The sequence below is a fragment of the Oncorhynchus tshawytscha genome, linkage group LG13 (genome assembly GCF_018296145.1).
Source record: "Oncorhynchus tshawytscha isolate Ot180627B linkage group LG13, Otsh_v2.0, whole genome shotgun sequence".
Classification (NCBI taxonomy): Eukaryota; Metazoa; Chordata; class Actinopteri; order Salmoniformes; family Salmonidae; genus Oncorhynchus; species Oncorhynchus tshawytscha.
Genome location: NC_056441.1, coordinates 66089087 through 66161175, shown reverse-complemented (window position 1 = coordinate 66161175; position 72089 = coordinate 66089087). Strand labels below are relative to the sequence as shown.

Here is a 72089-nt window from a genome sequence, read left to right as displayed (position 1 = left end):
GCAGGTGTTGTTACACGTTGTCTGCCACTGCGAGGACGATCAGCTGTCCATCTTGTTTCCCTGTAGCGCTGTCTTAGGCATCTCACAGTACGGACATTGCAATTTATTGCTCTGCAGCCCTCATGCCTCCGTGCAGCATCTCTAAGGCACGTTCACGCAGATGAGCAGGGACCCTGGGCATCTTTCTTTTGGTGTTTTTCCAGAGTCAGTAGAAAGGCCTCGCTGGTGTGCTAAGTTTTCATAACTGTGACCTTAATTGACTACTGTCTGTAAGCTGTTAGGGTCTTAACGACCGTTCCACAGGTGCATGTTCATTAATTGCTTATGCGTGTTCAAACCCTTTACAATGAAGATCTGTGAAGTTATTTGGATTTTTAAGAATTATCTTTGAAAGACAGTGTCCTGAAAAAGGGACGTTTCTTTTTTTGCTGAGTTTATATAGTTCCCTAAATCAGGGTTTCTCAATCTCGGTCCTGCAAACATCTTATTAACGATGTACTCCATGTTGTGGTAGTGGGGACTCTGCCCTGAGGGTGCTATTTAATACCAGACCAGAGAGAGACAAGTCCCACATGCAAGTAAGGGTGACTTTAAGGTCCTTATGTCAACTGGGATTTGCACATTCTGAACTGAACACAAGTCATGACCACTTGACACATTCCCTTGTACTGTATGCCCTTAGCCTGAACCCACAGTTAACTGAGAGGTGTACCCATAGGTCTACAGAGAGTGCTGCTAGCTGCCTCGAAGGTCCAGTCTCCATCTGTGCTCTCCTGTCCTGTGCTACTTGCTGGCCCAGACACTGTCCCCCTGTGGCCCTGAGCAGCAGATGCCAATTCTCTCCCAAGGTATGCATCTTCCAACCTGGCTTTGTACTTCACTTTATTCACAACACAAATGATGAATAGGGGGATAAAGATGGAATCCATCTCTCTCTCTCTCTCTCTCTGCCCTCTCTAGCCCCAACCAGGTCAATTAAATTCAGGCTTGTCAGATCAAACAGACCTACTCTCCCTTTCACACACTCATAACAACCCCCCTCAAGAATGAAGGGGAAGGGCTCTGGCTTACATTTGTGGTGAGGAGCGGATCCAGAGAAGAAAGCTGACATTTGAGGACAGATGAGCTTTCTGCCCAGAGATCCAATGACACACACGCAGACACACACGCAGACACACACACAGACACACGCAGATACACACGCAGACACACGCAGACACACACACCTAACCCTGTGCGTCCCACACTGCTGCCCAGCACTCAATTAGGAGCGTGCTCTGTGAAAGCGTTTGATCTGCTTTTAGAAGCACTGGACAGGACGCACACAAACACACACACTCACACACTATGCAAGAGCACACATACACACCCGTGCACACCCGTAAACACATCAACATGAGCTCATGAACACACACTATATTGTCCCCAGAGAGTGGATGGTTTTTAACTTGTTTTATGATAGACAGCACAGGGCATTTCAATAAGTGCACAGTATCCATTAGAATGAGTCTTTGTGCTTCACACATTTTACTGTAGACCTAGATCTCATCCTTAAAAGCTATGAAAAAATCATATAAAACTAGAGGAATTTGACATCAATATACACAATGCTAACTGCATAGAAATTTCATCTCGGGTTACTAAAAGGCTACATTTTTTAAAAGTGAATACCCACTGTGACCATCTACTGCAACAAATGTAGAGAGGCAAGTAAAGGATGTGTGAACTGCATATTAAAGCCAATAGAAATGGGGGTGACCTTGGCTTCCAATCTATCCTTATTTCCACTCCAGGCAAGGATCAGGGCCAAGGCCCGTATGAAGGACAAGAGGGCACACTGATTTCACATAGCAACTGTCCAAAGATGATTTCAGAGTGTGCACCATGCACTTACAAGATACCAGATGCAGTGGAGTGATTAGTGCCATGATTTCCAAACAGTCGGTTAGTTGCCTGGCAGAGGGATTACAGATTCTCCATGCAGCTCTATCAATGGAAGCCCTTTTCTCCCAGTTAATCAAGTTAAATCTGTGCAATCCAATGATGTTAGTAATACCCTTACCTATAGTAGACTGAAACAAAGAGAAGAATAGGGCTCAATGCTGCTTTCTCCTACATCTGAAGTTCGAGAAGGCAACCCGGTGTGACCTTTCTAGCCAATGAGACGTCAGATATGCATGTGTACAACAGGACAACTCCAATATAAAGTGTTGCATTCATGTCCCGGCCCTAGTAATATCATTACATTCTCTACAACCTAAGCATTACAAAACTGATACTTTATCAAATAAGCCACACGTAGCAAATAAGCCATAGATTTTTTTATTCGACACTCTCATTGACCTCCATATAAAAACTCCTCGCTTGGTGAGTCAAAACAGCTAAAAAAAACACCACCTGCTGGAGAAGACAGATTTTGGGCACAGTTATCCCTCTAGCTTTGCCTCTTCCTCTCTGACAAAGCACAACCATATCAACAGTAATGGAGCCAGAAGTTATTTCAATATTGAACCAGATACTGCAAGGCCAATTTTTTAAGAGTATGATTTCAAATGCCAATGAATCTAAAACAGTATTGATGATGACTAAGGTGAAATGAAGCAATTACCTGTCTACATTATTGTAGCTCATTGATATCATGACAAACAGGCAGAAAGCCTTTGCATATTTGGAGGCTTAAGAATGAATAATCATTGTCTTGTCAAACTGGAGTGTGAGTTGAAACCATAAAATTGGCAGCCAAAACAATGGTGGCTCATCTCAAAGGAAAGCTTGTCCTGAAAGTGTCTCCTCATACACCCATATATGACAGCAGGGTGATTGCTTGCATAATGAGTGGCACCTGTGTCACTCTTTAGCTCAGCCAATCAGAATCTTGGAACAATTCCCAGGAACTCCATAGCGGCTGCGGAGTTGTCAAATGGGAGTTAAGGGCCACAGAATGTAGTAGGTGGTGAAATATGAAGAACTGAAACAGTGAAAGACAATACATATTTACATATTGCTCATCAATGTACTTAAAAAAATAATAACTGAAGTGTCCTTGTTCAATATGTTGAAGGGGACATCCTACCTCCTCATGGTATTTTTAGTTTGAAGAAAGCACAATAATTGGCTATACCTGTGATTAATTAAAAGCAGAGAATAAATGATATACTCCATGATTAGAGCTGGGCGATATGGACAAAAATCCGTATCGTGATAAATTGCCTGAATTGATGCGATAATGATATATAGAATGACAAGTTTATAACAATGTGCACCACAATTGTTTAAATATCCTTTAAACTACTACTAGTTTGATGGTTGTAGCCATCAATTGTCCCATTAACAGTCACCCATATTAGCAAATGTTATTAATTTCAAACTTCACATTTCTCTAGTGTAGGCTACTTATCGTAACGAACAATATCAGCAAAATGCCTGTGATAAGTGATTGGTATGGTCCGTGTCCATAATATGTGGTTTATCGTCCCAGCTTTACCCATGAGTCATACATGTTGCTTACAATGGGGACACATTTTTCAATGAGACATTTCCACAGCATTCAAGAACATGTGAAGAGCACATTTTTAACCCTCTTCTACAGGATTCAAGAACATGTGAAGAGCACATTTTTAACCCTCTTCTACAGGATTCAAGAACATGTGAAGAGCACATTTTTAACCCTCTTCTACAGGATTCAAGAACATGTGAAGAGCACATTTTAACCCTCTTCTACAGGATTCAAGAACATGTGAAGAGCACATTTTTAACCCTCTTCTACAGGATTCAAGAACATGTGAAGAGCACATTTTAACCCTCTTCTACAGGATTCAAGAACATGTGAAGAGCACATTTTTTAACCCTCTTCTACAGGATTCAAGAACATGTGAAGAGCACATTTTTAACCCTCTTCTACAGGATTCAAGAACATGTGAAGAGCACATTTTTAACCCTCTTCTACAGGATTCAAGAACATGTGAAGAGCACATTTTTAACCCTCTTCTACAGGATTCAAGAACATGTGAAGAGCACATTTTTAACCCTCTTCTACAGGATTCAAGAACATGTGAAGAGCACATTTTTAACCCTCTTCTACAGGATTCAAGAACATGTGAAGAGCACATTTTTTAACCCTCTTCTACAGGATTCAAGAACATGTGAAGAGCACATTTTTAACCCTCTTCTACAGGATTCAAGAACATGTGAAGAGCACATTTTTAACCCTCTTCTACAGGATTCAAGAACATGTGAAGAGCACATTTTTAACCCTCTTCTACAGGATTCAAGAACATGTGAAGAGCACATTTTTAACCCTCTTCTACAGGATTCAAGAACATGTGAAGAGCACATTTTTAACCCTCTTCTACAGGATTCAAGAACATGTGAAGAGCACATTTTTAACCCTCTTCTACAGGATTCAAGAACATGTGAAGAGCACATTTTTAACCCTCTTCTACAGGATTCAAGAACATGTGAAGAGCACATTTTTAACCCTCTTCTACAGGATTCAAGAACATGTGAAGAGCACATTTTTAACCCTCTTCTACAGGATTCAAGAACATGTGAAGAGCACATTTTTAACCCTCTTCTACAGGATTCAAGAACATGTGAAGAGCACATTTTTAACCCTCTTCTACAGGATTCAAGAACATGTGAAGAGCACATTTTTTAACCCTCTTCTACAGGATTCAAGAACATGTGAAGAGCACATTTTTTAACCCTCTTCTACAGGATTCAAGAACATGTGAAGAGCACATTTTTAACCCTCTTCTACAGGATTCAAGAACATGTGAAGAGCACATTTTTAACCCTCTTCTACAGGATTCAAGAACATGTGAAGAGCACATTTTTAACCCTCTTCTACAGGATTCAAGAACATGTGAAGAGCACATTTTTAACCCTCTTCTACAGGATTCCATCCTTGTTGTAGGTGAAACATACAGTGCTGTGAAAAAGTATTTGCCCACTTCCGGATTTCTTATTCTTTTGAACATTTGTCATATTTAAATGTTTCAGATCATCAAACAAATTTAAATATTACACAAAGATAACCCAAGTAAACACAAAATGCAGTTTTTAAGTGATGATTTTATTTATTAAGGGAAAAAAGCTATCCGAACCTTCATGGCCCTATGTGAAAAAGTAATTGCCCCCTAAACCTAATAACTGGGTGTGCCACCCTCAGCAGCAACAACTGCAATCAAGCGCTTGCGATAACTGGCAATGAGTCTTTCACATCGCTGTGGAGGAATTTTGGCCCACTCTTCTTTGCAGAATTGTTTTAATTCAGCCACATTGGAGGGTTTTCAAGCAGGACCTGCCTTTTTAAGGTCATGCCACAGCATCTCAATCGGATTCAAGTCCGGACTTTGACTAGGCCACTCCAAAACCTTAATTTAAAAAAAAAAGTCATTCAGAGGTGGACTTGCTGGTGTGTTTTGGATCATTGTCCTGCTGCAGAACCCAAGTGGGCTTCAGCTTGAGGTCATAAACTGATGGCCGGACATTCTCCTTCAGGATTTCTTTGGTAGAGAGCAGAATTCATGGTTCCATCAATCACAGAAAGTCGTCGTCCAGGTCCTGAAGCAGCAAAGCAGCCCCAGACCATCACACTGCCACCACCATATTTGACTGTTGGTATGATGGTTTTTTCTGAAATGCTTTGTTACTTTTACGCCAGATGTAACGTGACGTACACCTTCCAAAGAGTTCAACTTTTGTCTCGTCAGTCCACAGAATATTTCCCCAAAAGTCTTGGGGATCATCAAGATGTTTTTTGCCAAAAGTGAGACGAGCCTTTATGTTTTTTTTGGTCAGCAATTGTTTTCGCCTTGGAACTCTGTCATGTATGCCATTTTTGCCCAGTCTCTTACTTATGGTTGAGTCATGAACACTGACCTTAACTGAGGCAAGTGAGGCCTGCAGTTATTTAGATGTTGTTGTGGGTTCTTTTGTGACCTCTTGGATGAGTTGTCGCTGCGCTCTTGGGGTAATTTTGGTAGGCCGGCCAATCCTGGGAAGGTTCACCACTGTTCCAGATTTTCTCCATTTGTGGATAATGTCTCTCACCGTGGTTCGCTGGAGTCCCAAAGCTTTAGAAATGGCTTTGTAACCTTTTCCAGACTGATAGATGTCAATTACTTTGTTTCTCATCTGTTCCTGAATTTCTTTGGATCGCGGCATGATGTGTTGCTTTTTGAGATCTTTTGGCCTACTTCACTTTGTCAGACAGATTCTATTTAAGTGATTTATTGATTCAACAGGTCTGGCAGTAATCAGGCCTGGATGTGGCTAGTGAAATTGAACTCAGCTTTCCAAAAAATGTGATTAACCACAGTAAATTCATGATTTAACAAGGGGGCGCAATTACCAAGTAAAAGTTTCCTGTCTTAGGTCAGTTAGGATCTCCACTTTATTTTAGCTTAGCTAAAGCTTAGCTTTAGCTTTTATTTCTTTCATCACATTCCCAGTGGGTCAATTAGTGCACTCAATTAGTATTTGGTAGCGTTGCCTTTAAATTGTTTCGCTTGGGTCAAATGGTTTGGGAACCTTCCACAAGCTTCCCACAATAAGTTGGGTGAATTTTGACCCATTCCTCCTGACAGATCTGGTGTAACTGAGGCAGGTTTGTAGGACTCCTTGCTCGCACATGCTTTTTCAGTTCTGCCCACACATTTTCTATAGGATTGAGGTCAGTGCTTTGAGATGGCCACTCAAATACCTTGATTTTGTTGTCCTTAAGCCATTTTGCCACAACTTTGGAGGTATGCTTGGGGTCATTGTCCATTTGGAAGACCCATTTGCGACCAAGCTTTAACTTCCTGACTGATGTCTTGAGATGTTTCCTACCTCATGATGCCGTCTATTTTGTGAAGTGCACCAGTCCCTCCTGCAGCAAAGCACCCCCACAACATGATGCTGCCACCCCCGTGCTTCACGGTTGGGATGGTGTTTTTCGGTTTGCAAGCCTCCCCCTTTTTCCTCGAAACATAACAATGGTCATTATGGCCAAACAGTTATATTTTGGTTTCATCAGACCAGAGGACATTTCTCCAAAAAGTACAATCTTTGTTGCCAACCGTAGTCGGGCATTTTTATGGCGGTTTTGGAGCAGTGGTTTCTTCCTGGCAGAGTGGTCTTTCAGGTTATGTCGATATAGGACTCGTTTACTGTGGATATAGATACTTTTGTACTTGTTTCCTCCAGCATATTCACAAGGTCCTTTGCTGTTAATCTGGGATTGATTTCCACTTTTCGCACCAATCTCTAATCTCTAGGAGACCGAACACATCTCCTTCCTGAGAGGTATGATGGCTGCGTGGTCCCATGGTGTTTATACTTGCGTACTATTGTTTGTACAGATGAATGTGGTACCTTCAGACATTTAGAAATTGCTCCCAAGGTTGAACCAGACTTGGCTGATTTATTTTGATTTTCCCATGATGTCAAGCAAAGAGGCACTGAGTTTGAAGGTAGGCCTTGAAATACATCTACAGGTACACCTCCAATTGATTCAAATTATGTCATTTAGCCTATCAGAAGCTTCTAAAGCCATTACATACTTTCTGGAATTTTCCAATCTTTTTAAAGGCACAGTCAACTTAGTGTATGTAAACTTCTGACCCACTGGAATTGTGATACAGTGCATTATAAGTGAAATAATCTGTCTGTAAACAATTGTTGGAAAAATGACTTGTGTCATGCACAAAGTATATGTCCGAACCGACTTGCCAAAACTATAGTTTGTTAACAAGATATTTGTGGAGTGGTTGAAAAACGAGTTTTCATGACACCAACCTAAGTGCATGTAAACCTCCGACTTCAACTGTATACATCATGGCTACATCAACAAGTGTAGCTAGACTAACACACATCGGCTACAGTGGGAAGACTCCCTGTGTGTCTGGGCTTATCTCTATTCCTCCCCTTCTCCCTCATCTCCCTCCCCCCGCTCCCCCTAACACAGGACATGAGGTCCTTGACATAATGACACATGAGGAGGACATATAGGGAGACACCCGGCTTTAAAGACATAATCACCCCACTGCTGTCAGAGATCAGGTCAGACTCTTTCTTTGGCTCTCTCTCTTCCTCCCACTTCTCCCTCTATCTCTCCCTCCACACGCCTGCCCGGCCCGCTTAGCATTTAGTCAGTGTGTCAGCCCCACACACATTCTACATGACAGAGGGTCGACACTTACACCGCGCCCCAGTGACTGCGCTCATCCACTACCGTCGCCCCGGAGGTGAGAGGTCCTCTTTCTGCCATTCACCACAACCCAAAATATGCTGTGACTGTCTTTCTGCCCCTCCAGCAGAAAAGAGCTCCAGAGGTCGAGAGGAAGATGGTGGTGCTTCGACACAGAAGGCCAGGACTTCAGAAAGAGCTACGAGTGACTGAACCTCCACTTGAAATGACAGAGCACAGCTCGAAACAAAAGGGAGGCGCACAAAGAAGGGGTTACATGAGAGATCAACATGATGAGAACATTCCACTGACTCCAGTACACTACTTCTCTCCTCCATCCCTTATTTCATGGACCCCTGACTCCACCAGCACGAGGATTAACATCCACTGCCCTGGGTTCAGCCAGGGGGTAGTTACATAAAAAATACATCACAAAAAATACACCCAATTTTTCCGTTTTCTTCAAGTCAACAGTGAAAAATAAGTTTGAAGTGTTTTGGCGTTTACAAAAGGCTGAAGTAATGTAAGGTAGCAGTGATTTATATTCTATCTGTAAAGATAATTATTTGTACTCATATTACTATGTAAATAATAGTAGATTTGATCATGGGCAGAAAAAGGGAGCTGTATAGAGCCAGTGGGCCTTCAGCAGTAGTTCTTCATGTCTAGGCTCTGCCTCAGCCTATTTACTTCCATGAGAGGAATGGAGCATTAGACTAATGAGCAAAGTGGCCAATGCCCTAGAGCACTTATCCATTCCCCAGGGGAGACAGTCAACATACAGTTCATACCCACTGACCCTCAGCTTTTCTCCCCTCCTCTCTAAAAAACAGATGCTTATTCAACACAGATAAACAAACACACACACTATGCACTCACACAAACAGAAAATAGCAGAGCCACTTAAAAGCAAATCAGCCAAATTGCCAATCAATATTAGCAATAAACAGGCCAGGGTGCTTTGACAGGCCTTTTCTAATCCAGCCAGTAGAGGCCTGGTTAATGGGAGGGAATTTAGAGCACACAACACACACACACACGGCTGGGCAAATCCAACTGACCGGCGGCTGCCAATAAACACAGCCAGGACCAAAGCAGCATATTGATCAGCTGGGCCTGGCATGGTCACACCGTCTGAGCTCCATCATCACTGGGCTCTGGCTTCTACATACAACAACCCTCTGTAATCAAAGGGCCAAAGCCCTGAAGGTGGGGGGGGGGGTCGATGACTGATGACGCCGGCACTGGAGCTCCATTCCCATTTATGATGACATCAGCGGGTCGGCAGGGTTCAAAATAGCCAATCAGGAAGGCAATTACACTGATTAGTGTCCTTTGACATGGTTAGTGGTATGGGCTGTCCTGAATTAAAGCGAACAGGTTCAGAATGCTAGGATGGGATGTTGACTCCCTGACAGTGTTGTTGTCTTTATGTCAACACAGTGTTTGAAAAGGCTTTTCTATCTCTGTCTTGTTCTTATCTGCAGTGAGCCATCACTTTCTTTCTTTTTTACCCTGCCCTCATCTTTCAACCTTTCACATCTCCTCCTCTCCAGCTCTGTTCATTCAAAATTGCCTTCACCCACCCACTCTCCCCTTCTCCTCCCCCGCTCCTCTCCATTCAAACCTAACGACCCATACTTCATCCTCATCACTCTATTTCTCCTTAGCCCATAGTCCATCTCAAGCCATCTCAAGCCATAATCAATTACAGCCAGATCAATAAGTGTTGTCAGAGGAGAGAACCTGGTGACAGAGGTCTCATTGAGTTGTCAGTTAGACTAGCTGTTCTGTCCTTTCAGGCCCTGCTCTCTGACAGGTAAATGTCTCTGTAGTACAGCCATCAACACTAACAAGAAAACACACACACAAACAGTGCCTTCGGGAAGTATTAAGACCCCTTGACTTTTCCCACACTTTGTTACGTTACAGCAGCAGTCTAAAATTGATGGTTCCAAACTTCTTCCATTTAAGAATGATGTAGGCCACTGTGTTCTTGGGGACCTTCAATGCGGCAGACATTTTTTGGTACCCTTCCCCAGATCTGTGCCTTGACACAATCCTGTCTCAGAGCTCTACGGACAATTCCTTCAACATCATGGCTTGGTTTTTCTCTGACATGCACTGTCAACTGTGGAATCTTATATAGACAGGTGTGTGACTTTCCAAATAATGTCCAATCAATTGAATTGACCACAGTTGGACTCCAATCCAGTTATAGAAACATCTCAAGGATGATCAATGGAAACAGGATGCACCTGAGCTCAATTTCGAGTCTCATAGCAAAGGGCCTGAATACTTATGTAAATAAGCTATTTCTGTTCTTTACATTTCTAAAACCTGTTTTCGCTTTGTCATTATGGAGTATTGTGTGTAGATTGCTGAGGATTTTTATTTATTTAATCAATATTAGAATAAGGCTGTAATGTAACAAATGGAAAAGTCAAGGTCTGAATACTTTCTGAGTATTTCAGTGGATGACATATTTCAAATCAATTATCATAATTCATCCTCCAAATATTGACTTGTAGGCTTATTTACCACAACTAAAGCTGTTTTGAATAATTCTCACTTTACAGCTCTACTGCTCATAAGCTAACTAGCTTTATTTCTAAAGGTTAATTTCTTACAACACCCACTATAATTATTTAGGATTGTAATTAAATCATATTTACAAATTTTGTCAGAGAGTAGTATTACCATGGTGAATAGGATATATATTTAAAAAAATGTAAGAATACAACTCTCATTAGACCTTTTGGTCTTTTTCTGCAGTGTGTTTGTTGTCATGCCCCACAACTGCCTGACAGACAAAGGGGAAGTAAAGATAATTCAAATTCAAATTTTTTCTATGTACAGTTAATCATTTATCGTATATACCGCCGGAACAAATGATGTGGTTTTGGGGCAGCATGATTTGCGTATGAGCTGTCAGCAAGAGGCTGGGAGCTAGCGAGGTGTCTGCTGTCCATGAGGTAATTGCTTGATGTCTTTCAGGAGAACCAGGATGGTGTCTAACGTCCTGCAGCTTGAGAAGCGCCTCACCTCCCATTCACAGGAAAAACATATTTCCAGGTTGTTGTTCCTAATAGAAAAGTAGAAGTACAACACATGGGTCTGTTCTCCTGCAGACCTGCAGCCCACCTGCTTTAGTGGCATTACTCTGTGAAGAAAGCTGTCCCTGACGCCTTCAGAGGAATTCACAATGTGGATTGTTTGGAGATGGAATGGAATGCAATCCCAGCAGAGCTGAGGGAGAGTATTAAAGATTCAACATGCTGTCAACTGTGCCAATGGTTGTGTAAGGCTCAGTCTCTAAGAAGTCATGGGGGCTTTTATCCAAATAGACATTGACAATCCCTATTGACTATTCTGAGTATATCTGTCCAGCTCTGAGAAGGGCTGATTATTGATTTATACAGAATACAGAGACTGTAGCTTCACATGATGGCCATGCTACTTTACACCTCTCATCCTGATTCTAGGAATATATCAAAGGACGGGAGTTAAAAGCCCCTGAATGCAGTTAGAAGTTAAAGTGTGATATAATTAGAGCGTTGGACCAGTAACCGAAAGGTTAAAAGATCGAATCCCCGAGCTGACAAGGTAAAAATCTGTTGTTCTGCCCCTGAACAAGGCAGTTAACCCACTATTCCTAGGCCGTTATTGTAAATAATGTTCTTAACTGACTTGCCTAGTCAAATAAAGGTAAAAATAATAATACATAATGTATGGCATGCCATCAAAAGACACTACATTATGATTGGCACCTTTGAAGACCTGTAAGTGTTACAGGCTACAAGCCCTACATCTCTATCTGAAGGCTTAATGAGGCTCAACTTAAACGCTATGTCTTTTTAAATGGCAAAGTGCTCGGTTTACCGCAGACCTTAAATTGTACCGGAAACTCAGATATATTTTTATCCCTCTCAGAAAATCTGTCTCTCTCTTCCACTGTTCTATTTCTTCATTGCAGTAGAAAAACAGGCATATCTAATCCTGGGAGGTTGAAGTATTGCCCTCAGTGTCACACATCCTTGGCTGCTCTTCTGTCTTCTCTCTTTATCTGTCTAGGTCAGGGTACGGTGCTCGGCTGGGGACACAGTCACCCCTCCACATCCATCAGAGCGTCCGGTGGGAGGGGGGCTGTCCAAGGCACCAGCGCTGAGAGGCATGAAAGGGGGATTTAGATGTCGCCCCACCCGCCGTTCCAGTGGGCTTTAGAAGCCCCTGAGTCAGACCCGGCGTCATACTGCCCTACCAGCCCTCTCACCACGGTGAAGTCCCCAGCACGCCTCCGCTTAAAAGACACAACCTCGCGATCAAACGTGACATATCTGCCTCTCGCTCGTCCTTACAGTCGTGTTACGTTCCAGGGTCTCAGAGTCTTAGTGACTGGGGGCTGTTGGCTACACACCAGGCTTCAGTAATCTACAAACATCCCCCACGCAAGCACACATACAGGTACCCCCCACACACACCCTGCAGGCGCTTCAATAGCAGACATCAAAGACCTTCCAGAAAACACAGGGGTCACTAAGGGTCCAAACAGGGACTTCAATTAAACAATTCCAATGGGGGGCTAGCTAGCCTGGCCTAGACCAGTGGTGGCTTCAGGGGACAGACTCCTCCCACACTGCTCTGCGGTGTTATCTGTGTCTCTACAGACCTGCATGCAGCGCCTATGGCCCCTCTGAAGGATAATCCTGGCATCGCATAGCATCCTCTCTTTGTAATTATAGCACTTCAGAGTTTATGATACCGTATATTTGCTTCAATTTTCCTCAATGTTTGTCACAAAAGCTTTTCTCTCTTATTATATACAGGTTTTTGGTTTTACTAGGCAAATATGAGGCACAATGGTTGGTAAGTAATGATCTAGAATCATGGCTGTAGGGTAAATATCATCTGCCTAGTGAGAGCAATTGACTTGGCAGAGTTAAAGAGGCATCTGGGTGGTGGGTTTGCTCTGCTGCACCAGTTACTTTAGTCTCTGTAGGCTTTCTTCTCTCTCCTCTCTTTGAGTAGTGATAATTTAGAAAGGTGTGAAGGAATAATTATTTAATGATTGCATTTCAGCCGATGGCATCTCTGTAATAACTGGAGAAGAGGTTATATCAGTGTGGGGAAGTAATGTTTCAAAATGGCAGAACAATTAATACAGGGTGTGGAACCTCCTAGCTTCTGAGCAAGTACCTTTAGAAGGATATGTTTAATTGAACTTCTCCACCCTTCACCTGCCTGCCTGTCTTGCCTCCCCCTCATACACACATGAAGGACTACAGGACTTCACATTCAGCCTTGCCTTCAAGGGTCTGTAGAAAGATGTCAAAATAAAATCTGCAGCAGGGCTTGTGTAAAGCTAGATGTGCAGGCGCTCTGTCAGCCAGCAAGACAGTACAGCCCTGAACACCCAAACTCCCATTTGCTTCATTTCATTCCAGAAAAGGTTGCACTGACAGTGAGTAAATAAGCCAAATGCTCTTTCACTGGCCAGCTTGGAGTGTGTTGTGTGAGTGGGAGGGTGTATATTGTAGAAGGCAGCAAGACAAATGACTCCGTCACAGCAGTGGATCACCCACAGGAGCACCAGGAAGCCCAGATCACTAAAGACAAGGCAAGGCCTGTGGCGACCAGATCACTAAAGACAGGACAAGGCCTGTGGTGCCCAGATCACTAAAGACAAGGCAAGGCCTGTGGCGACCAGATCACTAAAGACAAGGCAAGGCCTGTGGCGACCAGATCACTAAAGACAGGACAAGGCCTGTGGTGCCCAGATCACTAAAGACAAGGCAAGGCCTGTGGCGACCAGATCACTAAAGACAGGACAAGGCCTGTGGTGCCCAGATGACTAAAGACAGGACAAGGCCTGTGGTGCCCAGATGACTAAAGACAGGACAAGGCCTGTGGTGCCCAGATCACTAAAGACAGGACAAGGCCTGTGGTGCCCAGATCACTAAAGACAGGACAAGGCCTGTGGTGCCCAAATCACTAAAGACAGGACAAGGCCTGTGGTGCCCAGATGACTAAAGACAGGACAAGGCCTGTGGTGCCCAGATCACTAAAGACAGGACAAGGCCTGTGGCGCCCAGATCACTAAAGACAGGACAAGGCCTGTGGTGCCCAGATCACTAAAGACAGGACAAGGCCTGTGGTGCCCAGATCACTAAAGACAGGACAAGGCCTGTGGTGCCCAAATCACTAAAGACAGGACAAGGCCTGTGGTGCCCAGATCACTAAAGACAGGACAAGGCCTGTGGTGCCCAGATCACTAAAGACAGGACAAGGCCTGTGGCGCCCAGATCACTAAGGAAAGGACAAGGCCTGTGGCGCCCAGATCACTAAAGACAGGACAAGGCCTGTGGCGCCCAGATCACTAAAGACAGGACAAGGCCTGTGGTGCCCAGATCACTAAAGACAGGACAAGGCCTGTGGTGCCCAAATCACTAAAGACAGGACAAGGCCTGTGGTGCCCAGATCACTAAAGACAGGACAAGGCCTGTGGTGCCCAGATCACTAAAGACAGGACAAGGCCTGTGGCGCCCAGATCACTAAGGAAAGGACAAGGCCTGTGGCGCCCAGATCACTAAAGACAGGACAAGGCCTGTGGCGCCCAGATCACTAAAGACAGGACAAGGCCTGTGGCGCCCAGATCACAAAAGACAGGACAAGGCCTGTGGTGCCCAGATCACTAAAGACAGGACAAGGCCTGTGGTGCCCAGATCACTAAAGACAGGACAAGGCATGTGGTGCCCAGATCACTAAAGACAGGACAAGGCCTGTGGTGCCCAGATCACTAAAGACAGGACAAGGCCTGTGGGGCCCAGATCACTAAAGACAGGACAAGGCCTGTGGCGCCCAGATTGCTGCGTCTCAAATGGTACCCTATTTCATATATAGTGGCCTTCCCCTATGGGTCTAGGTGAAAATACGTGCACTATATAGGGAATACAGTGCCATTTGGGATGCACCCAGAGACAGGGCAAGGGCAAGGCCCTTTGGAGACCCAGATATGGGGCAAGGCCTCTAGCTATCCTCTCTGGGCCTGGCCTGCTTGACACAGAGATAAGATCAGACCTTGGAGACAAATGCGCACCCTATTTCCTACTTCACATTGCACTACTTTTGACCAGAGCGCTATAAGCCCTGGTAAAAAGTAGTGCACTAGGAATAGGATACCATTTGGGATGCACACCAAAACTTTATTGGTGCATAAATATAACAAATCTGTATGACTACATGAGCTTCAGATCAGTTCCCATAATACTGTGTAGACTAGAGTGACTGTGTAGGGACAGACTCGAGCCATTGAATCCATGCAAATGAAAAAGGCTGGCGAAGCCAGCAAATGTTCTGCAAATGTACTATTCTCTTTCTGAAGCCCACATTAATAAACCCAGCCATAGTCTCTCCCAGTCTCCCAGGACCAGCAGGTTCGCCCTCATGACTGGAATAACATTGCAGAGAAAAACCCTTCCAAAAAGAGATGCTCAAAGCAAAACTACAGTGTGTGAGAAAGAGGGTGGGGTGGAGGGAGAAGGAGGGGAAGGGGTTGTGAGAGAAAGGGGGATCTGTATTGATGTGGAACAGCTTCCCTCCAGTTGTGGTGTCCTCCGCATGCACGCACACACACCCAGGTCCCAAAGGGTCATACACTCTTTGGCTAGAAGGGGAACCCACTAGCCTCACCAAACTATTAAATGCTCTTAAACAGTGAGAGGGGAAGACAGGGAGGAGAGGAGAGAGAGGTGGGCAGTCAGCCAGAGAGGCAGCATGAGGGCAGGGCCTAGTTATATAATCAAACAGCCTGTCCTAACCTCCACCAGAGGGACCTAAAAATACCTGTTTTTAGACAGAGAGAGGGGAGTGAAGAGCAGAATGGTGAAAACTCTGAAGCAGACAGGCAGGGAGAGAGGGAGGATGGCAGGGAGGGAGAGAGGGATGGAGGGAGAGAAGGTGGTGGTATTGTGTGAGTGTCTAAGAATAGAAGTAATCTGTGTGGTGCTGGTGCACTTTTCCAAGTCATTTAACGTGAATGGCAGTAAGAGGGAAGGTGATAATAGATACGCATCAGGTGGTACGACTCTCTGGTCTTCATCCTCCCTGTTACGTCAGGGGAAAAGAGAGACATTTCAGAGGAAACCAGGTGAGTGGGTTTATGTCTAATATTCCTCTACATGTCAATGAGCTCTGACAGACCAAAGCAGTATTCACACCCTGACCTTTCTGCTGTCTAATCACCTGTTATCTTGACACTTCAATGAGCTCTGACAGACCAAAGCAGTATTCACACCCTGACCTTTCTGCTGTCTAATCACCTGTTATCTTGACACTTCAATGAGCTCTGACAGACCAAAGCAGTATTCACACCCTGACCTTTCTGCTGTCTAATCACCTGTTATCTTGACACTTCAATGAGCTCTGACAGACCAAAGCAGTATTCACACCCTGACCTTTCTGCTGTCTAATCACCTGTTATCTTGACACTTCAATGAGCTCTGACAGACCAAAGCAGTATTCACACCCTGACCTTTCTGCTGTCTAATCACCTGTTATCTTGACACTTCAATGAGCTCTGACAGACCAAAGCAGTATTCACACCCTGACCTTTCTGCTGTCTAATCACCTGTTATCTTGACACTTCAATGAGCTCTGACAGACCAAAGCAGTATTCACACCCTGACCTTTCTGCTGTCTAATCACCTGTTATCTTGACACTTCAATGAGCTCTGACAGACCAAAGCAGTATTCACACCCTGACCTTTCTGCTGTCTAATCACCTGTTATCTTGACACTTCAATGAGCTCTGACAGACCAAAGCAGTATTCACACCCTGACCTTTCTGCTGTCTAATCACCTGTTATCTTGACACTTCAATGAGCTCTGACAGACCAAAGCAGTATTCACACCCTGACCTTTCTGCTGTCTAATCACCTGTTATCTTGACACTTCAATGAGCTCTGACAGACCAAAGCAGTATTCACACCCTGACCTTTCTGCTGTCTAATCACCTGTTATCTTGACACTTCAATGAGCTCTGACATACCAAAGCAGTATTCACACCCTGACCTTTCTGCTGTCTAATCACCTGTTATCTTGACACTTCAATGAACTCTGAGATGATATCACTCCTAAGTATTCATTGATGAGCAGCAATTGGTCCTCCAATTAAAAGAAGCCCATACAAGGTCAGCTACACCTGTACACCCAGAAACACACCACAGTGGACCTCAAAGGGCCTCGTGTCAGATTCAACAAAAGAGCAACATGAAACTTCAAAGTAATTTGAAATGGGAAACCTTATCAGGCATATTTCACTGATGTGCCAGACCTTTGATGTTCTCGTCTTTGTTTTACCATTTTTTCTTTGTGATGTATGATTTATTGTGCATCTCAAAACTCTGCCTGCGCCATCCAAAAGCCCTCTCTGACCGCGTTCCTGTAACTGCTAGCAGTTGTTGACAGGTTCAGGATCCCAACACTGCATCTGTTAAACACAAGCACACACACACACACACACACACACACACACACACACACACACACACACACACACACACACACACACACACACACACACACACACAACAGCTTGTGACGTTTTCATCTATAAAACAGGGATGACCAAATATGATAATCTAGACCAGACTGGAGCTGAACAATAGACAGCCGTGTGTCCGCCTGTTAGCTCTGGGTAAACATTTACCTCCAGCATTTCGCAACGCGGTGTTATTCCAACCCACTTTAAAACATGTTGAAGACAATGATATTTGATGGCTCACATCAATGACAACAACATCAAACATGCCACCTACTCAACCTGATATGTGGATAGTATACTTAGCCTGTCTGTCTGTTCATTGCCTGGAAATTGCTATGAGTCATATTATCAGTGGCTGCTGCTGTGAGGAGACAAGCCATCCATATGCCAGCCAATTGCATTTCAGGGGATGTTGATGAATATCTCGTCTTAAGTCTTTGCGACTTTACCTCCAGTATATATGGACGCTCTACGGGAAGCAGAGGAGAAAATCAAGAGAGGGAATGTGGAAGGTTCATTTTTACTGAATCCAAAGAAAGTATGTGTTTTTTAAGAATACGAGCGCCGGTAAAAATGACAGGCAGAGAAACAGGCAGCAGAGAAAAATTCCAACAGCAACTCTCATCATCGTTTTCAGGATGTTTTATTCATTGGCATGGCCTTATAATCTAGTGTTTGAGAAAAGCAAACAAAAAGCCCCTATCTATAACCAAATCCAATTCAAGTGGAAAAGGGATAAGAGCCAGAGACACATACGTGTATGTACAGATTCCATCTACAGTGCGTTTGAGAAGCTACAATGGATTATTACTTTATTTGATCACAACAATTATTGTGAATATCGTCTTTCCACCTGCCAGACATTTGATTGTCAGTGAAATGTTCTGCACTCACTTGAGGAGGCAGGCAGGCAAGTAGGTAGATTTTCTGCCAACTATCTTTTCTCTCTCTAAACAACAATAGCCTTGGCTGGGCAGCCACATGACCAGGATGTGTGGTCAACAGGTTCCAGTGCAGAAGAATACCCTGCTGCTTTTTAACCGTAACACCAGTGTTAATCAAATCACAGATGACCTATTTACTTATGGCACTGCCTACTCATAAGGCCTTTCAAATGATATCAGCAAGAATGACTAGTAAGTCAGACAAAATTAAACGTGCTTATTTATACAATGAATATGAGTTTGGGAGGCTGAAATGATTAAATATTAAAGCGTTAAACCTCTCACTAAAAGCTTCACTCGTACAGAATTATACTTAAACCAAAATGTTCCTCCTGTAGATTATTAAGAATGGTTCATCCTCTCTTTAAAAATGGCCTTTTTACCTTCATCCAGATTACAACATCTAATTTTCTTTTCAAACGGAAAATTAAACCTTGTTCAAAGTATTGCCCTTTCTCAAACAAGCCATATTGCCCTTTCTCAAACATAGCTGATTAGAATTTCAATTTCAGCTTCCAAAAAAGACAAAACAAATATTAAACTAAAATATACTCTCTTATTATGTCGTTTTTATTAATGGAATTATGAATAAAAATGGGGGGGTTATGTCACGCATGCAGCTATCGAAAATATATGGGAATGTTTGTTCAATACAAAGTTACAACCAATTGATTGTCACGCCCTGGTCTTAGTATTTTGTGTTTTCTTTATTATTTTGGTCAGGCCAGGGTGTGACATGGGTGATTTATGTGTCTTGTCTTGTCTAGGGGTTTAATAGATTTATGGGGTTGTGTTTAGAGTTGTCTAGGAAAGTCTATGGTTGCCTAGAGTGGTTCTCAATCAGAGGCAGGTGTTTATCGTTGTCTCTGATTGGGAACCATATTTAGGCAGCCATATTCTTTGGACAAAAATGCTGACAGCTGCAGCACACAGGTTACAAAACATCTGGGAATACATCTATGATGTTCTGATCATATGGCACATTATGAACTGATATACAAACAATGATTGATTTAACAATCCAAGTTTTTCAATGTAAATTATTATACAAAATTCTTGCTACCAACAAAATGTTATATACGGGGCATACAACCATGTCAGCTATGCAGATTTTGGTATGGCCCCTTAAAACAGTTTTCTGGTCACAGGTTTGGAGTGGCGAAAAAGTCATAACATTGTTCTAAAATTAACGCTACAAATAGCACTATTTGGCAATCAAACCTAATAATACTTTAAGCAAAAAAATCAGTTTAAAATCATAATCTGTTGATAATATGTACTTTGAAAGGTTCCGAATCTGTGTAAGACATCACAGCACAGTTTAAAAATATATGGCACAAGAAAATCAAGACAAGTTGTTCTATAGAGATAGGTGGGGTGGACTGAGGGAAGCTGAGGGGTGGATTAAATCTGTAATAGTTCATCTTTAATAGTTCCTCATCTGTGATAGTTCCTCATCTGTTATAATTCCTCATCTGTTATAGTTCCTCATCTGTAATAGTTCCTCATCTGTAATAGTTCCTCATCTGTAATATTTCATCTGTGATAGTTCCTCATCTGTAATAGTTCCTCATCTGTAATATTTCATCTGTGATAGTTCCTCATCTGTAATAGTTCCTCATCTGTAATAGTTCCTCATCTGTAATATTTCATCTGTGATAGTTCCTCATCTTTAATAGTTCCTCATCTGTGATAGTTCCTCATCTGTTATAATTCCTCATCTGTTATAGTTCCTCATCTGTAATAGTTCCTCATCTGTAATAGTTCCTCATCTGTAATATTTCATCTGTAATGGTTCCTCATCTGTAATAGTTCCTCATCTGTAATATTTCATCTGTAATAGTTCCTCATCTGTAATAGTTCATCATCTGTAATAGTTCATCATCTGTAATAGTTCATCTGTAATAGTTCATCTATAATAGTTCCTCATCTGTAATAGTTCATCTGTAATAGTTCATCTGTAATAGTTCCTCATCTGTAATAGTTCATCTGTAATAGTTCCTCATCTGTAATAGTTCATCATCTGTAATAGTTCATCTGTAATAGTTCCTCATCTGTAATAGTTCATCTGTAATAGTTCCTCATCTGTAATAGTTCATCTGTAATAGTTCATCTGTAATAGTTCCTCATCTGTAATAGTTCATCATCTGTAATAGTTCATCTGTAATAGTTCCTCATCTGTAATAGTTCATCATCTGTAATAGTTCATCTGTAATAGTTCCTTGTCTGTAATAGTTCATCTGTAATAGTTCATCTGTAATAGTTCATCTGTAATAGTTCCTCATCTGTAATAGTTCATCTATAATAGTTCCTCGTCTGTAGTATTTAAACATATGTAGTAGTTCCTCATTTGTAATAGTTCATCTGTAATAGTTGTGACTGAAAATAATATACATCATATCATGTGTATTGGACATGTCTTAGCACTATGAATCCAAATGTTAAAAAATCCAATGAATCCAGCTCTGTATATAAAATAAAAATATGTTATGTGATATTATGCAAAAAAGTACCATTTTGTAAAAATGTATTTGTCACAAAGTTACTTTTGTCCTCTGGAGAGGGGTGGGTGGTGGATGGCCAATATATATACTTTTTCCCAGTGGTGTAAAGTACTTAAGTAAAAATACTTTCAAATACTACTTCAGTAGTTTTTTGGGGTATCCGTACTTTACTTTACTATTTATATTTTTGACAACTTTCACTTTTACTTCACTACATTCTTAAAGAAAATAATGAACTTCTTACTCCATACATTTTCCCTGACACCCAAAAGTACTTGTTACATTTTGAATGCTTAGCAGGACAGAACATGGTCCAATTCACACACAGAACATCCCTGGTCATCCCTACGGCCTCTGATCTGGCGGACTCACTAAACACAAATGCATTGTTTGTAAATTATGTCTGAGTTCTGGAATGTGTCCCTGGCTATCCGTAAATAAAAAAATAACAAGGAAGTTGTGGCTACTGGTTTGCGTAATATATGGAATTTTAAATGTTTCATACATATATTTTAGCAATTACATTTACTTTTGATACTTAAGTATATTTAAAACCAAATACTTTTACTCAAGTAGTATTTTACTGGGTGACATTCACTTGAGTACTTTTCTATTAAGGTATCTTTACTTTTACTCAAGTATGACATTGGGTACTTTTTCCACCACTGTATTTTTTTAACACTGGGGTAAATCCTTTAAGAAACCACAGGGATACGTGCACACACACACTCCCTCAGGTACTAGTGACGGGCACATGGGCACAGAGTCACAGTGCACAGTCACGCACACACACACACACACCTCTAGGTACTAGCGAAGGGGCACCAGCCAGGGCCATGAATCTTGAGAGATAAACACAGAGCTCCATCCATTACAATTACAGCAGCACCCCAGAGGGCCTCCTGGCCATCTGTCTCCATGGTGTCAGGGCCATGCTGGGGCCTGTGGGCCTTAACGCTCTGCTTCCTCAGCTCAGCACAGCTCAGCAAAGCATGCATCACCAACCCACCAGGGCTCACCGGGCACATGCTGAGCCAGAGGAGAGGACGCATGGAGCATCACAACAAACAAGGACTGGAGCTGTGTGTCCCAAATGGTGCCCTAATCTGTATATAGTGCACTAATTTAGACTAGGGCTCTGATCAAAAGTAGAGCACTAAATAGGAATAGGTTGCAGTTATGGACGCAAATGGAGAGCTTCACAGTGTGCAATTACCACCAAAACAATGGTAGCCAATAGCTGACTCATACTCACTCATACATACAGTACACTGTCCGAAAAGTTACATGGTTAGTCTATTATGATTAGATTACTTTATTTCCCCATTTCAGGGTCTCAATTATGGACCCATTTTGAGATTAGACCGATAGATGATCCGATTATTTGTATTGGGGCCTTGGACTCGGTGATCAAATTTCCCATCCAGTTTGGTGCAGTACGGAGTGGACAGTCAGTCACAGAGCAGATTGTATTTCTCTAATGGCCCCATTACACCAGTTTCTATGAACATATGTCATTGACTCCACATAGAGTTAATTGTTTCTTACCCAGCATGAATGCTGAAGTGCTTGTCTCAGAAACAGACCATTCTTTCCCTTGAGTCACATACAAATGTGTGCACATGAATGTACACAAACACACCAGCACACACACACACACACACACACACACACACACACACACCTGTCTTCTTCTTCACGTTCTCCCCACACTTGCTCCAGTTTGACACTGCATGTGTAAAACTGTTTCAGCCGTCAACCCCTAGCTACGTGAACACATGGACCCCCCTCAGTGTCTGGTATACATAAATGACAATACTGCTCCTCTCACATCTGTAAATTGTCAACATCTTTCTAAGAAACCAGAGAGGGTGGGGAACCATGACAAGATTCACTTGTGTTGTACTTAATGCCAGCTAAAAGTAGGTAAAAAAAAATACATAAATCTACAAGCAGTATATTTGTAAATGCATCAGGGGTAACCAGGTTCATACTGTTTACAGTGCTCTATCTACTGCATAGAAAATCTGCATATCAACTGATTTCTCCAGTTTAAGTGTCCTCTACAGGTGCAGAACATAAATCGGCTTATTTAGAATTGATCTCACAAATCAAAATTCTCTATAAGAACAGAGACTCATCAATTTCCTTACCTTCTGAGTGAAACAGATGAGCAGCCCCAGCGTTGACAGTCAAAGGTTCTCACCAAGCAGCTGTTGATAACAGACAGCACTGCCCTACAACACTATCCTATCCACCCATCACAGTATGCTTAGCCAGGCTGGGAGCACTGCACACACTATCTATAAAAGTCAGCCTTGTCACAGTCAGGAGGGCAAGACGGTACATGCCTTCAAGGTAATCAGAGAGGTTTGAGGTCTTAACCAGGTTTAGATAGAACTCCTAGGTACTCTGAACCCTGCAAGTGGAGCGTAGGGGATGCCATGCCCCAGGGAGCCAGAAGCAGCCATTTTGGTGCTACACAGATCCCACTCATCTGTCTGACCAGTTCAATAGAGACTTGATGTCTTAGCAGATATATATACTTTAACAGTAGTGTAGCATCTAGGAGCATATTTCATATAGATTAAGAAGATCCCCCCCCTACTGTACTATTCAGACATCCGTTTTCAGGGTGAGATCTGGGAATGACCTCTGATCCCAAGTCTGATGCTTGTGTGTCTGTACAGTCCTGTTTCCGATGCTGATGACAATCTAACTCCTTCCTATGTGCTTCAATATAGTTTTTATTTATTCATTCATTCAATTGAAAGACTGATTTACACTACAGTACATTGAGGCCCGACTGATTGTGATTTCTCCACCTACAGTGGGTATAATAAGTATTCACCCCCTTGGATTGTGCACTTTTTGTTGCCGTACAAAGTGGGATTGAAATAGATTTCATTGTGATTTTTGTTGTCATTGATCTACACAAAATATTCCATAATGGCAAAGTGAAATGAAAATTCTACACATTTCTACAAATACAAATTAAACAACAAAAATATAGTTGCTGCATAAGTATTCACCCCCTTTGTTTAGGCTAAATTAGTTTGTAAGTCAAATTTGGCCAAACAAATCACATAAGCTACAGTACATGGACTCATTCTGTGTGAAATAGGGTTTCACACAATTGTTTAATGACTACCCCTTCCTCTGTCCCCCATACATACATCTGTAAGGTCCCTCAGTCAAATATTGAATTTCAAGAACAGATTCAAATACAAAGACCAGGGAGCTTTTCGAAAGCCTCAAAAAGAAGGGCAGTGCTTGGTAGACAGGTAATAATAACACATCTGACACTGAACATTTTCCATCCAGTTTTGGTGTGTGATTTGATTTGAACATCTCTATAAGCATGGTCAACTTAATAATTATGCTGTGGATGATGTATTAAACCACCCAGACACATCAAAGATGCAGCTGTCCTTCTGAACTGAGCTGCAGCACAGGAAGGAAACTGCTCAGGAATGTCACCATGAGGCCATTGGTGATTTTAAAACAGCTAGAATTCAATGGCTGTGATTGGAAAAACTGAGGATGACTCCACAATAATGACCTAAAAGAGAAAACAAGAATACAATTATACAGAATAAAAATATTCCAAATCATGAATCCTGTGTGCAACAAGGCACAAAAGTAATACTGCAAAAAAAGATGGCAAAGGAACACTCTTTTTATTTTGGGCAAATCCAACATCACTGAGTAACTGCCTCCTTATTTTGAAGCATGATGGTGGGTATGCTTGACATTGGCAAAGACTGGGGAGTTTTGCAGGATAAAAATAAACTGGTTAGAGCTAAACACAGGAAAAATCCAAGAGGAAAACCAGCTTCAGTCTGCTTTCCACCAGACACTGGGGTGAATTCACCTTTCAGCACTACAATAACCTACAACACAAGGCCAAATCTACACTGGAGTTGCTTACCAAGATGACAGTGTCTGTTCATGAGTTGCCAAGTTACATTTTTTACTTAAATCTGCTTGAAATACTATGGCAAGATTTGACAATTGCTGTCTAACCATAATCCCAAACATCTTGACAGAGTTGAAATAAATTTGAAAATAATAATTGGTAAGTATAAATATTGCAAAATCCATGTGTGCAAAGCTCTTAGGCTTACCCAATTCTCTCAGGTCACTAATCGCTGCCAAAGGTGTTTCTAAATTGTATTGACTCAGGGGGGTGAATACTTATCTAATAAAGGTATCTTAGTATTTGATTTTTCATTAATCTGACTATAATTTTTTTATCTTCCACTTTGAAATTAGAGTATTTTGTGTAGATCATTAAATTAAATCCATTTGAATCCCACTTTGTAATACAAAATGTGAAGAAATCCAAGGGGGGTGAATACTTATCATACCCACTGTAGCTCACCTGCCAACCCCCAGGTCCCCATCTGTTTTCAAGGTAATAGTTGAGTGGGAACAAATTCTGATTATTACACAGAAATGTAATTCAGTTTAATTGAATGTGTCAGCCAATATGTGTCATGCTAACAAGTGTAAAATCAATTGTGAAAGTGCATTAAAATCGAATGTTCTTTCTAATTGGAAGTCTGCATGGCATAAAGGAAATTGGATGGAAATCATTTAGCTAGGTGTAAAAGGCTGGCATCTTGTGACGACTCCTCAGGATAAGCTTGAATGAAGTGATATTATTGGTAAAACACCATGTTTTAAATTAGTAGTCTACATGCAGGATGTAAGAACTATTTATGTGATAGACTTGCCTCCCCAAAACCGTCAAAATGTGTGAGTGCGTCATGGAATTAAGTGTTTGAGCTCAGCGACAATCACTGGCTCACCCCTCACTGAGCCCAGCCAGAGGTTATTTCCACCGTTACATGTGTGACTGACAGGCCGAGAGTGAGTGTGTGTGTGTGTGGGGGGGGAAATTCACAAACCGATCCGCTCGGCTTTGACACTAGTTATCCTCAGAGCCAAAATACAACAGCCATCCCAGCCAACAAATGACAACAGCGGCGTTATAGAGGAAATCTCTAGGAAGTCTTCCTGGGGGAAATCACCACATAAAGAAGCAGAGGGTGTCAGTTTGAGAGGTGGGGGAGGGAGACACAAAGACAAACTCAAGCAATGAGGCACAGCTAAAAAGAACAACATTTTGAACAGCGGGAAGACAGCTTTAATCCATCTCAGCTACACACAATGGGCCGAAGATGCAGCGTTCAGTGGAAACGCGATGGTTATCAGAAGAAAAATTGGGAAGAAGAGCTTTACTGATGTTCTGCTTTAATACAACATGGAAGTCAAGACTGCAGGAGGGTATCAGTGGCACATCTGAGCTCCACCTCTGGAGATTGATGTGCGTCCCAATTGGCACCCTATTCCCTATATAGTACACTACTTTGGACCAGAACCTTATGGGCTCTAGTGCACTGTAAAGCGAATAAGGTAGCATTTGGGATGCGTCCAAAGAGCACTGTGAGCCAGCTACTGAATAATTCTTTTAAAATGCAGCAACAAAGATTAAGGCTCCAGACCTGTCCCATGGCCCCCACCCCACTGCCTGATCTTTAAATGGGCTGAGACCTGGTTAACCTGCCTGCTGTACAACATGGTTACACTCAGACATATTTATCTGGCTACTCTCCAGCCGAGCATTCTAACACATCACATTAAACTGGGCCCTTTATTCATATAATGTCAACAGAACAAAGCAGAAAACATTCATTTAAAAACACACCTGACAACTCCTTCACTTTTGGTCACAAACAGGTTTATTTTTATGTAATCAACTGACCAAATCGATGTAAAGAAAAATGCCAATTATTGCTGTCTGAAATATTCTAACTTAACAGGTACTGAAAATAATTACAAAAATTAATTAAATACAGTACAGTGCATTTCCTGCATTCTGCCTGCTGTGTGTGAGAGTTAGAAAATCACAGCTCTTATCAGGGATGGTAGGTCCAGGCCTTAGTGATGGTGGGAGCGAGTGACAGAGTGCTAGCTACAGTACAGACCCCTCTGCGTATACAAAACACCCATGCAATAACAGCTGACTTAAGACAGACCACACAGCTATGATTTCTGTGGTTAAGACGGTCCCATCCCAGGCACCATTCATCCCTCCCACCATTTAATCCACAACCCAAAATGTCAGCAGTTTCAGAAGTCACCCCCCACCCATCGCCATAACACAGAGCGCTATAATCCTGCCCCAGCAGCACTCTCTCAAGATTACTGGTTGGGCCAAGAAGACAAAACCAAACTTCCAGTACATTCAGCATAGTTAACATGTTCAAAGTTCAGTGACTTGCAGAGTAACAGAGGTACATGGACACAGCTAAATCAAAAGAATAGAATAGTAACACTTCGGTTATGTCTGAAATGGCACCCTATTCCCCATGTAGTGCACTACTTTTGGTCAAAAGAAGTGCACTACATAGGGTATAGGGTGCCATTTGGGATGAAACCTAGGACTGGTTCACAGTCAGTCTGGCAGGTTGGGAAGTGCTGCGGCTGCAGAGCAGGGGGGCGAAGCTTGAACGTAGCCGAGGAGGCAAAGCGAGCGTTCTTATTGGGCGGAAGCCATCTTCCTGATGTTCATGATGAGTCTCTTGCTGTACTCCTTGTGGTCCACAGGTTTCACCTCCATCACCGTGGCCTTGATCCGGGACTCGTCCTAAAGGGACAGGGGAACACATGGAATAGATGTTACATGATGTCCCCCTCAGTGTCCATTCACTACACTAGCTACCTCCCAATTTTCTCTCCTTCCTCCCAAAGTGTGAACTAATTCACTTCCCTTCACTGATTTCAAAGTAAACGACTGGTACAAGAAGTGTGGAGGAAATTCTCTATAGTCCAATGCCTCCACCAATCCAATGCTTTAGATTTGTGGGAAGTAGTATATTACTGGGACGCACCCAGTGTGTTCGAGGGAAGACAAACCAACACAAACCTCGGCCATGTGCAGTAGATCACCTGCTGGGTGTCAACGAACAGTGGCCATTCAACATGTAGAATCACTAGCAAATTAACAGAAAAAGACAGCCGAGGTTCTGTGGTCAATAGACCGGACACCCACTGCTTTTAACTGTTGGTCTACACGGTCTGTTTGGACTTTTACTGGAATGCATGTTATACAAGCTTGTTCACCACAGGTGAATGACTGGTTCAGTCAGAGAAAGCAGCACTAAGTAGGCAGGCGGCCTGGTACCAGAGAGATTAGCCTACTTCTCTAACACGTTAGAAAATGTGATATTTCAATAGTCTGTATTTAAAATCTGGCATTTAAATGGACGGTGATGCAACCTCTGTGCACTGCAACAGAGACAGCGTTTAAATGTTCTCACCACCTCCGCATCCGTCTACAGTAGATAAGGTCATACACCTGGTCCATCACTCTTTAAAGAGGCGGCTACAGTCACCGGCTACGTCCCAAATGACACCCTATTCCCATTTCCCTACATACTGCACTACTTTTGACCAAAATACATGTTTCTTTCAATTGACTCACTCTTATTAGAGCCTGAGAGAAAACAAGCCCCCTCTTCTTGTCCCCTCACTAAGAGGGAATCCTATCCTTCTAAGCAGGCCTTACAAAACACAGGGCATAAGTGCACACTGTAGCAAAACCTTTTCCAACGGAAAGCTAAAATATGTGTTTCATATTGGACTGGTAGTTCAAGTAGTCCCTCCCTGTTTGCCAGTTTTCTTCTGTTTAGGTGGATAATGAATGCGACCCAGCAGAAGGTTAGATTCGACAGTCATCACCATACTACAGTCACTCTCTCTTTGCAGATCTCTATAGAACAATCCTCAGGCTAGGGTAATAGTTATGCTGCTGCTAAAATGCTAATTGTACACAGTGAAGACAAAAGATCAAAATGCTGCAATCAATTGCTGATCTAGAATTTAATCAGAGGAGAAATACCCATTTCCTGAGCGGGGTGAGCATTGTTCTTGGCTGTGCTAATGTATGTGCAGGTGGCGGGACAAGGTGCAGAGCAGGGTGAGGGAGGGTGTCATAGGGTGTGTGACAGAAGGAAATGGGGGTGTTGTAGGAAGAAGAGAGAAGAGGTGTTGTAGCACTCCTCTCTCTCACATGGGATTAAAAAGGACCATCCGCCCTGTGGTTACGATCCGCCCTGTGGTTACGATCCGCCCTGTGGTTACGATCTGCACTCACTCCATTAGGTTCAGCTAAAAAGCTATTTATGCAGTCTGGATGTTAGTGCATTCACACTCTCCTATCTGCCTCTAACCAGGGCCAGATGGAACGCTTGAGAAGGTATACAGTAACGTTATGGTTCAGTGGATGACCTCAGCCATGTGGGGTTTGACTTCTGCAGACGTCTGCAGCCTGTGGTCCACTGGGTACCTCCCATGTTTACAATACTAGTTATTACTGGAATATTTTTACAGCCAAAAAAATGATTGAACCATGGTTTAATTGTTCCCTGTTCATTGAATTGAAGTGCTAGCTGCAATGGATATCTTCTCATTTCTACAGCAAGAAACAAGAATGATGTAACCATGGTTGCATTGTGACTGTTCATAGAACAAGTCCACTTCATGAACTAGACTACAGCAGATACATCCTCATCTCTAGCGGAGGTCTGTTGGTCGCAGCAGGTGTAGACACTAGCCCGAAGACAGCGGTCCTGACAGGGCTGTGGTGTAGTGTCAGTCCTGTGCTCTGCTGTGCTGCCCCCACCTCGGTTTACATGCTGACACAGTGTGGCTGGGGGGGGCTCAGCTAGCCTACCAGCATGTGTGTGATGGATGTGACAAAACTTTGTGTGTCTGTGCCTACACTCAGGCTTGAGACAGCTCAGGCCCCGTTTGTTCCAGCCACACATAAAACCATTTTACATGTGGGATATATTTAAGATACTCTTTAAAGAGGTAGGGTTTCAGACGTTTTCAAAAGATGGGTGGGGACTTCCGCTGTCCTGACAATAGGGGGAAGCTTGTTTCATAAGCTGCCCAGCATCCCTACAAAGTGCACACACACCCCACAGATACACAGTGCAGTTCCGATGAGACCTTTCGTTAATAGTACTAAGTGTGCCAGCGTTGCTATGGTAGATAGTGGGAGCAGAAACCTGACTAACCAAATCACACATGAAAAGGGCATCAGTCTTTTCATCCTGTGTTCAGCGGCTCTGAAACAGACACAGTAGCAGAGACGAAGGGTGGTCTGGAAATGGTCCCTCGTCATTTTTACCATCTAATGAGTAACTTCCTCTCTCGTCACTCTGCTTTAGTCCCCCAACTCACCCTCACCTCCCTTTTCTTCCCCTAGAGCACACTCCTCTCACGCTCAGGTCTCTCAGGCACACACTACACGAGCATACTGCACTGCAGCTCCACAAGCAAGTGTGACAGAGTTTGTCAAGCGATTAGTGTTGGTCACATCTTGCCAGAAAGGCAGGATTTATGTGGGCAAAGCGAGGAGAATCAGACTGCCGCTTGCTATGCAAATCCACAGCACTTCTCTGCTTCTACTTTCGTGGTACTACTGCACTGGGCTCGGCCTGTCATGGGTTGGAAATGGATGGAAGGCAGACATCTATTTGAGAACTTAACATGGTTTTATGTCCGATGTGCTCTCTTTTCGCCAATGTCCCCCAGACAACCACTTGAGACCCAGACATCCAAGCACTGGAAACAGACTAAACAAGTTACAAGGACTGAACTGTCTGGACCAAGAGAGAAAAGTGAGAGCTTGGGGGACGGAATAAGAGCACTGTACAAAGTTACAGCTGGGTTACGATCACATATAGGCTAATCATTGTTATTTATAAACTAGGCTTCTCTCACCACCTGATTCCTCACACAATGATCAAATATATTGTCAGCAGACATGGCTAAGCTGCATCTCTTCCATCAACACAATATCATGTCTCTGGTAGTCTGTCTGTGGTCAGAGCAGCAGGTAGGTAGCTACAAGGTCACCTCTGGAAGTGCTGACAGCGACTTTGTTTTCTCATCTAATTCTGCATTATATAATCTCAAATGACTGATGCAAACTGCTTCTTTTTTAAATTTAAATTGACCCCTTTTTCGTGGTATCCAATTGTTGTAGTAGCTACTATCTTGTCTCATCGCTACAACTCCCGTATGGGCTCGGGAGAGACGAAGGTTGAAAGTCATGTGTCCTCCGATACACAACCCAACCAGCCGTACTGCTTCTTAACACAGCGCGCATCCAACCCGGAAGCCAGCCGCACCAATGTGTCGGAGGAAACACCGTGCACCTGGCAACCTTGGTTAGCGCGCACTGCGCCCGGCCCGCCACAGGAGTCGCTGGTGTGCGATGAGACAAGGACATTCCTACCGACCAAGCCCTCCCTAACCCGGACGACGCTAGGCCAATTGTGCGTTGCCCCACGGACCTCCCGGTCGCGGCCGGTTACGACAGAGCCTGGGCGCGAACCCAGGGACTCTGATGGCACAGCTGGCGCTTACACTGTTCATCCTACATCAGAAAACATGCTCTACAACCTAGCTACGCGACTCAAAGTAAGAAAAACTGATTATTTTTCCTCTCAAGGAAAATTGGCTTGCAGCAGAATGCCCAGATATGTTTTAAGGAAACATTTGCTTGAGGCAATGGCCAGGACATCCTTGAAACAGCAGGCTCCTTCCTGTAAGCTGCCGAGGCTGAGCTGAGTGTGTTCTCACACACACACACACACACACACACACACGTTGTGACAGACTGTGGTCTCTACTCTTCTGTTGTTAATAGGCCTCCCTGGCAGAGTTCCAACTCTCCCTGCTCTCAGTCCCAAACCAATCAATTATTTTATGCTGTGCCCTCAAAACAAGGCTCCATCTGTGTAGCTTCCAGGAGAGGGTGACCACAACTAATCTGTGTGCACCTTTCACACAGCCCCTGAAAACGAGCTGTCGTCTCAAGAAAACCCACCGTCTGTTCAATTCTGTGGTCTCTATCCACAGACGAAGGGATGGAAGGAGAGGAGAGAAGAGGCAATTCAACCAATAGAAGGAGAAATGCCACAGCCAAATGCTGATATTTGTCAGGCCAATTGGAATATGAACGTCACACACAGCTGAACATAGAAAGAAGCTGTTTACATACTGATTTCAATAAATTGGCATTCTGTCAAACCTCTGAACAAGATGTGTGTCTGTGTTCTTTTTCCTCCCATCCAGATGACTGGAATGGAACCAGACAACCTCTACCTCATTGTTGGCAACACGCTCTGATATGAAGTAATAACTGTCTGTTAGGCTTGGGCAGTATACCCGGGCATTAGGAAAAAGCCACATGATGGTTTTTCAATACTGTCAATAGCACGGATCATTTTTTTTTTATTGAATAAAGTTGAACATTTGTTGCTACTTTTTAAAGTAAATATCTGCTTTCAATTTGTGTAATACGTTAGGAGATAAAGAACACTGCGTTCTACATTTCACCTGTTACATTTTTACAACACAATGACTAAGACCGGAGCCTTGTCATGTAGCACACGCCAAGTGATCTAGTCACAGAACTCACAACTAAATATTTGCCAGCTAAATATCTTATAACTATTAAGTTAACTGTCTAAAATGTGCTAAATGCTCTGCAGTTGTGCATTTGGTTTGCTAATTTAGTAGCTAGTTAGCTATCCATCTGTTTAGCTTCTTCCAAAATCAAGCACTCGCTTGGTAACAGCAGAGAATCCCCTCCTGGATCAAGAGCCTTGCTGGCTAATATTTGTTTTGTGCGTGCAGCAAACTGTTACTTGTATAGTTTAAGTCAGAATCTGTACAAAATGTTTGCAATGTGCTCATTAGCATTTAGTTAGCATTTTCTACAGGATTTCACATGTACTTGTTAGAATTGCTAACCTTTGGATTACAGAGTGGGGTTTGAAAAGAGTGCCCCTTGTTTTCAGTGTCGGTATTACTGAATATGGTATGGTGTAAAGATATGGCAATCTGGATACCGTCCAAGCCTGATGTCTGTCATTTTATACATTTAGAGTCAAATCAATATTTCGGTTGACTGATTAAAATCGGCTGATATTGGGCTTTTTCCCCTCTATTTTTAGATCTATCATATTGGTCTTTATACCACCGATATTGACAAATGATGAACAAAAACATGCTAATCGGAGTGCTTCTGTTCACTTAATGTTTGTTTTCGATTGTAAAAAATCACATTCAAAAGGTATCTTTGAAAAGACATATCACGTCTGAAAAACAATGCATCGGCCGATAAATTGGAACAGGTATAGCCTACTTTGCCTCCCAAAAATAAGCATGGTATTGGATCCCAAAATCCCATATCTGTCAGACACTACTTACATTGTAGGTCTCCAGCTTGACTCTGTTACGGAAAACGAACGTGTGGAAGTTGGCCTGCTGAAAGATCTCCTCGAAGGCAGCTTCATTCTGCATGAAATTTAACAAAATGGGATCAATTTAACATTAATGACAATCAGAAACTTGCTCGTTTCCATTAAAAAGCCATTGTTTTAATCAAGATGGCTGGTTCTAAATCAAAGCCATTTTCCATCTAATTAAAAATAATAATAATGTAGCGCAACATTTTTTGTTAAAAAAACACTTATGATTATTTCAATAGAAGTCCTTGGGTTATAGAGGCTGTGTGAGGGCCTACAGAGACCACACAGCACAGCAGCCTGTTTAGGCTGGCAGGGACAGGCTAGATTAGACCGTGCCTGGGGTTCAGCACCTCCCCTAGGCCATTTCCTCAGGTCAGGCTTTGAACCAGACAGAGAAGGAGCGAGAGAGGGAGACAGGCGGGCAGAGAGGGAGACAGGCGGGCAGAGAGGGAGACAGGCGGGCAGAGAGAGAGAGACAGGCGGGCAGAGAGAGAGACAGGCGGGCAGAGAGGGAGACAGGCGGGCAGAGAGGGTGACAGGCGGGCAGAGAGGGTGACAGGCGGGCAGAGAGGGTGACAGGCGGGCAGAGAGGGTGACAGGCGGGCAGAGAGGGTGACAGGCGGGCAGAGAGGGAGACATGCAGGCAGGCTCACCGAGTCCTTGAGCTGCCCTAGGTAAGCAGCGTTCTGTCCCAAAATGGCTTCAGCACTCTCCTGAAAGCAGGTCACCCACTGGTTGTCCCCGTAGTCTGCTATGTTGGCCTGCAGGACAGGAGGAGGAACAGAGAGACAGACTCATGTTAGGAGTGAGTACTTTGGAAAGTCAAAGGTCATCTGGGCTTTGTTGATCAATACAACATAAATAGCACCCTATTCTCTTTATAGTGCACCACTTTTGACAGGAGTGCAATGGGCCCTGGTCAAAAGAAGTGCAACACATAAGGAATAGGGTGCCATTTGGAATGCATTCAGTCTATTAAAAATGTAGGCTTCTCAGGGATTTGATACTTTGGTTTATTATTGTTAATGATGTCACGTTGATGCTGAATATTCAATGTATTGTCGATTGCACAAGTTTATACTCCTGGGAAAATCATTATTCTAGAACTCTCCATTTGGCACCAGCAGAACCAAGGTGTATGTGTGATGAGCTGCGTGCAGTGGTAGCATATTCCCAGCTTATGTTCCAGTTCTGTGAAGAGAAGCAATATGCTGACTGGCGAGAGGTGCAAAACAATAGAAAAGCAGCTTATTTTAGATGTCTGGCTGCAAGAGCTCGTTTGCTGACTAATTGAGGTAGTATTTTAATGCTGCTATTTTTAACAAGCAGAGAAAAAAAATGCCTCAACATTGATGGGGGGGGGGAATAGAGCAATTAACTCAACATAATCCTGACTTCCAACGAAACAAAACATGAATCCGAAATAGCCGGCCACTATTTAACACCTGCAGCAGCGAGAACAAAATGGCCTTAAATCATCTTCAAACATGAGTGTAAAGAGATCCGACGGGGAGAGTTGAGGACCGTCAGAGTGGTAGAACGACAGGGGAAGACTGGCTGGAGTCCTGGGAGAAGAGGGGAAAACTGTGTCCAGAAGGAAGGAGAGAGTGAAAGAAAGGGGTGTGAAGACGAGCGAGAAGAGTGAAAGGAGGGAGGAAGACAGAAAGCGAAAGTGTGCATGCCAGAGAAAAAGCGCAAGAGGCAGAGTATTGAGAGGCAGTATACAAGTCCCCCAGAGGAACACACCCGGCCACAGCAGACACAGCCCCACCAAGGGTCCTGTGAGGATGAGAGAATGAATAGAGGCCTAGGAGAAAGGGTCAGGAGCAGGCAGAAACAGTGAGGGTGAATAGGGTGGCAGAGTGGGACACAGCGTGTGTGTGGGTCCTCTGGCTGCGTTCTGAATCCAGACAGAAAGACAGAGGGTTTAGACAGAGCTGAGCCACTCACAGAGAGGATGAGTCGGTACTTGAAGTTGGGGAACTCTTTGTCACACTTCTCACAGCGGAACATGCCGTTCTGCTGGTCCACCACCTTCTTATTGCAGTCCTGACTAGGGCACGCCTGGTACAGACAGTTCTCCTTACGGATGTACACTATGGTGGCGATGCAGCTGAAGTAGTCTGCCTGGAGAGAGAGAGACACAGGCAACATTACTGAGTATACTTCCTAGTCCTTTTAAAAAGTGTACACTTCACATGTTTTGTGGAAGATCATACTGCTATACCTGCAGCTGAAGGAGTCCGCCCGGACGGACACAACCACACGAGAATCATTCAGCCAATCCTTTTCAAATGTAGATGTTTTGTGGCAGGCCATATTGTAATGTGCAGGTTTGGTCTATGATTTCTACATAAGGTTCATGACATTACACAGCGCAGAACTAACAACTAATAAGCATTAAAGAACATCAACTAGAATATTCAAACTCTATTAAAAGAGAAACATTACTGCAGTGGGATGCAAAAACAACAATCCAACCGCAATCTGCATAGCATAGCTCCAAACACAAATACAAAACTGCAAAGGCAGGCTGCCTCATCTTTTTTATGAGGCATATGCAAAGTTTATAACCCCAATATACATAAACAGCCTTTCAGAATATTTCCTAGCCTGTCGGAGAGCAGCAAGCACCTGCTGAGAATTTCCCAGCGCTGAGTCCTGAAATATATAAATGGAGACGGACAGTAAGGGCTGTGGGAGGGAGCAACATAATGACGTGACTCAGTGTCAACAGGGTTGGAGATGAGTCACGGCGCCTCTCGTTCTGTCAACACGTTGTAGAGCTCCCTTTCTGTTTCTATACCCCCACCCACCACTTCATACGCCTTTCTGCCACAGACAGGTGGAATCTCTCTCCCCCTCTGCGTGTCAGTCCCCCCTCTACTGCTCGTCACCATGTGACAATGAGGTGACAGAGGCCCAGTGAGGTGAAAACAGGGTCACGTTGAAGGGGAGAGAGAGGAGCAGACACCTCCGCGTCTTAACACCGTCTACATCCCAAACAGCGCCCTATTCCCTATGTAGTACACTCATTTCAACCAGGGCCTATAGGCAACACCACACAGTAATATCTCATTATGGAAACACACACAGGAAAACCTCTGAGGCCAAGCACCTTCATAAGTCAGTCATTAGGATTCACCCAGAGGACAAAACAGGGTGTGCTCTTTTAAAAACCTATAACACTCCCTTACACAATAATGACCTACAGTAGGATTACAACAGGGGATTGTAATAGCCTGGACGTCCTGATTCATATTCATGGAGGGGAACATTGCCTGGCGTACAGAAAGGAAAGCAGGGGACAGGAAACAGGACATTTCTGCCTGGTGCATTTCATTGAGAATTCCACATGCAAGAGGTTCTTTCTTTCTCTCTATAGTTCACAATCTAGATGGAGGCCCCAGGCAAAGTCTTAACCTCCAGTTTTCAAAGGAAATAAATAGAAAAACTAAAAGGGAACGTTTCCGCCACATTGGTCGTAATTGATTTCGCTCTCTCCCCATAGGCTGACTGCTGGCCACTGTCAATATGCCTAAGGAATTCAGCCACAATTAAATTGCACAGAAGGACAATTTATATTTTATGTCACTTCAGACCACAAAAACACTTGGGGAGTAATCAATGACAGTGGACAAATGAGAGAAAAATCTCTCCCTTTTCAAAGCATTGAATCTACCTTTAAAACACCTCATATTTTCCTTCCCACACTGCAGCTTCCCCAAAGAGCACTAATTAACCAAGTTAATACCTCCGCAATTACCATGTCACTCACCACAGAGAGAGAGAAGAGACTACTGAAGACGTTTTTCTCCCGTGTCTGTCACAAGGCTTTACATACGCAGGCAGTGTCAAGCCACCAGGAAGGAGCGGACTGTGGACGGGGTTAGCCATTCGCTGTCGACAGGGCAAGTCGGTGTTGTGGAAATTGGGGGTTTTGACAGAGACTGTGTGACAGGGACAATTAATTGCCGCTGACTTGCGGAGGGCTTTGAGAGGGCCGACCTTGTGACCCCGTGTCTCAGAGTCTCTACGGGCTGAGCAGGAACAGTACAAGTAGGACAGACTGAGCTCGAGTCAGCTTCTCTGTCAACCCCAGCCTTCATCACACACCGACACTACAGGCTGAACTAGAGCCCTGGGTCACACCTCTCCCTTCCCCTCTCCTCTCACACCACAGCCTAATGCCAGGAGAAAGCTCCTTAACCCAACAGGGGGCTAATGGATAGTGTGGAGGACTCTGGTGAAGGTCAAAGGAACTAGTGAATCAGCAATGCTCATACTGGATAGCCTATATAGTGCCAACTGCCGACTCTACAATGAGATAGTGACAACGTTTACATGCACTTTACTATGCTAATTTGAAAAAACATCGGCGAAAGGCCAAACTGGAAGTTAGCATAAGGTGATTTAAACACCTGGTTTTCTGAGCAATCTTTCAAATTATTTGGACATGTAAACAGCTTAATCAGTGTTCCAGTGGTGGGGAGGCAGGTAGCCTCGTGGTTAGAGCGTTGGGCCAGTAACCGAAAGGTTGCTAGTTCGAATCCCCGAGCTGACAAAGGTAAAACATCTGTCATTCTGCCCCTGAACAAGACAGTTAACCCACTGCTCCTAGGCAGTCATTTTAAATAAGAATGTTCTTAACTGTACTTGCCTTGTTAAATAAAGGTTAAAAAAACAATAGGTCTGCGTATGTGCCAGCATCGGTAGCCTCCCTCTTATGCGCGAGAGAAGTGAGTTCAGAAAAACTGAAAGTAAACTTCTTAAAAATAGTTCACACATCTAAATGTACATGCCGAAACCAGAATAAAAAAGGATTTGCCAAAATAACATGGTGGTACAACGTCTATTTTGACTGGCGATTTTCTGAATTTATCTATCTATCAGGTAGCCTGATCTCAGATGTGTCCATGTGATTTTAGGGAAATCGTTTTTTTCCCTTCCAAAGCATGTAAATGTTTTAAACTATTATATTAATCCACAAAAATGGCATTAATGTGTGCATGTAACCTACAAGGTCTACAATGTGAGGGGCGTGTCAAGTAACTGGTTAGCCTATATAGTGTCCATACACTACAATGTGAGGAGCGTCAGGATTCAAGAAAGAACAATAAGAGCGCTATACTGAGGCTTGGTGACACCAGGCCCTGGAGAGCTGCAGAGTAGATGAGAGAGCAGCAGAACCTGGACTAGAGCCCAGCCAGCCACTGAGCCAATCACCACAGCAATGCCCCAACATCCTCCATACACACAAACAGGTAGGGGTTTAGCCACAAATAGGTTTCCAGTCGAGTGTTGCTCTTCTATTATTTATCTAGGCCTATATATTTGGAACATGCCCCATTTTCCCCTCCTTTTGCTACGGTAGGACATTTTCTCACATGCTCTTTGACCCAAGCCTGTCTAAACCCCAAAATCCTCTACCCATTCTCCAACACCTCACTCCTTCACATGACCTGAGTCCACCTGTGTCTGTTAGTCAAGCCTGAGCTTTTCTACTATTGTCCCCCTCTCCTAGTATAATGGCGCCGGCGGGGATGGCTGCTATTTTGTTTGTTTTTTCGCATTGTTCGCAACTAATTTTGTACATAATGTTGCTGCTACTGTCTCTAATGAACAAAAAGAGCTTCTGGACATCAGAACAGCAATTACTCACCTCGAACTACACAACTTTTTTTTAATGAGTCCGACATGAAGAATGCTTTGTCGAGACAAGGCCCAAATCCCCGCCATCAGCATGAAGACGGAAAAAAGGGGAGAGGGCAGGGTGCCTTGTAAGAATTCGCATGACGAGTAGGTAAACCACCACTACCCTCCGTATTATAGGCCAACGTGCAATCATTGGAAAACAAACTGGACAATCCATGATTAAGACTATCCTACCAACAAGACATTAAAAACTGTAATATCTTATGTTCCACCGAGACTTGGCTGAACGACGACACGGATAATATAGAGCTGGCTGGCTTCTCCGTGCATCGGCAGGACAGAGCAGCTACGTCTGGTAAGACCAGGGGCGGGGTGTGTTTCCAATGGTCAAAAACTGCTGGTCTAATATTAAAGTAGTCTCGAGGTATTGATCGCCTGAGGTAGAATACCTCATGATAAGCTGTAGACCACACTATCTATATTATTCGTAGCCGTCTACTTACGACCACAAACCGATGCTTGCATTAAGACCACACTCAACAAGCTGTATAAGGCCAAGAAAATGCTCATCCAGAAGCGGCACTCCTAGTGGCCGGGAACTTTAATGCAGGCAAACTTAAATCCTTTTTACCTAATTTCTACCAGCATGTCACCTGTGCAACTAGGGGTGGGGGTGATAATTAATAAAAAAAATTCAACTCTAGGCCACCTTTACTCCACACAAGACACGCATACAAAGCTGTCCCTTGCCCTTCATTTGACAAATCTGACAATAATTATATCCTCCTGATTCCTGCTTACAAGCAAAAGTGCCAGTGACTCGCTCAATACGGAGGTGGTCAGATGACACGGATGCTACGCTACAGGACTGTTGTGCTGGCACAGACTGGAAAATGTTCCGGGAGTCATCCAACGGCATTGAGGGGTATACCGCATCAGTCACTGTCTTCAACAATAAGTGCATCGACGATGTCGTCCCCACAGTGAACGCATGTACATTTTCACACCGAGCTCAAGGCTAGAGCTGCCTCTTTCAAGGAGTGGCACACTAATCTGGACGCATATAAGATATCCCGCTATGACCTCTGACGAACCATCAAACAGGCAAAGCGTAAATACAGGACTAAGATTGAATCCTACTACACCGGCGTTGACGCTCGTCGGATGTGGCAGGGCTTAAACTATTACGGACTACAAAGGGAAACCAAGCCACTGGCCAAGTCTGTAATACCTACATGTTTCAAACAGACCACCATAGTCCCTGTGCCTAAGAAAGCGAAAATAACCTGCCTAAATCATTACCGCCACGTAGCACTCATGTCGGTAGCCATAAAGTGCTTTGAAAGGCTGGTCAACACAATCATGCCAGAAACCCTAGACCCACTTCAATTCACATACCTCCCCAACAGATCCACAGATGACGCAATCTCACCTTTCCCACCTGGACAAAAGGAAAACCTATGTGAGAATGCTGTTCAATTCATTGACTACAGCTCCGCGTTCAACACCATAGTGCCAACAAAGCTCATCACTAAGCTAAGGACCCTTTGACTAAACATCTACCTCTGCAACTGGATCCTGGACTTCCTGACGGGCTGCCCCCAGGTGGTAAGACTAGGCAACAACACATCTGCCACGCTGATCCTCAACACTGGGGCACCTCAGGGGTGTGTGCTTAGTCACCTCCTGTACTCCCTGTTCAACCACGACTGCATGGCCAAACACAACTCCAACACCATCATTCCATTTTCTGATGACACAACAGCGGTAGGCCTGATCACCGACAACACAGCCTATAAGAAGGAGGTCAGAGAACTGGCAGTGTGGTGCCAGAACAACAACAACCTCTCTCAATGTGAGCAAGACAAAGGAGCTGATCGTGGACTACAGGAAAAGGAGGGCCAAACATGCCCCCATTAACATTGATGGGGCTGTAGTGGAGCGGGTCGAGAGTTTCAAGTTCCTTGGTGTCCACATGACCAACAAACTATCATGGTCAAAACACACCAAGACAGTTGTGAAGAGGGCATGACAACACCTTCTTCCCCTCAGGAAAAGATTTGGCATGGGTCCCCAGATCCTCAAAAAGTTCTACAGCTGCACCATCGATAGCATTGTATCACCGCCTCATATGGAAACTGCTCGACATCTGATCGTAAGGCGCTAGAGGGTATTGCGTACGGCCCAGTTCATCACTGGGGTCAAACTTCCTGCCATCCAGGACCTTCAGGGCTTCTATACCAGGCGGTGTCAGAGGAAAGCCCCCAAAAAATTGTCAAAAGCATCACCGGAGCACCAAGTCTAGGACCAAAGGGCTCCTTAACAGCTTCTAACCCCAAGACATAAGACTACTGAACAACTAATCAAATGACTTCCTGGACATGGACCACCCTTTGTTTTTACAATGCTGCAACACGCTGTTTATTATCTATGCAAAGTCACTTCACCCCTACCTACAGTTGATGTCGGAAGTTTACATACACCTTAGCCAAATACATTTACACTCAGTTTCACAATTCCTGACATTTAATCCTAGTAAAAATTCCCTGTCTTTGGTCAGTTAGGATAACCACTTTATTTTAAGAAGGTGAAATGTCAGAATAATGGTAAAAATAAGGGCTGAAATAAATCATTCTATCACATTCCCAGTGGGTCAGAAGTTCACATACACTCAATTAGTATTTGGTAGCATTGCCTTTAAACTTTTTCACCTGGGTCAAACATTTCAGGTATCCTCCCACAACCTTCCCACAATAAGTTGGGTGAATTTTGGCCCATTCCTCTTGACAGAGCTGGTGTAACTGAGTCAGGTTTGTAGGCCTCCTTGCTCGCACAAATGGTTTCAGTTCTGCTCACAAATTTTCTATAGGATTGAGATCAGGGCTTTGTGATGGCCACTCCAATACCTTGACTTCGTTGTCCTTAAGCCATTTTGCCACAACTTTTGATGTATGCTTGGGGCCATTGTCCATTTGGAAGACCCATTTGCAACCAAACTTTAACTTCCTGACTGATGTCTTGAGATGTTGCTTCAATATATCCACATCATTTCCCCTCCTCATAATGCCATCTATTTTGTGAAGTGCACCAGTCCCTCCGGCAGCAAAGCACCCCCACAACATGATGCTGCCACCCCCGTGCATCACGGTTGGGATGGTGTTCTTCGGCCTGCAAGCCTCCCCCTTTTCCCTCCAAACATAATGATGGTCATTATGGTCAAACAGTTCTATTTTTGTTTCCTCAGACCAGAGGACATTTCTCCAAAAAGTACGATCTTTGTCCCCATGTGTAGCTGCAAACCGTAGTCTGGCTTTTTTTAATGGCTGTTTTGGAGCATTGGCCTCTTCCTTGCTGAGCGGCCTTTCAGGTTATGTCGATATAGGACTCGTTTTACTGTGGATATAGATACTTTTGTACCCGTTTCCTCCAGCATCTTCACGTGGTCCTTTGCTGTTGTTCTGGGATTGATTTGCACTTTTCACACCAAAGTACGTTCATCTCTAGGAGACAGAACTGTCTCCTTCCTGAGCAGTATGACGGCTGCGTGGTCTCATGGTGATTATACTTGCGTACTATTGTTTGTACAGATGAACGCGGAACCTTCAGGCGTTTGGAAATTGCTCCCAAGGATGAACCAGACTTGTGGAGGTCAATTTATTTTCTGAGGTCTTGGTTGATTTTCCAATGTCAAGCAAAGAGGCACCGAGTTTGAAGGTAGGCCTTGAAATACATCCACAGGTACACCTCCAATTGACTCAAATTATGTCAGCCTATCAGAAGCTTCTAAAGCCATGACATCATTTTCTGGAATTTTCCAAGCTGTTTAAAAAGGCACAGTCAACTTAGTGTATGTAAACTTCTGACCCATTGGAATTGTGATACAGTGAATTCTAAGTGAAATAATCTGTCTGTAAACAATTGTTAAAAATGACTTGTGCCATCCACAAAGTAGATGTCCTCACAGACTTGCCAAAACTATAGTCTCTGAACTGGAAACACTTATCTCCCTCACTAGCTTTAAGCACCAGCTGTCAGAGAAGCTCACAGATTACTGCATCTGTACATAGCCCATCTATAATTTAGCCCAAACAACTACCTCTTCCCTTACCGTATTTATTTAGCTCCTTTGCACCCCATTATTTCTATTTCTACTTTGCACATTCTTTCACTGCAAATCTACCATTCCAGTGTTCTACTTCGCCATCACGGTCTTTTTTTGCCTTTACCTCCCTTATCTCACTTAATTTGCTCACATTGTATATAGACTTATTTTTCTACTGTATTATTGACTTTGTTTTACTCCATGTGTTGTTGTATGTGTCGAACTGCTTTGCTTTATCTTGGTCAGGTCGCAATTGTAAATGAGAACTTGTTCTCAACTTGCCTACCTGGTTAAATACAGTGCCTTGCGAAAGTATTCGGCCCCCTTGAACTTTGCGACCTTTTGCCACATTTCAGGCTTCAAACAAAGATATAAAACTGTATTTCTTTGTGAAGAATCAACAAGTGGGACACAATCATGAAGTGGAACGACATTTATTGGATATTTCAAACTTTTTTAACAAATCAAAAACTGAAAAATTGGGCGTGCAAAATTATTCAGCCCCTTTACTTTCAGTGCAACAAACTCTCTCCAGAAGTTCAGTGAGGATCTCTGAATGATCCAATGTTGACCTAAATGACTAATGATGATAAATACAATCCACCTGTGTGTAATCAAGTCTCCTTTCTAAATGCACCTGCACTGTGATAGTCTCAGAGGTCCGTTAAAAGCGCAGAGAGCATCATGAAGAACAAGGAACACACCAGGCAGGTCCGAGATACTGTTGAAGAAGTTTAAAGCCGGATTTGGATACAAAAAGATTTCCCAAGCTTTAAACATCCCAAGGAGCACTGTGCAAGTGATAATATTGAAATGGAAGGAGTATCAGACCACTGCAAATCTACCAAGACCTGGCCGTCCCTCTAAACTTTCAGCTCATACAAGGAGAAGACTGATCAGAGATGCAGCCAAGAGGCCCATGATCACTCTGGATGAACTGCAGAGATCTACAGCTGAGGTGGGAGACTCTGTCCATAGGACAACAATCAGTCGTATATTGCACAAATCTGGCCTTTATGGAAGAGTGGCAAGAAGAAAGCCATTTCTTAAAGATATCCATAAAAAGTGTCATTTAAAGTTTGCCACAAGCCACCTGGGAGACACACCAAACATGTGGAAGAAGGTGCTCTGGTCAGATGAAACCAAAATTGAACTTTTTGGCAACAATGCAAAACGTTATGTTTGGCGTAAAAGTAACACAGCTCATCACCCTGAACACACCATCCCCACTGTCAAACATGGTGGTGGCAGCATCATGGTTTGGGCCTGCTTTTCTTCAGCAGGGACAGGAAAGATGGGTTAAAATTGATGGGAAGATGGATGGAGCCAAATACAGGACCATTCTGGAAGAAAACCTGATGGAGTCTGCAAAAGACCTGAGACTGGGACGGAGATTTGTCTTCCAACAAGACAATGATCCAAAACATAAAGCAAAATCTACAATGGAATGGTTCAAAAATAAACATATCCAGGTTTTAGAATGGCCAAGTCAAAGTCCAGACCTGAATCCAATCGAGAATCTGTGGAAAGAACTGAAAACTGCTGTTCACAAATGCTCTCCATCCAACCTCACTGAGCTCAAGCTGTTTTGCAAGGAGGAATGGGAAAAAATGTCAGTCTCTCGATGTGCAAAACTGATAGAGACATACCCCAAGCGACTTACAGCTGTAATCGCAGCAAAAGGTGGCGCTACAAAGTATTAACTTAAGGGGGCTGAATAATTTTGCACGCCCAATTTTTCAGTTTTTGATTTGTTAAAAAAGTTTGAAATATCCAATAAATGTCGTTCCACTTCATGATTGTGTCCCACTTGTTGTTGATTCTTCACAAAAAAATACAGTTTTATATCTTTATGTTTGAAGCCTGAAATGTGGCAAAAGGTCGCAAAGTTCAAGGAGGCCGAATACTTTCGCAAGGCACTGTAAAGGTGAAATAAAAAAATAGATTGTTAAGAAATTTGTGGAGTGGTTTAAAAACTAGTTTTAATGACGCCAACATAAGTGAATGTAAACTGCCGACTTCAACTGTACATGTACAAATTACCTCGACTAACCTGTACCTCCACACATTGACTCGGTACCCCCTGTATATAGCCTTGTTACTGTTTAAAAAATATATATATATTATCAACTTGTTTATTTCGTAAATACTCTATTTCTTGAACTGCATTGTTGGTTAAGGGCTTGTAAGTAAGCATTTCACAGTAAGGTCTACACCTGCTGTATTAGGCGCATGTGACAAATACAATTTGATTTGGATTCTCCATCTCTCCCAGTCAATCCTAAACTTTTGTACCATCCCCTCCCTCCCTGTCGATCCCCCCTCTCTCCCAGTGCCCTTCTAACCAGAGAACTCCTCACACAAAGTCAGTCAAATAAACCTAATTAAAATCCTCTCGTCCCTTATCCCAAAACGGAGGTTAATAACCAAGGCCCAGGATTAAATACTGTAGTTTTATATTACAAATATTAAACATATCAGTTTTCATAACCTTAGATTAATTATACACCTTTCCACCCTTCTCATAAAATGAAAATAAGAAGCTGAAATTTCAAGCACATATTTTACTTGACTCATATGAGAGCAATCACTTCATTACCAAGATGAATGAATGGCGCCACTCTTATCTTCACAATCAATATGGGAGATAAATGTGACGTCACAACGCACATACCTAGGTAGGGAGAGGGCAGCAGAGGACACCTACTATGTTGGTGATTAACGAGAGGGAGATCATCAGAGAGGGAGATCAGATACCGTAGGGTGCATCCCAAATGACACCCTATTCCCTATATAATGTACTACTTTTGACCAGGTCCCATAGGGAATAGCGTGCCATTGGGCCCTGGCCAAAAGTAGTGCACTATGTAAGGAATAGGGTCACATTTTGGACAGAAACAAGCTAGCATTCTGCTTTAAAAATAAGCTTGCGATCCAGTAGCACAGTCCTTTAATGAATCGCTCTGATTACAAAGACTTATCATGACTGCTAACCAAGAAAAGAGAATCCTTGGAAAGCCAGGATGAAGTGACAAGGTTCCAGTGTTTCATGGTGACTGAGATAGAGATGCTGCTGTGTGTTGGATCCACAATGCAGGTTGGTCTACTTCCCACCTTCAAAGAGATCGCTTGTAATCGATATTGTCCTTCAGTTTGTGCTTGAATATTCTTGCTTTGAATCAAGTCAAGAAAAAAAATTTTTTAGACTGATGTACATGTTTGTCTACAACAAAGTATGTTAGTGTGAGCATGTGCTGGTGTGTGCGTGCGCAAAAAACCTTGTCTCCGTGTCCAAGGTGCTCCGTCTTGATGTCTGCCAGGGTCTTCCAGTTGGTGTTCCCTCCTCCTCCTCCACCTGTCCTCGCCTCCGTCAGAGACTGGCCAGCCATAGAGTGGCCCTCCTTGTCATACCTGGATGGACACAGTTAAACACACACACACCTTTAGTGAACATGTCACTGCAGAAACAACCCCATCAATCTCAATAGAAAAGATAAAAGAAGTCAAGTGTAATACATAGAGGTGCCTCGTACACCACCGCCTTGTAGCCTAGTGCCTCGTACACCACCGCCTTGTAGCCTAGTGCCTCGTACACCACCGCCTTGTAGCCTAGTGCCTCGTACACCACCGCCTTGTAGCCTAGTGCCTCGTACACCACCGCCTTGTAGCCTAGTGCCTCGTAGACCACCGCCTTGTAGCCTCGTAGACCACCGCCTTGTAGCCTCGTAGACCACCGCCTTGTAGCCTCGTAGACCACCGCCTTGTAGCCTAGTGCCTCGTAGACCACCGCCTTGTAGCCTAGTGCCTCGTAGACCACCGCCTTGTAGCCTAGTGCCTCGTAGACCACCGCCTTGTAGCCTAGTGCCTCGTAGACCACCGCCTTGTAGCCTAGTGCCTCGTAGACCACCGCCTTGTAGCCTAGTGCCTCGTAGACCACCGCCTTGTAGCCTAGTGCCTCGTAGACCACCGCCTTGTAGCCTAGTGCCTCGTAGACCACCGCCTTGTAGCCTAGTGCCTCGTAGACCACCGCCTTGTAGCCTAGTGCCTCGTAGACCACCGCCTTGTAGCCTAGTGCCTCGTAGACCACCGCCTTGTAGCCTAGTGCCTCGTAGACCACCGCCTTGTAGCCTAGTGCCTCGTAGACCACCGCCTTGTAGCCTAGTGCCTCGTAGACCACCGCCTTGTAGCCTAGTGCCTCGTAGACCACCGCCTTGTAGCCTAGTGCCTCGTAGACCACCGCCTTGTAGCCTAGTGCCTCGTAGACCACCGCCTTGTAGCCTAGTGCCTCGTAGACCACCGCCTTGTAGCCTAGTGCCTCGTAGACCACCGCCTTGTAGCCTAGTGCCTCGTAGACCACCGCCTTGTAGCCTAGTGCCTCGTAGACCACCGCCTTGTAGCCTAGTGCCTCGTAGACCACCGCCTTGTAGCCTAGTGCCTCGTAGACCACCGCCTTGTAGCCTAGTGCCTCGTAGACCACCGCCTTGTAGCCTAGTGCCTCGTAGACCACCGCCTTGTAGCCTAGTGCCTCCTTGTAGCCTAGTGCCTCGTAGACCACCGCCTTGTAGCCTAGTGCCTCGTAGACCACCGCCTTGTAGCCTAGTGCCTCGTAGACCACCGCCTTGTAGCCTAGTGCCTCGTAAACCACCGCCTTGTAGCCTAGTGCCTCGTAAACCACCGCCTTGTAGCCTAGTGCCTCGTAAACCACCGTCTTGTAGCCTAATGCCTAGTAGACCACCGTCTTGTAGCCTAGTGAATTGTCTGTTGTCTAGTACTATTTTAACAAAACACATTCTGGCCAACATAGCCATGTCTGTTTGACAAAGCTGAGCTAGGTTGCATCCTAAAAAGGGCACCCTATTCCCTATATAGTGCACTAAATAAGGAATATGGTGCCATTTGGGACGCAAAAATAGTCTGTGCTGAGGGCAAACCAGGCTGAGTGGCAGAGAGAGTGGCTGTGAAATGAATCAACAGCAGTGATGGGGGAATCAGAAACCAATTTTCACTCAGCGTTACCTCCAGGTGATTCACACAATACAAGGGAGAAGGAGAGAGAAGAGAGGGATGGAGAATAGGGGGAGGAGAGCAGGGGAAAGGGAAAAATAAATAAATAAAGAAACACTCAGGTTGGAATTGTGCAAGAGATCAATAGAGCTGAGTAATCTATTGCTAGGAGGTATTGTGTAGCGCTGTGGGGGGTGAGGGGACAGGGGCTGTAAATACAGGTAGCCAGGCCTTGCTCTAAGAAGCATGACTAATTGAAAATATCCCCATTAATGGCCTGCAAGCATGTGGCCTGGCCACTATGGCCTCTGCCAATTTCCTCTCCCACCCAACCACCGAAAAATGTGTGCAATTCTTTCCTGTGGCACCTATTCCCTCATCTCTGTACTACCATTCCTGCTTTGTTATAATTCTACTGGTGTTCGTACTGATAAGGGGCCTGACACCTGGCTGTTGATGCATTAAAAACAACATCAACCTAGTTCTGAAATCCACCTGAAACTTGTTTCTGATTAACAACAACTCCTTTCATGAAGCTGCTGGTGTTTCACCAAGAGAAATAGGCTGGAACAGAATGAAAGGAATTAAACATTTATGGCGTTTTCTAATCCAAACTCCTGGTAGGTAAGCTGATGATCATTAACGTATATCTGATTTCAAGATGTTATTTTTGACAGAGTAACAAATAATGAACAAAATGCTAAGCAAGGTACCTAGGAGACTATGTAACGCAGACTGTAAAGGAAGACAAACAGAAGATTGTTCTGTAGGAAACCGCTACAACAGGCAGGGTATAGTAAGTCAGTGGGTTTGATGGAAACTAAAATCAGGACAAATTGGAGCTGACAGAAGATGTACAACAGTGGACCGACAGGCAGGCAGGGAGATGCGCAGAGAGTGGATGAAGTGAGACTAACCAACGAAGAGAGACGACAACAACAACAACAACAAGAAAAGGGAAAGAACAGATTCATGTGCATAGCATGGCACCCCGTCACACGTCACAACGAGCCATACGGCCAAGGACAGGACGGCAGGGAGACATGACATAGAGCATGTGACAGAGGGAAGGAGAAAGAGCAGCTATGCATGACAGGAACCCTTCTGTAAGCACGGTTCCTTCCCCGTCTCCAGCTATGGCTCTCATGACGCGTCTCTGACTGGCGGAAAACATGCAGCAGGTATGATAAGTTATCCATGAGGTCTGCTCAAGCATTCACTCTCTGTAGTTGTGAAGTTGAATGACGCAGTACATGGAGGTAATTACCAATGGGAACAGGGTTGTAAATATGACCATGTATTCTATTCCAACATAACAAATGGTCTGAATCACAAGACTGTTTTTCATTTCACAAAAAGGACAGATTAAGCTTGTGCCAGGAGGGAACTAAGCTGCAGTGGTGCAAAAAAGTACACAATTGTCATACTTGAGGAAAAGTATATATACACTTTTATTTGAGTGACTTTCTATTAAAAGGTAAGTCACCCAGTAAAACACTACTTGAGTAAAAGTCTAAAAGTATTTGGTTCTAAATATACTTAAAGTATCAAAAGTAAAAGTGATTGCTAAAATATACTTAAGTATAAATAATTTCAAATTCCTTCTTTTAAGCAAGCCGACGGCACCATTTTTTATGTATGGATAGCCAGGGGCATCCTGTCCTGCTAGGCATTCAAAATGTACTTTTGGGTGTCAGGTAAAATGTATGGCGTAAAAAGTACATTATTTTCTTTAGGAATGTAGAAGTAAAAGATGTCAAAAATATAAATAGTAATGTACAGATAACACAAAAAACTACTTAAGTAGTACTTTAAAGTATTTTTACACCACTGCAATGCTGGGACAAACTCCTGACAACAAGAGAAAAAGAGGAGAAACCAAGTAGCATAGCCAGAGTTAAACTACTTGTTTAAAATCAAAAATATGAATCGTTATGTTGGAGCACTGAGCACAAGCTAGGCAGAACGACTGAACAGCAACAGCACACTTCTAGTGTGTGAGCAGAGGAGAGGGCAATCAAAAGGTTCTTGAAATCACTAACTGGTGCGCTGTTTCATTAGTAGAGGGTCCGCACTCAAAAAGTTGATACTATTTTATTAATTGATGAAAAGGACAAATATATTTTTGCTGTGAGCTGAGCAGCTCCACTAGTGGGTAGCAGGATTTCCACATCCCAAATGGCACCCATTTCCCTATATAGTGCACTACTTTTGACCATGGCCCACAGGACTCCGGTCAAAAGTAGTGCACTATAAAAGGAATAAGGTGCCATTTGGGACACATCTTGTCTGTCTGTAGTGTGTAAGGGAGATCAGATGACTCAGTGACTGCAGGAAAACACAGAACAGAAAGAGTGAGAGTAGCCAAGTATCACTAAGTGAGCAATGGCAATAGGACAACAAGACGAAAGGAACAAGAGGAAGAATGACAAGATGGAGTGACAGACAGAGACACAGTTGTCCAGACAGCTAGGGGAGGGAAGAGAGAGAAGAGAGGGAAGGGGCCACTCTAGATGTGTCTGTGTAGCCTGTGATGCCATCTAATGGACAAAGGCTGCTACGGTATGCACCGGATGGCTCAGTAGGGAAACATTTCACGTTTGCTTATGAAACAAATTAGATTTTATTTTTTATTTTATCTAAATCCTCCCAAATAGCAACTGAGCAGTCAAGGCATTTTCAGGGTGTTACTTGATACTGGGGAAGAGCAGGGTAATTGACTAGACTAAGCTATAATTAAGTAGATGTGGTTTATGATAAGGTAAATAAATTATCGTTATGAATCATTTAAATGCCTAAATAATGAGGGCACTAAATGAGCATGCACCAAAGTTGCAAAAAGCAGAGGAAAAAACAGCACCAGTTGAGTAAGGAACACTTTAATTAATCTAGCTAAATTAATCTTTAAGCATTTCAATTATGCAATAGAGTGGGGCTAAGACAGTGCCCTAAATTACTGGAGCACCACAGGAATCACATTCGATGCTGTTTATAAAAGACGAATCCATGTTTCTTTCATGCACAATAGTTCATATTCCCAATTCTCCCCAAAAAAGAACACAGATTTCATGGCAATCTGTAAAGTCTATTTCAAAGACAAGGGAATCATATATATATATATATATATATAATTATGGAGCTCAGAACCAAATCAAGGCTCAAGATAATTGCTGCGTATTGTGGCATTCTTGTTTGAGGAAATTAAAACAGTTTCTCTCTATAAGATGAATTAGTCTGACATTAAAAAAGGGAGAGTGGCAGTTATTTTTTTAAATTCAGTCCAGCACACATAGGGATAGGCTGAGCAGAACCACTGATCCACTGCATGGGTTTCAGTCAACATCTTACCCAGGGTGGGATAGATAGATACAGAAATCCCAAGAGTTTGCAGCAAAAATGATCAAATTAAGACACCTACACTTTGCAAAATAATGTTTTCAAGAGCTTGGCTCTGACAAAAGGCTCAGAGTTTGCCTTTGTTCTTCAGTTGTAAAAAGCTCTGGGTTTTCAATGCTTGCAAGATGAAAATGTTCACATAAAAAAGGCCTCTTCATTTGTGGACAGATCTGCAGCACCCCAAACTGAAACGTGAATCCACTATATATGAAACAGGGGGAAAGTTGGGATGCAAACTGCTGAAAGCATGGCTCACTGATGATCAACATCCTTCTCTCCCAGAATACTGAAAGTATTCAACAAGCACTGATGTGCTAGGTCTAAAATCACTAAATCATTCAATACTAACCTAGTTTTAGTCAACATATTGCTCCGTACTACTTGAAAAGCAAAAATATATTGTTCTCAATACAACATCTTACTTCATATTTGAGAGTCTATTCCATCCTTAGACAGCAAACCATCATGTAGGGCTGGGAATTGCCAGGGATATGTATTGAATTGCCAGGAATATGTATTGCAATGCCAGGAATATGTATTGCAATGCCAGGAATATGTATTGCAATGCCAGGGATATGTATTGAATTGCCAGGGATATGTATTGAATTTCCAGGGATATGTATTGAATTGCCAGGGATATGTATTGCAATGCCAGGAATATGTATTGCAATGCCAGGGATATGTATTGAATTGCCAGGGATATGTATTGAATTTCCAGGGATATGTATTGAATTGCCAGGGATATGTATTGCAATGCCAGGAATATGTATTGCAATGCCAGGGATATGTATTGCAATGCCAGGGATATGTATTGAATTGCCAGGGATATGTATTGCAATGCCAGGAATATGTATTGAATTGCCAGGAATATGTATTGAATTGCCAGGAATATGTATTGAATTGCCAGGGATATGTATTGCAATGCCAGGAATATGTATTGAATTGCCAGGGATATGTATTGAAATGCCAGGAATATGTATTGCATTGCCAGGGATATGTATTGAATTGCCAGGGATATGTATTGAATTGCCAGGGATATGTATTGAATTGCCAGGGATATGTATTGAATTGCCAGGGATATGTATTGAATTGCCAGGGATATGTATTGAATTGCCAGGGATATGTATTGCAATGCCAGGAATATGTATTGCGATTATCACGATTCGATATTGCAATTCAACACTGCGATTTTATTGCGATTTGAGGTCTCAAATATATTGCTCATTATATGTCTGCTGCAGAGAGACAAGACAGCATGATAAAATTTGTTTTGATCAGTCAGCGAAATAAGTGCTGAAAACATGTTGGCTCACTATTTAAAAAGATGCACAAACTATGAAGGAAAAATACAGGAGTTTTGGTGCAGGCACAGCAGACTTGCGGTAGCTAATGCTACCTACAGTATAAAAAAAAGTAAAGTAAAATATAATATAATACTTTAGATCAATTGACATAAACTGAACAAAAAAATAAAATTGCAACGATTTTACTGAGTTACAGTTCATAGAAGGAAATCAATTTAAATAAATGAAATAGGTCCTAATCTATTGATTTCATATGACTGGGCAGGCGTGCAGCCATGGGTGGGCAAAGGCCCACCCACTTGAGAGCCAGGCCCAACCAATCAGATTGATTTTTTCCTCGCATAAGGGCTTTATTACAGACTCCCCCTCAGAAGATCCCGCAGGTGAAGAAGCCGGATGTGAATGTCTTGGGCTCGCGTGGTTACACATCATCTGCGGTTGAGGCCGGTTGGATGTACTGCCAAATTCTCTAAAACGATGTTGGAGGCAGCATATTTTCAATTCTCTGGCAACAGCTCTGATGGACATTCCTGTAGTCAACATGCCAATTTCACACTCCCTCAAAACTTGAGACATCTGTGGCATTGCGTTGTGACAAAACTGCACATTTTAGAGTGGCCTTTTATTGTCCCCAGGACAAGGTGCACTTGTGTAATAATCATGCTGTTTAATCAGCTTCTTGATATACCACACCTGTCAGCGGGATAGATCATCTTGGCAAAGGAGAAATGCTCACTAACAGGGATGTAAACAAAGTTGTGCACATAATTTGAGCAAAATAAGCTGTGTGAAAATGTTGGGGATCTTTTATTTCAGATCATTAAAAATGGGACCAACACTTTACATGTTGCATATATTTTTTTGTTCAGTATAATATCATCCAAAAATAATATATGTAGCCTCATGTTCGGATTGGGTCAATGCATTAGTCAGAGACTAATGGCTGAGGTCAGAACTCATATCAACATCCTCTGAACTGTTCACCTGGCCTAACTGATGGATGCCTGCAAACCAACAGGAGCCCACTTGTCCTTGAGTACATGCATCATCCCACAGCAGCTAGGCGTTGCACTGGAAAACAAAACACTTAGGTTCGTTATCGCTGGCTGTCCATGTGACAAGTGACTGGTGTCTGCGTCCCAAATGAAACCCTATTCCCTTTGTAGTACACTACTACATGTTCTGGTCAAAAGTAGTACACTATATACAGTGGGGGTAAAAAGTATTTAGTCAGGCACCAATTGTGCAAGTTCTCCCACTTAAAAAGATGAGGCCTGTAATTATCATCATAGGTACACTTCAACTATGACAGACAAAATTAGAGAAAAAAAAAATCCAGAAAATCACATTGTAGGATTTTTAATGAATTTATTTGCAAATTATGGTGGAAAATAAGTATTTGGTCACCTACAAACAAGCAAGATTTCTGGCTCTCACAGACCTGTAACTTCTTCTTTAAGAGGCTCCTCTGTCCTCCACTCGTTACCTGTATTAATGGCACCAGTTTGAACTTGTTATCAGTATAAAAGACACCTGTCCACAACCTCAAACAGTCACACTCCAAACTCCACTATGGCCAAGACCAAAGAGCTGTCAAAGGACACCAGAAACAAAATTGTAGACCTGCACCAGGCTGGGATAGGTAAGCAGCTTGGTTTGAAGAAATCAACTGTGGGAGCAATTATTAGGAAATGGAAGACATACAAGACCACTGATAATCTCCCTCGATCTGGGGCTCCACGCAAGATCTCACCCCGTGGGGTCAAAATGATCACAAGAACGGTGAGCAAAAATTCCAGAACCACACGGGGGGACCTAGAGAATGACCTGCAGAGAGCTGGGACCAAAGTAACAAAGCCTACCATCAGTAACACACTACGCCGCCAGGGACTCAAATCCTGCAGTGCCAGACGTGTCCCCCTGCTTAAGCCAGTACATGTCCAGGCTCGTCTGAAGTTTGCTAGAGAGCATTTGGATGATCCAGAAGAAGACTGGGAGAATGTCATATGAAACCAAAATATAACTTTTTGGTAAAAACTCAACTCGTTGTGTTTGGAGGACAAAGAATGCTGTGTTGCATCCAAAGAACACCATACCTACTGTGAAGCATGGGGGTGGAAACATCATGCTTTGGGGCTATTTTTCTGCAAAGGGACCAGACGACTGATCCGTGTAAAGGAAAGAATGAATGGGGCCATGTGTTGTGAGATTTTGAGTGAAAACCTCCTTCCATCAGCAAAGGCACACCCGGACAACGAAGGAGTGGCTTCGTAAGAAGCATTTCAAGGACCTGGAGTGGCCTAGCCAGTCTCCAGATATCAACCCCATAGAAAATCTTTGGGAGTTGAAAGTCTGTGTTGCCCAGCAACAGCCCCAAAACATCACTGCTCTAGAGGAGATCTGCATGGAGGAATGGGCCAAAATACCAGCAAGTGTGTGAAAACCTTGTGAAGACTTACAGAAAACGTTTGACCTCTGTCATTGCCAACAAAGGGTATATAACAAAGTATTAAGATAAGTATTTGGTCAATAACAAAAGTTTATTTTCCACCATAATTTGCAAATAAATTCATTAAAAATCCTACAATGTGATTTTCTGGATTTTTTCTCTCATTTTGTCTGTCATAGTTGAAGTGTACCTATGATCTTTTTAAGTGGGAGAACTTGCACAATTGGTGGCTGACTAAATACTTTTTTGCCCCACTGTAGGTAATAGAGTGACATTTGAGACATCAGAGAAAATGAAGGAAGCTCACACAGCTCAGAGGGCAGGAAGTGGAACACCTGCGTTGTTGAAGTGAGCAGGCAGAAACATGGGAGATTCTCGCAAAGTCGCTCCACTACATCCACATCATTATCCAATACCATAAACAAGCTAAATGGTTTCCACTTAGACTAATGGTAGAGAATTCTCTTGAATAGGAAGCATGTAATACCACATTATGTTTGGGGAATGACCTCTGAAATGGCCAAATATCATTCAAATACCCAACTAGTAACAATTCTCTATAGCTCAGTCCATTAAATGCTTATAGGACAGGGTGTTTATCATACTGAAAAAAACAAATAATACCAAAACTGTTTTCAAAAAACGTCTGAGATCCAGTGACAACAACCTTTCAAAGGGTAGTCGTGAGGGAGAGATAAAGCTGTAATCAGAAATCACCACAACCCAGACACCCAATGAAGTGGCAGATATGAGCATATTTTGTTGACTTGCCACCCCTCTCTCCCTCCCGCTATGTAGTCACATTTCACTGCTCTCATTATGCAGATCAAGGCTTCTGATCCGCTCAAAAATAATTACAGCGGCCCAACCTTTTTTCTAAGGCACAGAGAAGTGGAATTTGAGCATGTCAAGACGCACAGGACGTGCCAAAATATAAATTGAAATTGTTATTGGGTCTCCTTCCATTTCATTCCTCAGCCTCCTTTCATCTTATTTCCCTGGTGAGTGTGTGGCCGGTGTTGCTGTTGGAAGGTAAATAAAATAGCACCTTGGGTGAGAATCGATTGAATCTCCACTTTTGAGACATTTTTCCTTCAATTGTCTGACTGGGGGCCAGGCATGGTCTGTTGTCAGAGTGGAGTGGGAGAAGAGGATGTTGAAGGAGGAGGGACAGATCAATCATGGTGCCAGAGAGCTGAGGTGACGGTTAAATAGGAGCAATGGCTGTCCCTTAATAACTTATGTTCATAACTGTGCACTCTCCTTAAACAATAGCATGGTATTCTTTCACTGTAATAGCTACTTTAAAACAGTGCAGTTAGATTAACAAGAATGTAAGCTTTCTGCCATTATCAGATGTCTATGTCCGAGGAAATTCTCGTTACTTACAACCTCATGCTAATCGCATTAGCCTACATTAGCTCAACCATCCCGTGGAAGGGACACCGATCCCTGTGATCACCGTGCCTCTTCCATCCATTCACATCTAGCCGACTGCCTTTCCAACCCTGCTTCTACCCACTGAATTACAAGATCCCAATTTTATGCTTCTAGCCGGCCATTGACAAGACACTGCTTTGATATCAACTTAACTAAACTGCTGCTTAGCTTCCCAACTAGATATGGGATTGGAAAAGCGGAGTATTTATTTGGGGATATGGTACACAGTGAATAACATTATTTAAGTAATGAATAATGAGAATTCTCAAGAGAACGCAAAGAAAATATGAATGAGTCATCGTAACAGTTTTCCCATTGCTTTGCTGGAGCAGCCAATAGGGCGTTTAAGGGATAACACAGGAGGGGCCTGTTCCTCTGTGATAGTGTCTGCCATCTTAAACCACTGCATGTGGATGTGCTACCAACTACCCCTTTCCCTAAATAACCACTCTCACATAAACTCGACTTGGACCTATATTCACTATATATTTGTTCCAATAAAATATAGGCTTTAGGTTTCACTACAAAATTGTTTTATTTGACCATTATTTAACCAGGTAGGCCAGTTGAGAACAAGTTCATTTACAACTGTGACCTGGCCAAGATAAAGCAAAGCAGTGTGACAAAAACAGAGTTACAAACAAATGTACAGTCAATAACACAATAGAAAAGAAAAATATATGTACAGTGTGTGCAAATGAGGAAGAGTAGAGAGGTAAGGCAATAAATAGGCCATGGAGGCGAAATTATTACAATTTAGCATTAATACTGGGGTGATAGATGTGCAGATGATGATGTGCAAGTACAGATACTGGGGTACAAAAGAGCAAGAGGGTAAGTAATAATATGGGGACGAGGTAGTTGGGTGTGCCATTAACAGATTGGCTACAAATATAGGCTTTAGGGTTACTTCCAAATATCTTTTGAATTTAGTTATTGACATTAATATGAAATAAAATATTTATGTTCTGCCCCATCAATGTGATCAAAACAAACGCTCCCATCACCACAATCAAGGACAAATTTGTGCACATGTCATTTGTGGCTTCTTTTGAAGGGCAGATAAGTAGAAAAAGGCATTTTCCACAGTTTAAGAATGATTTGCAATCATATGTAAAGCTTCATTGAAGTAACCCCCCCACATCTTCACTAACGGAGGTAGGCTAATCTAGATGATACAAGCCAGAGCACGCACCCCTCTCAGGGTTTGGGGGATCTGATATTTAACATTCAAATTCCTTTAGAATTCTCTCAGTGGAGCAGAGGATGTGAGAGATTCGTTCCAGGTCTTTTAAAACCAAAATATGACCCAATAGTTGCTCCATACATACCCAGGCTGTTCTTGTATAACACAGTCACAGAGGCTGTTAGAACCTAAAGCTATTTGGGTCGAGATGAGACAGACACTTACCAGCCCCGCAGCTTGTATGCCTCAGGGATGTCGGGGTTGACCATGACGGTGCTGCTGAACGAAGCAGATAGAGATCTGCCCCCATAGTCCGACAGCTTGGCCCCTTTGATGGCCAGGATAGGCTGCCCAGAGCCATCAAAGGTCTCTGCCTGCAAATAGAACAGGTAGGTTGACTGAGGATACCAATGATATACACTTTATGTGCAAAACTACACAATTTAGTGGAGTCAGTTATTTCATCCACACCCATTTCTGACTGGTGTATAAACTCGAGCACACAGCCATGCAATCTCCATAGACAAACATTGGCAGTAGAATGGCCGTACTGAAGAGGTCAATGCCACCTTTCCAACAAGTCAGTTCGTCAAATTTCAGTCCTGCTAGAGCTGCCCCAGTCAACTGTAAATGCTGTTATTGTGAAGCGGAAACATCTAGGAGCAACAACAGCTCAGGCGCGAAGTGGTAAGCCACAGAAGCTCACAGAACAGAACCACCGAGTGCTGAAGCGAGTAGTGCGTATAAATCGTCTCTCCTCGGTTGCAACTCACTATCGAGTTCCAAACTGCCTCTGGAAGCAACGTCAGCACAATAACTGTTCGTCAGAAGCTTCATGAAATGGGCTTCCATGGCCAAGCAGCTGCACACAAGCCTAAGATCACCATGCCCAATGCCAAGCGTCGGCTGGAGTGGTGTAAAGCCATTGAACTCGGGAGTAATGGAAATATAATCTCTGGAGTGATGAATCACGCTTCACCATCTGGCAGTCCGACAGACTAATCTGTATTTGGAGGATGCTAGGAGAACACTACCAGCCCCAATAAATAGTGCCAACTGTAAAGTTTGGAGGAGGAATAATGTTCTGGGGCCATTATGTTCTAGCAATGTTCCAACATCTAGTGGAAAGCCTTCCCAGAAGAGTGGAGGCTTTTATATCAGCACGGGGGGACCAAGTCCATATTAATGCCCATGATTTTGGAATGAGATGTTCGACAAGCAGGTGCTCACATACGTTTGGGTATGTAGTGTATCAGCACCAGGGGAGAAAAATTAAGTGAAAAAATATTCTTGCAATTGTGTTTTTACTAAAGCTTATTGTTCTTTATAAACTATACATGTTGTGTACATCTGCCAGTGCCCCCAGATAGGGGATATCTGCAGAACAAACAGAGGGAACAGTGTGCTGTAGCTTGTCAGAATGAAAGAATTGTGGCAAACTAAGCATAGCCCCATTGAGCCACATATAAAATCAACTGCAGGATTTGGGTTCCTTCATCACACTGTGACAGGGTATATTCTCAGTGACTTCAACCACATCAGCTTCTATTAAAACACACACAGAGAGAGACAGAGAGAGAGAGCCCAGTGCTCAAACCTCCTCTCCCTCTTCAAACTGCTTAACAGACATTTCCAAACACAGGGAGGCACATGGCTCACAACACTTTTTCAATTAGGAGAGGTGTACTGTAGCCCTACCTGCAGCTCTGGCTGACAAGACACAGGGACACAAACTTAATGCAGGTGTGTACAGCACACAATGAAGGTGCTACAGCATGTCACCAGCATGAGAGAAAGTGACTTTCATCCTCTCTTTATCCAGCAGGACTGTCCCATTGTGTCCAGACGCATATAGACCATCTATGGCTGCGCTAGTGTCTGTCCCCCAGTCCTCACCTCCTCTCCCCACAGGGTGACCTCCACCAGTTTACCAGACTGGTCCATCAGGTTGAGCGTCCTCTTGGAGACCTCACGGTTGTTCTTGGTGTTGAGGCGGGTCACGTCGGACACGCTCTTGCACACTCCAATCACATCTGGAAAAAAAACACACAATCCCGTCATTAGCACAGTGGACTCTGAGCAGCATTACCGTGGAGAACCAGACACGTGATCAATATTTATAATATGTACAGTGGGGCAAAAAAGTATTTAGTCAGCCACCAATTGTGCATGTTCTCCCACTTAAAAAGATGAGGCCTGTAATTTTCATCAGGTACACCTCAACTATGAAAGACAAAATGAGAAGAAAAAAAATCCAGAAAATCACATAGGATTTTTAATTAATTTATTTGCAAATTATGGTGGAAAATAAGTATTTGGTCAATAACAAAAGTTTCTCAATGCTTTGTTTTATCCCCTTTGTTGGCAATGACAGAGGTCAAACGTTTTCTGTAAGTCTTCACAAGGTTTTCACACACTGTTGCTGGTAGTTTGGCCCATTCCTCCAGATCAGTGATGTTTTGGGGCTGTTGCTGGGCAACACAGACTTTCAACTCCCTCCAAAGATTTTCTATGGGGTTGAGATCTGGAGACTGGCTAGGCCACTCCAGGACCTTGAAATGCTTCTTACGAAGCCACTCCTTTGTTCCCCGGGCGGTGTGTTTGGGATCATTGTCATGCTGAAAGACCCAGCCATGTTTCATCTTCAATGCCCTTGCTGATGGAAGAAGGTTTTCACTGAAAATCTCACGATACATGGCCCCATTCATTCTTTCCTTTACACGGACCAGTCGTCCTGGTCCCTTTGCAGAAAAACAGCCCAAAGCATGTTTCCACCACCATGCTTCACAGTAGGTATGGTGTTCTTTGGATGCAACTCAGCATTCTTTGTCCTCCAAACATGACGAGTTTTTACCAAAAAGTAATATTTTTGGTTTCATCTGACCATATGACATTCTCCCAATCTTCTTCTGGATCATCCAAATGCTCTCTAGCAAACTTCAGACGGGCCTGGACATGTACTGGCTTAAGCAGGGGGACACGTCTGGCACTGCAGGATTTGAGTCCCTGGCGGCGTAGTGTGTTACTGATGGTAGACTTTGTTACTTTAGTCCCAGCTCTCTGCAGGTCATTCACTAGGTCCCCCCGTGTGGTTCTGGGATTTTTGCTCACCGTTCTTGTGATCATTTTGACCCCACGGGGTGAGATATTGCGTGAAGCCCCAGATCGAGGGAGATTATCAGTGGTCTTGTATGTCTTCCATTTCCTAATAATTGCTCCCACAGTTGGTTTCTTCAAACCAAGCTGCTTACCTATTGCAGATTCAGTCTTCCCAGCCTGGTGCAGGTCTACAATTTTGTTTCTGGTGTCCTTTGACAGCTCTTTGGTCTTGGCCATAGTGGAGTTTGGAGTGTGACTGTTTGAGGTTGTGGACAGGTGTCTTTTATACTGATAACAAGTTCAAACAGGTGCCATTAATACAGGTAACGAGTGGAGGACAGAGGAGCCTCTTAAAGACGAAGTTATAGGTCTGTGAGAGCCAGAAATCTTGCTTGTTTGTAGGTGACCAAATACTTATTTTCCACCACAATTTGCAAATAAATTCATTAAAAATCCTACAATGTGATTTTCAGGATTTTTCTCTCTCATTTTGTCTGTCACAGGCCTCTCATCTTTTAAGTGGGAGAACTTGCACAATTGGTGGCTGACTAAATACTTTTTTGCCCCACTGTATGTGAAAATGTCCATAGATAGTTGAACATATTTTCAACACAGGTGACATCATAAGCACAGTAGACTATGGCCATATTTGAGATGGAATTCTACTCATTTGCAGTCGGACACTGCTGACTAACTGATCTAAAAATCACTTTACGTCCTAAATAATTATTTTCATGGGGCCGCAGTTAGCCTAGTGGTTAAGAGTGTAGTGCACTACGTTTGACCAGGGCCCTCTGGTCAAACGTAGTGCACTATATAGGGAACAAGGTGTCATTTGGGAGCAACCTATACTCTGCCATCTTAACCCTTTCGTCCAGTCCTTGCTAGGTTACAACTGATTTAAGCATGCTTAAGATGTCTTCAACATCACGAGATTGGCTGGGCCGACACCTGCTGGTCCTGAAGAGAAATGACTAGACAGCTAGACGACAAGCTGCAAGGAGTCTATTATATTACCATCATTACAATTTAGGATTAGTTCCAAATGGCATCCTATTTCCTGCACAGTGCACCACTCTTGACCGGCGCCATATAGGCCCTGATCAAAAGTAGTGCACTATATAGGGAATAGACTGCCATTTGGGATGCTGACTATAGCTTATTACTAACTCATTTTACCAGTTTTCTCCCTCCTCTCTGCCATAGGGCACAAAGTCAATCTGCACCACAGGCCATTACTGTCATCAGCGTCATTAATGACTTTTATATCTGCTCTTAGAATAACCCCAACCTCCCTAGCGCATCCATCTCCCCTACACTGCCCTACCACTCTATTGAAGCTATCCCTATGATGGGATAATAATAATAATAAGCTAAGTCTGTTATTAATGACAGTCATCATGCCCCGCCAATCCTGCCTGGACCACCCATCCCCTTCGCTCCTCCTTTGCTACACCTGCACCTTACCCAAAATGGTGTCCTTTTCTCGGGCCTGCAGGTCGGCGATGGAGACAAAGTTGCACTGCACCATGGGTACGTCCTGGGTGTCTTCACAGGGAATGATGGTGGACTCTCCATTCAGGGTCATCTCATAGTCATTCTTCAGGGATGAGTACTGCTTGTTGGCGATCTTCAGCGATCCCTTGGAGATGTAGAACACCTGGACATGGATCAAAGAAGGTTCAAATCTAAAATAGATCTGGACACATGATTCATTTCAGCTGAATACTGATGTAGGCAGTAAATAAAGCCTGGCAGAGGATCTGAAGCAGAGGATCATGTTGCTACTGTCGTGTGACTCATTTTGGAGGGAATCATTCATCTTCGATTTGTATCATTATATCATATTATATCCAATTCAGCACATTGAGATTGATTACTCAGTTCACCAAAATCTGCCAGTGACAGACATATGGTGGATAAGCATCATTAATAGGAGGCAGTTCCTCTCACCTTGCCAGTCTCGATGATGCTGTAGAATTTGTCCACCTCCTGGGTAAAGGCAGTCACTCTGATCTCTCCCTGCATCAACACACAACAGTCAGCTACGGACTAGCTCCACACGATCCAACACGAGAAACCCTTTTCGTTAGCATTTACTCACACTCTCATCCACAATCTCCATAGAGAACAGCTTGCCGTCCCCACGAGAGTTGCTCCAGGTGCGGATTCCGCTCTTGTTGGTGACACGGGCTCGGATGGTCCACCTGACAGAAAATAACCAATGTTAACGTAGTTGTTGGATGGAAATCTAGTCCTTGAAAAGACCTTGAACAACTATCTATGGAATAAATCACACAGACACATCAGACCGTCATTATTCAGTTATATGACTAAAGAGTATGGTACAACAGGATTATAATGACTCAAGAGACCATGTTGTTTGAGATGGTCATCAAAGTGATAGGTTGCATCCCAAAAGGCACCCTATTCCCTATATAGTGCACTACTTTAAAGTAGTACACTACATAGGAAATATGGTGCCATGTGGGACTCAACCATAGACGGGTATAAGAAGACCACTCACTTTGACTGGTAGGGGTTGAGGCTGGCGATGGGCACAACTTTGGAGGATCCCCCAGGAGTGCTGGGCATGGCAGACGGAGGCATGGCCTTCTTCCCCCCAAACGCTCTGCTGGGACCTTTGTTCATGGAGCCTTATGATAGATAGGGAAATTAAAAAGAGAACTGAGGCGTTATTGGTGCATATAGAGAGCAGTGATGGAGTGGCAAACTCAAAAGAATAGACATCTATAATTCATCAGGGCTGAATTTCAAAAATCTAATTTCTTTGGATCACAACTCCTTGATCAATGTAATTATCTCACTTCATGAAAGTAGTCTCGCATCACAGAAAAACGTAATCAGGAAGAGTAGTGGATTTATGTGGTAGGTTTGGGATAGTAGGAGAGGAGACAACCCCCCCCAACTAAGTTGTGTGAGTATGAGATGTTTCTGTGAGAGAGACGATGATTCACATATCAGACTCAAAGCAGACAGAAGTGTGAAATAACCAAAGCTGCTCTTCCCACAGGAAATTGGTGCATAAGGCCTGACTTTGAGGTTTCTCTGTCCGGACAAGCGCCAGCTGCACATTTGATTTGTGTGCGTCTCACACTTTGGATTACAGCTCAGAGTCCACTTTGCCAACCACTGCATTTCTAGTAATTAAGCCCCCAGATCCAGCAGCACAGCCACACAACTGAACAATAATAACTGTGCTGATGAGGATGCAGCTCACCATCACTACTTCAATTCCCTGACATCAGATTAGTGGGATGAATACCTATGACCTGGACCAGAAGATGATATAAGCTCCTGAAGCAGTAGATTGGGCTAAGAGTTCATCTGTCATGGTTCACAAAATGCCTTATGATACTGTAGGTTAGCACTAAGAAAAGTTTCCTTTGGCCCTGCATATTTTCATGAAATAACTGGGTAAACACTTGTAATGTGTAATGATTAGAAATGGTTATTCAGTCACAAGAGATGGGTTTAGAATTAAGTATTCATTTAATTACCTGCACACTTTCGCTTAGACCTATTTAGGGAGCATTAGTAAAAATACATGCTAAATTAAAGTAGAATAACAAAACATGTATATTTTGGAATCAATGTCAGTAGCATATTATTGATAATTAGGCTACCCATCACGTACCATCTCATCATGGCATGATCACCATTTCATTTCAGTACTATTTATAACCAAGTGCTTACCTAATTACCTGACGAAAAGGGAACCGTCGAAAGAGCTGAAAATCATCAATACTACTGTATACTCAGATCACATCCAATTCAAAACCAAATTTACAGTCTGACTGAGGAGCACATCTAACCTGTGTGACGTATAGATGGTCCACCAGCAGCATTTCTCTAAGACTGATTTTACTGGCTTATTTTCAACAAAGAGACAGAATATAGACCTAATATTTTGTGCTTATCAGCATCACATGGGTCAACTACCATCTTAGTAAGATAAGTATAATGTTACAGATGACTGCATATACCCAAGAGGCAAATGTTAATTAGCTAAGCGTTCTGACAAAAACAGTAGCGGTCATATGTTCAGTAGATCTGAGGATTTTAACCAACATTTGTCCATTTTGCATAAATGCTGCCATCTACTGTAAACTGAAAGAAAATAACCTATATTGAAATGTTTTGTAACCTTCCAAATCATTTTAAATAAATATATATAGCTGCAAAACATCAGGAATTTATCTTGAGAAAATGGTCCATTAATGACCCAACCTCTCAATTCAACTCCTGGTACATGATGTGAAAAGACAGATTTAAAAGCAAAGTGAGTGATCAGGAGTTGTATACCATCAATTCCATTCTGGGGTTGCAGGGGGTGGACTGAGGGATTGGGGGCTGACTGTGGGGTTTTACTCTGACCTGCAAGGGAGATGAGGAAGTGAAAGGTCAAAACTCAAGGAAACTGCACATTCAACATGGTAGGCTATATCCATGTTTGGATTCAAACATTTGTTCAACTTCTGTCCCCCTAAGCCGTATGATATGGTGATGGTTAGAAATGCAGTATGGGCTGAAGACTCACCTTCCACGTAAGGCTGGGGCTCTCCGATCTTCCCAGCCACCTCATCAGCAGACTTCACCACCTCCATGTCCAGTATGACCACCACACGCCTGAAAAGAAAAACAGATTAACAGCTGCTTCGTAAATAACATTCCAAAGACTAAACACATGGTTGATAAATATACAGTTGAAGTCAGAAGTTTACATACACTTAGGTTGGAGTCATTAAAACTCGTTTTTCAACCACTCCACAAATTTCATGTTAACAAAGTATAGTTTTGGCAAGTCGGTTAGGACATCTACTTTGTGCATAACACAAGTCACTTTTCCAACAATTGTGTAAAGACAGATTATTTCACTTAATCACAATTCCAGTGGGTCAGAAGTTTATATACACTAAGTTGATTGTGCCTTTAAACAGGGTAAACATTTCCAGAAAATTATGTAATGGCTTTAGAAGCTTCTGATAGGCTAAATGACATCATTTGAATCAATTGGAGGTGTACCTGTGGATGTATTTCAAGGCCTACCTTCAAACTCAGTGCCTCTTTGCTTGACATCATGGGAAAATCAAAAGAAATCAGCCAAGACATCAGAAAAAATATTGTAGACCCCCACAAGTCTGTAAATTGCTCCCAAGAGTGAACCAAACCCCTGAAGGTACCACGTTCATCTGTACAAACAGTACGTAAGTATGAACACCATGGAACCACGCAGCAGTCATACTGCCCCTCAGGAAGGAGACGCGTTCTGTCTCCGAGAGATGAACGTACTTGGTACGAAAAGTGCAAATCAATCCCAGGACAACAGCAAAGGACCTTGTGAAGATGCTGGAGAAAACAGGTACAAAAGTATCCACAGTAAAACGAGTCCTATATCGACATAACCTGAAAGGTCGCTCAGCAAGGAAGAAGCCACTGCTCCAAAACTGCCATAAAAATTAGACTATGGTTTGCAACTGTACATGGGGACAAAAAACATACTTCTTGGAGAAATGTCCTACGGTCTGATGAAACAAAAATAGAACTGTTTGGCCATAATGACCATCGTTATGTTTGGAGGAAAAAGAGTGAGGCTTGCAAGCCAAAGAACACCATCCCAACCGTGAAGCACGGGGGTGGCAGCATCATGTTGTGGGGGTGCTTTGCTGCAGGAGGGACTGGTGCACTTCAAAATAGATGGCGCCATGAGGGAGGGAAATTATGTGGATATATTGAAGCAACATCTCAAGCAATCAGTCAGGAAGTTAAAGCTTGGTTGCAAATGGGTCTTCTCTCTACTATTATTCTGACATTTCACATTCTTAAAATAAAGTGGTGATCCTAACTGACCTAAGACAGGGAATTTTTACTAGGATTAAATGTCAGGAATTGTGAAAAACTGAGTTTAAATGCATTTTGCCAAGGTGTATGTAAACTTCCGACTTCAAGTGTGTGTGTGTATATATGTATGTAGGTATATATGTGTGTATGTGCATATCCATTGTGTGTGTCCCCATATTAACAGCTCTAAAAGTTTGTGACTCATCTCAGCCAATCTATCGAAAGGAGAAAAATGATGCAGCAACAAGGAGGACCTACATGAACAGCTAGCCTACATAAAAGTTATTTGAATAAACCATGTTTTCAATAGAAATGGAAAGAAAAGGGTTAGTCATTCTGTAGGCAGGAAAACATGAAAAGATCAAAAGATAGAAGCAACATACCGTCCATCCTTTAAGATATTGGTCACGCTCCTCTTCAGCTGACAGATACAGTTTGGGGCTAGTCGGTTGTCCTCAGCCATTGGGTTGAGCTGGGTGGAGAGCATGAACGCTACAGGAGGGATAGAGATGTTAGAGACAGACCAACACAAACATCGGCAGTGCAGTAGAGGGTGATCACCCACCACACACGCCCATTGCTTGTGTTAGTCTGTCTTTGTCTATGACAGCTGATGATATGCATCGACCAACTAAACCCCCATCACTGACAGATACAAACAACATGCAATCCTTGGTAGTAAACATGGAACAGAGGCAATTGCAGCTTCGTCTAGTCTGGGATGCGGATAGATTTAGATCCCAAAAATATGTTCCTTAATAGGTCATATTTCTTCATGACTATGTTATCACAATACTTCTTAAACTATGCCAAATTAAAAGGAAAAAATTGATTCATGTTTTTTTCTTTGACGACTTCCAGCTCTCTATTCCTTTTACTGAATGCTGACTACCTACTGCTGGTTTGCCCTAGGCAATCCACAGCATAAATCACATCCACAGCACAAAACACACCAAAGTGCCCCTGTCAGCGATTTACCTTGATATTTTCAGGGTGAGACTGTGGAAAGAGACTAAAACCCCTTTTGATTTACCCTGTTGTCTTTGAAGTCTAGCTCCTGGTGTAATTCAGATTACGACAGGATTGCACTATGGATTTACAAAAATGGGGTGCAGTTTCTCAACAGCTTCATTTGGCAGGTCTCTAACATCTCCATTAAGAATATCCTTGACTTTAATTTAAACTGATACCTTGACATTTACTATATATCCAATACAATTTGAACCATGCATTAATGTAAAATACTGGCATATATTATTCAAACAGAAAACATTAGTTTTCTTTGCATGCCTTTACCGCAAAGCAATGCTATGTATGTTTAGCTTGCTTCATGTGTGTCACCAAACCCACTGGCTCCAGGTCATCTATAAGTCTTTGCTAGGTAAAGCCCTGCCTTATCTCAGCTCACTGGTCACCATAGCAGCACCCACCCGTAGCACGTGCTCCAGCAGGTATACTTCACTGGTCACCCTCAAAGCCAATTCCTCCTTTGGCCACCTATCCTTCCAGTTCTCTGCTGCCAATGACTGGAAAGAATTGCAAAAAAGAAGCTGGAGACTCATATCTCCCTCACTAACTTTAAGCACCAGCTGTCAGAGCAGCTCACAGATCATTGCACCTGTACATAGCCATCTGTAAATAGCCCATCCAACAACCTCATCCCCAAACTGTTATTTATTTTTGCTCCTTTGCACCCCAGTATCTCTACTTGCACATTCATCTTCTGCACATCCATTACTCCAGTGTTTAATTGCTAAATTGTAATTATTTTGCCACTATGGCCTATTTATTACCTTACCTCCCTTATCTTACCTCATTTGCACACACTGTAAATAGACTTCTCTATTGTGTTATTGAATGTATGTTTGTTTATTCCATGTGTAACTCTGTTGTTTGTGTCACACTGCTTTGCTTTATCTTGGCCAGGTCGCAGTTGCTAATAAGAACGTGTTAACTAGCCTACCTGGTTAAAGCCTACCTGGTTAAAGAAAGGAGAAATAAAAAATGTATAATAATAAAAATGTGCCACCTGTAATGGTCACCTGCCTCCTGCTCTACAACCATTTCTGAGTGTACTTTGAACAGGTGGTGGAGTGGATTTGGAATAGTTCTACTCACAAGACATTGAGTGCTGTCCATCACTCATCATCAGACGAAAGCGGGCTGGTCCACTGCCTCCATCAATTTTACGGATGTTCTGAAAGAATATGAATACAGGAGTGCGGTCGAAATGATCTTGGTCAATGTCGACAAATCTAGCAGTGGTCGAAATCTGTATTACCATCTTGGGGAATATCCTTGTCTTAAATGTTGTATGTCCATACTGTCCAAGTTAGCTAATTGTTGACAATGCCAGTAGTCATTCTTCAACAGTTGGCCCTATTAACTTGGCCAACTAACAGGTTAAGTTCGCTAAAGTTAGCGAGCTAACGTTAGCTAGCTACTTCCACGTCCATTCATACTCACCACTAATTGAAGTATGGGGTTTTGTAAATCATTAGAGCATTTGGTTAGGGCCTGTTGAAAGAGTAGAACACAGCTTGAGAGAGATGAAATATATATATAGATGGCTACCTAACGTAAGCTAGCATTGTGGCTAGCTCAACAAAGCAGCAAGTCAACACTCAGTGCACAGTCCCCGTCTGAAAACCATCTTCCTCAATGCTGGGAACACTTTGTTTGCATGCTTTCTGGGATGTCATAAAATGCCACCACCTACCTCTATCGCTCCCTTTGTCAGCATGTTGAAGCTGCGTTTATAGCTATGTAGGGTAAAAATGTATGTTTTAACTCAAGAGAGGACAATCTCACTTCTACAGTGGCAGTGTTGCGTCTGTGGCGCCAAATGTATGCCTGAACGCGCGAACTGTTCATGACGTCATCGCGTCATTTACTGCTAAGTCTTCCGGTTTCTCTTATAGATTTAGGATCAGTTTACACTCGCCAAACCACCTTTAGAAACAGGCAGTAATATAAAAAACTGACCTTAGAACAGCGTGACGAGCCAACGGGCCTCTATGACACTTTGGTTAAACTTGTAAAAAAGTGTTTATATAGTAAGGCATTGCAATGCCAAAAATTGCTTTATAAGAACACAAAATAACAGTTAATAGCTGCTCATTTTATTAGATGTCCTGCAAATCCTGCAACATTTATGAAAACCGTCTTTGTTGAAGCAAAACAAGGCGCTACATGGTCAATCTGGAGTCTGCATTGGCCATGCAGCATTTACCGTGATATGGCTTCTGAAGAAGTCAGTGCATTCAAATATATTGTGCTTCGCTGAGCAGAGATGTTGTGAAAGAAGTTGTCAAGGAAGTGAGTTTGTGTTTATACAGGACCTCACGCCCCCACTTACCTTCAACCTTCAATCATGTCAATGCAGAGCTACATAGAGCCCTCTGCATTGTTACAAAATTTGGGAGGCGGAAAGTCATGCGGTATGAAGCTCAATTTGACCTCTGTATGCACCGAAACCCTCCATAGAGTCTCCATAAACATTTTCAGATCAAGCATAAATTGATCCGCCCAGCCCATATATTGTTTATCAGTTACTTTACACCACTGCGGTTTTGTCACAGTCCCTTCTAACGTGTCCTGCATGGTTTGTGAGCGTCTTAGGAAAATAGAAGACGTGCATGTCCCTGAGAGTGTTAGCTTTCTGGCACGGGCTCATAATAGTCCCAACTGCCGTTCAAAAGCTGGAGTTAAAAGTGAAACTGATCCATTTGCCACAATAAATAATGTAATATTAAACAAAATAGTGCCAAGTTCACGAAGCACCCTGATGGTGTGGTTGCCTAATGGTAAGTCTGCCCCTCCTAAAACACAAACCATATTGTTTTACATCAATTAGAGTCAATGCATTGAGAGTTGTGTCTCCCATTGACTGCCTTGCTCAGTGTCAGAATGACCTTGTCATCTTGGTGATTTGATCCAGCAATCTTCCAGTTATTGGCCCAATGCTCTAACCACTAGGCTACCTGCCACCCCATCCAACAAATAGTGTCATGTGCAAATATACTGAACAAAAATATAAACGCAACATGTAAACATGTTTCATCAGCTGAAATAAAATACATTTTCCATACTCATAAAAACTTATTTCTCTCAAATTTTGTGGACAAATTTGTTTCCATCCCTGTTAATCAGCATTTCTCCTTTGCCAGGATAATCCATCCATCTGACAGGTGTGGCATATCAAGAGGCTGATTAAACAGCATGATCATTACACAAGTGAACCTTTTAGAAACATTTTAGAGAATTTGGAAGTACGTCCAACGGGCCTCACAACCACAGACGATGTGTAACCAACACATCCAACTTCTTCACCCGAGGGATCGTCTGAGACCTGCCACCCAGACAGCTGACAAAACCGAGGAGTATTTCTGTATATAATAAAGCTCTTTTGTGGGGAAAAACTCATTCTTATTGGCTGGGCCTGGCTCCCCAGTGGGTGGGCCTGGCTCCCAAGTAAGTGGGCCTATGCCCTCCCAGGCCCACCCATGGCTGCGCCCCTGATTAGTCATGTGAAATCCATAGATTAGGGCAGGGGTGGCACTTTGGTTATAGAAGTGGGGAACATCTTTAAAAAAAAATATTATCCAATAGGATAAACACTCCAAACAGCCTACCCGGCCGCTCGAAGGCGTCCACATGGTCCTAAAGCACACCTTCGCCTCGTTTTGTATCACATTAGCATGGTAAAACTGTCAGGGACAAAATTGCAATTTCAGAATGTGGAAAAAAAGTTGCGCCCCTGGATTAGGGCCTAATGAATGCATTTCCATTAACTAATTTCCTTAAATGAACTGTAACTCAGTAAAATTGTTGAAAATGTTGCATTTATATTTTTGTTCAGTATATGTTTTGGCAAAACTTCGTTGAGAAATCTCAGGTTTATAAATTAGGGACCAGGCACAACAAATAGGCCTAAATGTTCAAGTAATAGTCCACGGACCTCCCATTACGCCTGTCTTCACAACACAGAAGTATTGAATGGCTTCTTCTCTGACGAGGAAGTGATTGAGTTAGAATTAAGCAGAGCGTCAAAGTAAATTTGGTGAAGACGAATGTTCTGAATGGACAA

General features: G+C 43.1%; 1 protein-coding gene across 2 annotated transcripts; it reads right to left on the bottom strand.

Moving 5' to 3' along the window:
- Positions 1–26886: 26886 nt before the first annotated feature.
- On the bottom strand, positions 26887–69877 carry LOC112265533 (replication protein A 70 kDa DNA-binding subunit). Of its 2 annotated transcripts, XM_024442907.2 has the most exons (17): positions 69720–69877; positions 69467–69517; positions 69119–69197; positions 67384–67492; positions 65700–65788; positions 65465–65536; positions 63666–63795; positions 63243–63345; positions 63092–63160; positions 62606–62798; positions 59936–60072; positions 58265–58413; positions 46539–46671; positions 35454–35630; positions 34157–34264; positions 33463–33549; positions 26887–27817 (listed from the first exon to the last, which is right to left on the bottom strand). In XM_024442907.2, the coding sequence occupies exons 1-17, from the start codon at positions 69741–69743 to the stop codon at positions 27710–27712; spliced, it is 1818 nt and encodes a 605-aa protein (XP_024298675.1). In that variant the 5' UTR covers positions 69744–69877; the 3' UTR covers positions 26887–27709. The 2 variants fall into 2 exon arrangements, with proteins under 2 accessions (XP_024298675.1, XP_024298676.1); XM_024442908.2 differs by lacking the exon at positions 65465–65536.
- Between the last annotated feature and the right edge of the window lie 2212 nt (positions 69878–72089).

Bases quoted from the DNA above. Each gene is read 5' to 3' on its own strand.
- LOC112265533 (XM_024442907.2), bottom strand. From the start codon at position 69,743: ATGCTGACAAAGGGAGCGATAGAG. The intron at 33,550-34,156 runs GTGAGCCTGCCT...AATTTCATGCAG, and splicing joins TAGGGCAGCTCAAGGACTCG to AATGAAGCTGCCTTCGAGGA. The intron at 27,818-33,462 runs GTAAGTAGTGTC...CTGTCCCTTTAG, and splicing joins TCAAGCTGGAGACCTACAAT to GACGAGTCCCGGATCAAGGC.